Below are 72,089 nucleotides of genomic sequence, written 5' to 3' on the forward strand. Positions count from 1 at the left end.
TTATTATTTTTTGGCCAAAAGTTGCAGTTCCGCAACAAGTAGCTCACCGCCCCATGATGCTTTGAGCGCCCATGGTGGCTGAGGTGGTCACGTGGGATCTCCATGCAAACTCCCATAGACGGCTTGCCAGCTTTCCCTCTAGGTAATAGTAAGAAACTCTATGGTCTATGTGGCCTTGGATCACGCCACGTGGTAGCGTACGGTAATGAGTATGCCCGCTGCGCGGAGCAGCGCGGCAAATAAACTATCAACCTCCTTGCTGTAGACGTGCGCACCATGGGCTGCGCAGACGCTCACACTAAAACATACCAAACCCGAAAAATTAGGGTAGAGTGCCTAATTAGGGAGGGAGCGGCTTCACGTACACTTGGCGAGCGAAGGCTGGCCGCTTGGCGTCGCGCTCTCTCCTTAGTTTTTTTTTCATGGAGGAAGGAAAACTTCTTTCCTTCCTCCATGGTTTTTTTTTTTCCTCCATAGAAACGCGGCGCGGCGATTTGCCGCCCTAATCGGTTGCGAGCTAGTGCGAGCAGCATTTTTTTTAAATTATTTCTAAATTATAGGGTCCACGCAGACCTTCCAAACTTCACTCGAATACCCGCAAAGGCCACCTCTACAGATATGTTGCACTAGAATATGCCCATCGAAATTATTTCAGGGTTCTTTTAACGGGAACAGAATATTTGTGCACCGAAATTGTGTGTGAATAAGTTTGCGGGGATAGGGTAGCCTCGTCTGGCACATGACAGGGTTAACTGGAGAGATATAGGAGAGGCCTTTGTCCTGCAGTGGGTGTAGTCAGGCTGATGATGAGGATGTGTTCTATGTCGGTCATCAAAAATGTGCTATGTCAAGCCCATGGTGGACTTCCGCAGGAACGAGGCGCTGTCAAACACTTCCCATCTGGCTGAGTTCAAGCTTCGAAATGGTTTTTGTGAAGCGTACGAAATGTCATGCACGTTGTTGGAGGAATGTGCCTGCCACCTTAAAATGAATGCAGCGCATTAACTACTCAGTAACTGGTACGATCTATTGGGGCACTGTTGACAAGCGCATGCAAGCCCTCAAATGGTGTGTTGTGTTGTGCTAGGTTCAGTGCCGCACAAGTTTAAGACTATCATGCGACAAGCTCAAGGTAATAGAATGTTTTTTTCTCGGTAATTTTGTAAAAAAGAGTGTAGCTCAACGATGGTATAAAGGGCTTAAAGAGGCTCTAATAAAGTTTCAGTATGTTAAAGAACGTCGCTTCACGAATATTGTCCCGCAAGATTTTTGTAATGCCCTTTGTAGAGGCTGAGTTATCTGCAGTCAAACTGAATTTCAGCATCTTCGCGCCTTTCCCTCTTCTCTCGTCACTTTTCGCACGCTGGAAGGTCGGCGCTTCTCAGCCGGCCCCACCTCCGGGGGCGGAGCTTACCGACTCCGCCGGGGCTACGCGGTGTATTGGCCGTGGCCGTGGTAGCTGCCTGACGTCTGAAAGAATCTAACCAATACTCATCTCTCAACTTGTATACGCAGGTGCGAGCTACGGTGGAGGGAGCGAGCATTTAAAAAGTCACCGGTAAGGGCTCGCCAACTTTCTTGCGTGATTGTGGATTCTCTGCTACGTGTAGAAAGGTAGTATTTGAATCAGGTGCTCAGGACAACAAAATGTAGTGATTGAGAGTTGATGTGCTCTCCTCGGAAGGTGTTTCGGAGCCTCTTTAATTAAAATTTATTTCGTACTACCTAGTGATCACAAAGGACAAACATTTTATAAATGGCACAAGCTTAAAGGACATTGGGTAACCTCAGCGGCCATCCTTGGCTGGCCAAGGATCTTAGGAAATCAACCTTCTTCCCAGGAAGGAGAAAGTCGCTGAGGTTAAGTTCGTTTTAAGGCCCAGAAATTTATTTTTCTTTCTTTAAACTTTTCTTCAAAGAACACCGTTTCCGAACATGTTGGCTTAAAATCACGTGCACTTTGTTGCAGCAACACCTAAAAAAATGAACATATCTTCAAGTGCTTTCACAATTATTAAATGATTCTGTGAGCATGACATTCAACCAAGAAACATCCAAGCGTTGTGAAATTTGAAAAAAAAAATAAATATTTAGATATTCAGTTAAGCAAGTAATAGCACTGGAGGACAGATCTTATACAAACAAAAACGAGAAACTGAAGAACAGGATAACACAAGTTAGTTTATTATTGACGACTACTGCAACGTACAAGACTTAACAGACTGTTCAGTTCACGAGCACGCACAGCTAAATTCACAGGAATGAAGACTAGAGCGGCCCCTCTGAACACGCAGCGTAAGCCGCCACGCTTGCTTCTGGTGGGCACCTTGCTTTCTGCACGAGCATTCTTTGCGAGAATGTATTCAGAACCAGGGATCAAATATCCAAGTTTAAAGTTGTTACCGAGGGCACCGGAGAGCAAAAACCTTTTCCAGCCACACGAAAAGAATTTTCAGTGTATCCAAAAGAAATTACTTCGCATAAATGTGTATTCGATGAGTCTACGTATACAACGTAGTGCCAACGCCTTGTGCAGTCTTATGCGGTGCTACCAAACATGTTCATGGTAAGTAACATGTACAGCAGATACCATCTATACATACCTGTGGCTGGTTGCAAAGCTATCATGCAACAATGGGGACCATAAAGTTCAACGTGCATTAAGTGAACTGCTGCTTTCTGAATCAAGGCCACGTCTTTCTGATGACATAAGTATGATAGCTGCCATCAAGCCGATTTTCTACTACACATCAAATGGATTTCATCGCAGAACTAAACAAAACGGACATCATTCAAGGGCATTTGTAGACAGATGGAATGGAAAGACAGACTGGCATGAAGAAACAACAGTAAACAGCAATATTGCGTTTCCAGAGCTTAGTGACAACAGAGTCACTACGAAGCAGATACTCAACCAAATGGGAAGAAAAAAAAACTAACAATGACAACGAAGTGGCTGAAGTACTGCATTTAGAGCAACATGCCGACACGAAAGAAGAGTACATAAAAAAAAGAACAATTGTGTTGAAGCAAGAACCGTTCATATCAAGTTCTCCTCTGCTTTTTGCTCTTTACCTGGAACCGCTTCGTTTGAGTGTTTTGCGTAACAGTAACATCCATGGGTTCCCAACCAACCCAACCAACCAACCCAACCAACCAACCCAACTAACCAACCCAACCAACCTACCCAACCAACCACTACCTCTAAACAGCAGTTTGAAAGAAGGTGGGAACCTTTCTTTAGAAGCCATTATATTCACAACAGGGAGGCAGTCTAGCTTCCATTTTATCATAACCTCAACAAATATAGTCGTAAGGTTAAAATGCAAACAACTCACTGAAACTAAACATTGACACGTGGAACAGGTGCCTTAACCAAAGCAGCTAGTATTATACATTGATATATTTTGTCGATGCTAGAAGCGTGTCCCACCAGGCAACGGATCCAGGATCACCGCCGCAATGCCGAAGGAGGAAGGAACGTGGGCCGGAGACGGGGAGTAGGGGAAGTGAAGGAAAAACTGTATTCACATAATTACATTATTTACATAGAGCGGGGCTGAGAATGGCTCTCAGTGGAAGGGCAACGTCTTCGTCAACCGTAGTCGACTGGAGCTAGCAGGCTTCTTTCGGCCACACTCACGGCCGAGTTAAATATCGTCCGGTTTCCCCAGATCCCTGGCTGGGGAATAATGGTCGACGAGCACTGTCCAATCCGATGGACCGAAGGGGACGTTCTTGTCACCACCCACGGCTGGGCAGGTGCGAGCTTTTCCACTCTAACGCAGCTGGGTCGATGAGAGGGGGAGAATGCTGACTCAACCAGCCCAGCGGGAAAGGAACCTCCCGAAGTCTTCCAGCAGGGGAATGAACTTGCCTCCCCGCCGATTTCCCAGAACGCGAGTCGGGGACACAGAATCCTTCAATTATCCGCCAGCGTGACCGGCGCCGCCAAGTCGCCTCCGCATTCACGGTGGTTGCTCGGACAAAAGCTCCTGGGCCTCGCCTGCCTTCGTCGCCGCTATAGTGGTCATCTCCGCTGTGGTCGCTGGGGTTTCTGCTGACAATGGCCTTTGACATTTCTGCTACACTAATCCGCTGAGGCTCGGAGGGGCATTCCAAGCATCCAACTTCCCATGGTCGTCGCGAGGTTGTCGACCTCGATGCATGTTCACGGTAGCTGCATGATCGGGCCCACGTGGTCCGAAGTGGTGGTACCAGGAATCCAGGAGCTGAATACCTCCCTCTTGTTCGTTTTCCACCTGTCATGAGGTTGCATGGGAGCACGTGCTTCATGAAGACCACTGCCTCTGGGCATGGCCTAAGTGGACACAGGTGTGACGGGAACACACAAAGAGAGTTAGGGGGGGGGGGGGGGGGGGTGCAGAAACACAACAGCACGTCCGCCGCCCGAAGAGGTCTCGTAGTGGTTGCAGCCAACGCTGCTGCGCGCAGAGACCTAGAGTTGTGTCCGTTCGGCTTTTGGTCACAGCTGGGCCCAAAGGTACTTCTTGCTTCGTTGACAACTGTAACGAGCTCAACCAGCAAGGTACACAGCCCAACAAGCAGAAAGCGCCAAACCGACTTTAAGAACTGCCAAGCTGTTTTCGGTCGACAAAGTCTGTTTAGAGAAAATGAGCTGTAGCGTGAAATTTACGTCCTCCTCCGAAAGTTGACATGTTTGACCAAACCAGAATACACAGAGCTTGTTTAGCCAAAAGGGAGGAAAATTTCCTAAAATTTTGGGGGGGGTGCCGTAGCACGGTGTATGTCACAGAAAGCCACCGCCCGTGAGAGCACAAAGGGAAGGTGGAGCTGCTGAACACACATACAAAACAGACAAAAATGATTCCCGCTAAAGCAAAAAAAAAACAAAATACAAATTTGCATAGCGGATTAACGTCTGGGGAGTCAGGAAAGGGCATTACACGGGAGAGCTTCGGCTGAGGCCATCAGCGTTGTCATTACCTCGCAATTTTCTGAAACGCATGTAAACTGAGTCCCGCAATGCCAAGCTCCAAAATTTCGCTCTCATTTCGCATAGGAGAGTGATATGAACAAAAGACAAAAAACAAGCATTAAACTCAATATGAGATTATGCGTCATATCTGCCCCTTGCGCGGCCGCGGTCCGACAGCTGCTTTAGCAGATGAGACATTGCATAATGCTAGGAATTTCAGCTTGCATTTCTGTACAGGAGAGTTAAATGAACAAAAGAAATAAGCATTCAACTCAAGACGGGATTATTCCTCGAATCCGTCTACAAACAGCGTTGCGACTCAAGGAATTTACTGGTTCCTATTTTTCAGCCGCCCCCTGCGCGGCCGCGGTCCGATAGCTACTCTAGCAGGTGCAACAGGACACAAGGCTAGGAATTTCAGCTTGGGACCCTTAACTGTTCCTCGTCCAAGTCTCGCGGTTCTGAAGTTTGGCTGACGCTCAGAAAGCAGAATGCGAGAAGGGAACGAACGGGTGCGAATGCCGTGCCAGCGTATCCGTCTCTCTCGGATTGGGTTCGCGCGTTGCGTCCCCTTAGCTTGTGTTCCCTTCAAGCGGCGCGTGCGAACTCTTGAGCGCTGAGGTGCCAAATTGGGGCGGGTAACCGGTTGTCCGGTTTTCTGTGCAGCAGTCAACATGAGGCGCACTTTCCCCTTCATTAACATTCCCCGTTTGGCCACCTCTATACGCCGCCGCTCTGTGGAAACCCTCGCTGTTGGTTTGCGGGGCGCGTCACTAGCCATCGCGGAACCGTCACAGGTTAAGTCGTCGGCGTTCGCCTCATTGTCAGTTTGTGATCCAGCCTGCTCTGGCTCACTACCGTTAGAGTTTATAAGGCTTACAGGGCCACGTTTGCCCTCTTCACCCGCGTGCTCTGCTGGCTCTGCGAATTCTGGAGCCTTCGAACTGGTAAGGACCTGCGCAGCATTATTTCCAAAACAAAGGCCTTTTTCTTTGGGCAGCATATCCAAGCGATTTGATAAAATCGAGAGATACTGCATAGGCAGGTTTTGGGAGACGGCTGCCTTGGTCAGACGCAGCTCGAGCGGGCTCTCGTTCGCGACGCGGGCAGTAAGTTGGTCGTATTGGATACCTTTCCTATCCTTATACTGGCGGTACAGCAGGCCAGAACGGAGCTGGAAAGGTATGTTCTTCCGTGACACACCTATGTCACTTTGGTGACTCAAGTAATGTAGAGTCTGGTCTTTCTCTTGCTCAGCGGTGAACGTTTCTCTGTCCACACGAAGGAGTTCGAGAAAGCCATCTGAGTGGGGCAACATTTGATTCGTTTTCAGTTTCTCACCTAGCCCCAGCTCATCACTTGCGCCTGCTTCGGAAGACTCACTATAGCCTGCACTACTGTCGGTACTCTTTACCCCTGTGCTACCAGTGAGTAAGTCCTGGGCTGGCTCGTCATTAGGTAGCGCGGAGCCGTCACAGCTTAAATCGCCGGCGTTCGTCTCATCGTCTGTTGGTAACAAAGCCTGCTCTAGCTCATCACCGTGAGAATTTACAGGCTTCGGGCTTACAGGTTCAGGTTTGCCCTCTTCAACCACGTGCTCTGCTGGCGCCGCGACCTCACGAGCCTTCGAAATGGTAAGGACCTTCGCAGCGTTATCTCCAAAACAAAGGCCTTTTTCTTGGGGCAGCATATCCAAGCGATTAGAGAAAATCGAGGGATGCTGCTTAGGCAGGTTTTGGGAGACGGCTGCACCGGTCAGACGCACCTCGAGCGGGCTCTCGATCGCGACGCTGGCAATGGGCAAAGACACGCTGGTTTCAGCGGAGCATAACTCATTTTCGGGTGTTTGGTCGCGAGCGGCTGTCGTTCCCTGATCGTTGAACTGATCATTGTTTCGAGGCAGCGCTGAGGCGCATTCCTCGCTTACAATAGAACTTGCAGTTGCCACTTTCAGCGCGCGACTGCTTTCTGGAGGACTGCCTTTTTGCGCTGCGCCTACGCCTATCTGGGTTGCAAGGAAAATCTGCGCGGCATCGCGCTTTTCATCTAACGCCGCGCTCTGGCTTGGAGCGCCACAGTCGCTGTCAGGTGGCAGACAACGACGCTCTGTGCCGCAGATTATCACATCAATTTCCCGACTGTCACTGTTCTTCTGAGCAACTACATTGTGCGTAGCTGACCAAGCGAGGCTCTTTGGCTGGTCACTGACGCACTGACGGGAGCGCGGCCCGCTGCTATCACTTCGGCTTTTAGACTCGGTCTGTACGCGAATTCCGAAGTATCGGAAGAGGGCACTTTTGGCTTTGTCGTAGTTTCTGGCATCCTCATCGGACAGTCGCGCTAATACGGCGCTGACATCGCAAGGAAGGATGGCCAGCAACATCATTGACCATTCGCCCTGATCTAGTTCTTCCTCCGCACATACCTGTTCAAAATTCGCGAGGAACGTTCTGAAGCTCTCGCCTCTCTGAAAAGTCCTCAACCGATCTCGGGCCCTTTTCCGTCTGAGAAATTGAGTCGTACGTATGAGCTCCTGCTGCTCTCGTTTACGTAGTTCCTCGAGCTCAGCGCGTCTCTTACGGCATTGCTCCTGCCATTCTTTTTCAACCCTCTCGACCTTCTCCTTGCGCTCTTTTTCAATCCTGTCAGCCTCCTTCTTAGCGGCTTCCTTGCGGTAAAGGCGTTCTTTCTCTACCCTGTCGGCCTCCTCCTTAGCTGCTTCCTTTTGGTAAAGGCGTTCTTTTTCAACCCTGACGGCCTTCTCCTTGCGTTCCTTTTCAACCCTGTCGGCCTCCTCCTTAGCGTTCCTGATTCCCTCCTGAATGACTTCCCAGGTCTCCCAAATTTTGTCACCCTGCTCCTTAGCACCACATTCCTTAATAGCCTCAATCAGCTGCGGCTTTCTGTGACTCTTCCTGGCCTCAATACCCAGCTTTTCACACAGCAACATCAACTCTGGCTTCTTTAGCTTGCTCAAATCCATGGCAACTCTCGAACGAGGACTTTCAAAAATAAGCTGCTACGTGAAATGCTTAAGCGAGCACGTGCAGAAAAACAATCTACAGGTAGTGATAAATTTCCAGAGTTATCAAGCCTGGCAGATTCCTAAAGAAAGTCAAGCGCTCACCACTGCTGAAGCCAGGACCAAGCGTGGAAGACCCCACCGCTGCCACCAGTTGATATATTTTGTCGATGCTAGAAGCGTGTCCCACCAGGCAACGGATCCAGGATCACCGCCGCAATGCCGAAGGAGGAAGGAACGTGGGCCGGAGACGGGGAGTAGGGGAAGTGAAGGAAAAACTGTATTCACATAATTACATTATTTACATAGAGCGGGGCTGAGAATGGCTCTCAGTGGAAGGGCAACGTCTTCGTCAACCGTAGTCGACTGGAGCTAGCAGGCTTCTTTCGGCCACACTCACGGCCGAGTTAAATATCGTCCGGTTTCCCCAGATCCCTGGCTGGGGAATAATGGTCGACGAGCACTGTCCAATCCGATGGACCGAAGGGGACGTTCTTGTCACCACCCACGGCTGGGCAGGTGCGAGCTTTTCCACTCTAACGCAGCTGGGTCGATGAGAGGGGGAGAATGCTGACTCAACCAGCCCAGCGGGAAAGGAACCTCCCGAAGTCTTCCAGCAGGGGAATGAACTTGCCTCCCCGCCGATTTCCCAGAACGCGAGTCGGGGACACAGAATCCTTCAATTATCCGCCAGCGTGACCGGCGCCGCCAAGTCGCCTCCGCATTCACGGTGGTTGCTCGGACAAAAGCTCCTGGGCCTCGCCTGCCTTCGTCGCCGCTATAGTGGTCATCTCCGCTGTGGTCGCTGGGGTTTCTGCTGACAATGGCCTTTGACATTTCTGCTACACTAATCCGCTGAGGCTCGGAGGGGCATTCCAAGCATCCAACTTCCCATGGTCGTCGCGAGGTTGTCGACCTCGATGCATGTTCACGGTAGCTGCATGATCGGGCCCACGTGGTCCGAAGTGGTGGTACCAGGAATCCAGGAGCTGAATACCTCCCTCTTGTTCGTTTTCCACCTGTCATGAGGTTGCATGGGAGCACGTGCTTCATGAAGACCACTGCCTCTGGGCATGGCCTAAGTGGACACAGGTGTGACGGGAACACACAAAGAGAGTTAGGGGGGGGGGGGGGGGGTGCAGAAACACAACAACATACAACAGCAGCTAAAAAAGGTGCTACCTCTAATCTCCTTCTTCTTGCTAATGGAAAACCATGTACGGCACGTTTTAGTGGACGCTCGCATACTAACTCTGGTGACCTGCAAAACTATGCCCTGTCAGCTCTGCATTAATCTTCAGCTACTAGGACACGTGGTCAAGTTGCAACAAAAGATCGACGTGGCAAAAAAAAAGCGTCATACAAAGAGCTGACTCGACTACATGTAAATCTGACAGATCACAGTTGACATATCAGATGGATCACACATAGCCACACACCAATTCTTCCCAGTTTGTGCCACAGAAGATGGGCTATGAGCACCGAAAAGCTTGTTGTCCTGTACGCGTTGACATGCAAATTTAGCTAGTGCGAGGTTACAAACAAGAGTAGCTGTACACTACCATGAACAGCTTTGCTTGAAAAAACAGCTCGCACACAGTACACAGTAGATTTGCGAAGTAGGAAAAAATGTCCCCAAACAGCGGATCAATCTACCCTGCGAATCCTAGCAGCCTCAGGGGCCAAATTTCTTCAGCCACCGTCGACTATGACTTCCGGTACAAGCCAGAACCCTTCCTATGCTACGATAATGGTACAGATTGTGAAAACCGACTACTTGTATTTGCCAGTACAACTTGCTTGAAGTTGCTAGCCGAGAGCAGCACATGGTTCATACATGGGAACTTCGATCTCGCATGCAAGGGATTCCTGCAGCTATTTTTTATTCTTGTACCACACAGCGAGGGCGTTGCATCAGTTGCTTACGCCTTCATGACAAGGAAAAATCAGGAAGCCTACGAAGAGCTTTGCAGGTTCCGTCGTGACCGGTGCGAACTCCTTGGATTGGTTCTGTACCCGGAACTTGTTATGTGCGACTTTGAAAGGGCGACCATGAATGCCGTCAAGGCAGTGTTTTGAGAAGGCGTTACCGTAAAGGCGTGCTTTTTCCGCTTGTGCCAAAGCACCTGGCGAAAAATTCAAGAGCTCTGTTTGGCGAACCTTTCTAGGCAAGACAAAGAATTCCGTGCATTCATGGGAACGCTGGACGTTCTTGCTTTCTTGCTGCTTAACGACGTAGAAGACGGAATGCCAGTACTAAAAGGCTAAATGCCAGAATCTGCCCAAGAAATAGTAGACTACTCTGATACCACATATGTTCCCGGTTACAAGAGGATAAATTGAGTTACCAACATCGTAACCTTGCGGCGAACATCTCCCACCTATCCCCCTTCAATGTGGAGTGCCCACGCAGCAACTCTTGATGGAGGACACAGAACGAACAACCATGCAGAAGCTCAAAATAGAAGGCTGGAAAGCATGCTGGGCCACAGCCACCCAACCGCGTGGAAAAACGTTGACGCCTTGCGTTCACAAGAAGCCACCGTGGCCATGAAGATAGAGCAGTGCCAAGTCGTCTTTGTCTTTGGTGTATTTCTTTGCTTCCAGCTGCATTTGTTCACCGTGATAACAAGGCTTGGACTGCTTTTCTGCTTAGCAAGCTGTAACAATGCAAGCTATATATACAACGGTTACCGAAGTCGGCACGGAAGCGACTAAACAACGGACAGATACGGGGTGTCCATGAAGAACAATCATGGTGGTGAAAGGGAGGTGGTCCAGAGCAAGTGCGTCTCTGGATCGTTCGGCGCTTCTGCGAATTCACCTGTAGAAGTGTTTTCTTTTGCATGAACTGTACTGCTTGCCAACGCGGTCCGGTATTACATCATACTTCACGCCTTCGTCTGTTCTCAAATCCGAAGAAGAGTCTAATAAAGAGGACGATTTTCTGTCAAGTGGGTTCCCGGAAAAAAATCTTTTCTTCACTTGGGGACATTTTTTCCTAGACGGTGCTTCCTCGGGGACCTTTTTTCGGGGACGTTTCTTTCTAGGAGGCGACCATATTTGCTTTTATGGATGCCCCCTTGAGTCACTTGACTTGTAAACACAGCACGTGAGAAGCCTGCTGCCGGCTTTACTCAAAGCGGATTTGCAACGCCTGAGCACGTGCACAAGTGCACGGAAAGAGAGCAGTCTGACAGCGCCGAGGTTGTGTTCTGCAGTGAAGTGACAATACAGGACAACACTGGCCAGCGCTGCGAAGCTCAACCTCAAATTCTTTTCCTAAACTAAAACAAAAAAAAATACCTCGATAAAAAGTGCTGAAAAAAATAACAACAAAACGAGCTATTAGACGAATAATATTTTGCATTTTTGCAGTGAGCACGTCAGTAAATTTTCATCCGAATATGCAGCACACTACACTTTATTGCAACTTTGGTATTGTTTTTTTTCTGGACATTATGCTGATTAATTTTAGTCTAAAGATTTGCGCCATGTAGTATATGTTATATCCAGCCTCTTAAGTTTTATATTACTACCGATTGTTGCGTGGACTTCTTTAAAACATTTCCAAAATGCAGCGGTTTGGGCTAGAAAAATGAACCACAAAAACATTACCTTGCGCAAGCAACATCTTGACACATGATTAAAAAATGCTACTCATATACGTTATCCACGAAAAATCTGGATAGCAAAGGGGAAATAAAAATTTGATGATGAATTTTTTACGAAGACGTATAGTTTTGCACAAGTCTAAAATTGGAAGGGGTGTCACATGACAGGAAATTTTTTTCCGCTAGATATCAGGGAAAATTGAACCACAAATTTCTTGAACTGTTGAATCTGAATTTTTTTTATGAATATCTGAGAGGATCGAGCGCAAATATTGGTGCGTTTGACATGGAATGACCCTTCAAAGATGTTTTAAGTAAAACTCTTGTTTGGGCGAGTTGGTTCATCTTTGAACGGCGCGAAGAAGACGGCACAGAACAAAGGAACACTCTGCATTTGTGTGTGTTCCTTTGTTCTGTCCCGTCTTCTTCGCGCAAGTACTTACCGGTTCAAAGATGTTTTGCCATCCAAAGCTCTCGCACACAGCCTGAGACAGCGTTCTCGCATTCTTCTAAAAGGAATTGGGGAGGAAAGTTTTCCAAAGGATTTCCAGTGAGTCCGAAATTTCCGCTGACACTAGGGCAGAATGGTACCGTCTTCTCACCAGCACTCTAGCTTATCCACAATGAAGAAGAGAGTGAACGTTCATTCTTCGCTTCCGCCTCGCGCTCTCCCCTTTTGTGCGCAGAGCAGGGGTGCGAACGCGAGGATAAGTCAAGCAAGGTACTGTTGGGGGGAAGACACCATTATCCCCTTCCTGGAAAACTTGTGCTAACTGCCGGGTTCAGCAGATTCAGGAAAATTAAGGGCGCCTACTCCTTCCCCTCTGCTTCCCGGAAAAGGGTACAATGGTAAGGGGGGTCTGACCAATACCCCCTCCAACCAATACCAATACCTTTTGTGGGCAGAGCAGGAAGTGAAAACGCATTCTGGGAATGAAGGTTTTTGGTTCGGAAATCAAATATTCATGTCATGTGCTGTGTGGAAACAAGTAAAGCAAGGAAAAGAAAAAAGCTGCATCAGCAGTCAACCGCACAAAGCCGCAATTCTTGAAACATGTTTTTTTTTTTCATACAGATGTTCAGTGAGCCTGTAGGTACCTCGCCCCTCCAGAAAAATAAAAAAGCACCACAACGGCATGCGGCCTAAAATGCAGCCAGGAAAAATTTCAAGCAGCCCAACTTAACTACATATAACCCATTCGGACAATACTAGGTGGAAGCAAGAGACCCGCTGGCTTCTTCTAGCCACTGCCCCCGAGGTAATGTGACCTGCCTGGGTTCCCCACAGTGTGGTTAACAATAGGTCTCAGTGAGATCGCGGGAACCCACTGAACGAGTCACCGGAAGTTGGGGGTGACAATGGGTCGTCGTCGCTCAAGGGCGGGAGGAAGCAGGGCATAGGCGAAGAGAGCCATGACAACTAGTCGAAAGGGAAAGGGCAGCAGCCTTAGCCAATGGGGTGCGTCATTGCGTTGCGGCCCTCATGGCAGAAGGTATATAAAGCGAGCGTACGGGTCGCACCGTCGCAGGTTTTGCGTGTTCGTGCCATTTCGTACAGCAGTCGTGGAGATTGCGCGACAGTGTTCCGAGCCCGTTAACCCCGATAATCGAAGATTACACTGTATCCGAGGACGACTGCAAGGAACGCACAAGCCATGAGTACGCTCGAGCATCCGCGACCTCTGCGTGCAAGCTGCAGTTCAGACTACCTGCCGTCACCTGTTGCGATTCTAGCTGACGCAGGCGTGCTGTCGGACAGGCCTCAAACTCTACCTGAGGGGTCCAGCTGCTCTGTCGATGAGCGTGGCGCCTGCATTCCGACCGAGGTCGACGACATCTGTGACCTGCTGAAGGAGAAAGGAGCCAGCATGGAAAGGGTCTTCAAGGAACAGGTGGACATGTGCATCGGCCTCCTGCGCGACGCATGCCGCGACGATGGGCTTAGCAGCGTCACGCGAATGAAGATCCTCGAGGTGATCGAACTGCGGGCTATGGGGTGGAAGCTTGACGAAGACGCCACAGAAGACTTCGGCCAGAAGTTTGGAGGCCCGGAGAGCAACGAGTCAAGGAACGTAGCTGCCCTCCTGATGTCCAGACCTCGACAGCGGAGAGCCATCGCGCCGGCAGTTCCACCACCGCATGCGCCGCCGCTGCCTCGAGAGCCATCGAGAACCGAGTCCGTTAATGACGTGAGTTGCAGAATTCCTAAGGACGAAATGGCTATCTGCGACCTCGGTGGAGGAGTCCCAAGTTTCCAGACCTGCCGTCGGGATGATTCTCACATTTCAGAAAATGTCAGCCAAGTTACTGTTGGCGGAGATGCTATCCGCATTGCCGCACCAACTGCTACTCTTGCTGAGAGTGCAGCTCAAGCAGTAGTGGAGTTGTTTTCCAAGCTCTTCTGAAATTCTGACGGCGAAGTCGCATCGACCGCGGCCCCATGCCTTTGGAAACAACGCTGCCCTGCAGGACCCGCGCTTCAAGGCCCGACACCACGAAGAGCTTGTCGGTGCAACATGTGTGACATATCAAGGCTAAGAACTGGCTCTCAAGCTGAAGCATCAAAGTACTGTACATTCTCATACTAATAAATGTTTCGCTGTGTGAATACGACGCTTTGTTGTTTTTCTGCTATTAGTGCAAACCTCTCATCTTTTGCTTTCCAGTGAGTCTGTGCGGGCTAAATAGATTAGTGGGCAACGCTACATTTGGGGCTTTGAGGAGAACCGCAGTGAAGGGCTTTATAATTTTTTTCATGAGTTCGGAGATCATAGTACTGCGAATATTTTTGTATTTTGCCTTCACAGTACGGCTAAAAACTGGTTAGAAAGTGGTTGCTGTGTCTGGTATTGAACCTGTAAGCTCGTTCTCAGCAGCCAAACGCTGCAGACACATAGCCATCATGGCAGGTGAATAAGAAAAGGTTTACTAATCCTGTATTGCTAGCTGGAGCACAGAATGGACAATTGCGAAGGCAATCCAACTCATTAGCTAGCATTTGAAGTCTGGCTAGCAAAGCTTACGGCTATGGCTATCGGGTGGTACGCAACTGCACTAATCAGCCAGTCGTGGTGGCTGCGCTTCGATGGAAGCGAAATGCAAAAATGCCCATGTGCTCGTACAAAGGCTGAAATTCTAGCACACGTGCGCTGGTATGGTGGAGCCAGCAGGATGGGTGGATGGATAGGAGCGCCCCTTTTGGAATGGGGTGGTGGCAATTGCCACCATGCTCAGCTTTTCTTTATTTGTTATTTTTTTTTGTTTACTGTGTTGGCAATTCTGCGGCAGCAGCGACCGCATCGCCAGCGCCCCCGCACGGCATTCCCCGCGTTAACTGGATGGCCAGTGCGTTTCCGTCAACCCGTGCGCATAGCAGACGCGCAGTGAGATCGTTGCGAGAATGGCACCTCGCCGGGAGACCTGATTTTATGCGGATTTGTACAATGTTCGAAATTACGGACCTTTCACCGCTGAAAACGTGAAGGCGGGATATGGAGCATACATTGCATAATGATGTTCTTCTACAAAAAGGTCGTCCAAAGAGATCTTGATGTGATAATCGATATTGCCCTCGTTACAAAAGGCCTGACAGCAGTTCAATGGTTTGCTTTTGTTTGGATTGCTTTTATTTATGTTCCTGAGCAGAAGTTATGAATCGTTCATGAAGGTGGCACCAAGGACGAAAAGTGCGCGTGTGCAGTTCGACAGCACACCGCATAGAAACAAGAACTGCCGACTTCCAGTATTTAGCCATGTCCTTCGTCACCAAGGATGTTCTGTAGTGCCGCAACTTTTTACGGTAAGCTTCGTGGCCTGCTTAATGTATTTGGCCACTGCAAATGTGCTGTACAGCGGTTTAAACTGATCACTAAACCCTGTCAGCTTCTTTAGAAGTCTTTTTTCCCAACCAAAAGGTATCGTTCCCCGAAAGCACTCGTATTATTCGAAGAACCGAAAAAAGGCAAGTTCCTCCTTCTATTTTAACTCAGCTTGTTTAGAGTAGACTGCAAGATGACTCAGGGAGTGGTGTACAAAGGGTATTCTTCGAAAAGGATGTGGGATATACAGATATCCCTCGCCGCCCCGCGCCGAGTCACGCGACGAAGCGCCCGCCGCCGGGCGTGGGGAGAGGGGGGGGGGGGGCACGCGGCCACTCTCCTCACCCCAGCTCGGACGTGACATCACGTCTAGGCCCTGGCGCCGCTGGCGCCTTAGGGACGGGGTGAACGACCCTTGATTCCAACCGGTTGCTCAAGGGGGGGCAATGTCGTAGGGGTTTAAGGAGAGCTCGCGCGGGAACAAAGGCTCTGGAAGTCTCTCTGTCGCCGCGGCGTGACTGCCCCGCCGACCCCGTCTCCTGCCCGCGCCTCTCCGGACAATCCATCGCCGGTCGACGACGACTTGGTAAGCTGCTGAACCATCTATTATCGGATAGAACATTCTTCCGCAGTGTGCTTTGCCTTGCGCTAGGTAAATAAACGGTTTCTTAGCGTACTCTGTTCGTTGCCTACTTCGTCCGAACCCGCCGTGGCTGTGACATTGCGCCACGGGTTGGGGACACGAGAACGCCCGCGCATAGCTAGCACGGAAGCGCGCCTTCCCGGCCGGCTGCACGCGAGTGACCCGATAAGGAATAGGGGAGGAAAGTTGCCCAAAGGATTTCCAGTGAATCCAAAATTTCCGCTGACACTAGGGCACACTGGTGCCGTCTCCTCACCAGCACTCTAGCTTATCCACAATGAACAAGAGAGTAAGAGTGAACGTTTATTCTTGGCTTCCGCCTCACGCTCTCCCCTTTTGTGCGCAGACCAGGGGTGCGAACGCGAGGAGCAAGTCAAGCAAGGTGCTGCTGGGCAGAAGACACCATTGTTCGCTTTCCTGGAAAACTAGTGCTTAAGGCCCCGGTTCAGGTAAATTAAGAGCCCCCTCCTTCCCGTCTCTGCTTCCTGGAAAAAGAGTACAATGGTGAGCCAGTGACCTATCTCCCTCCCCACCCTTTCTTGGGCAGAGCAGGAAGTGAAAACGCACTCTAGGAGTGAAGGTTTTTGGTTCGGAAATCAAATTTTCATGTCATGTGCTGTGTGGAAACAAGTAAAGCAAGCAAAATAAAAAAAGTTGCACCAGCAGTTAACCACACAATACCACCAGGAGTTGGGGCTGATAATGGGTCGTCGCTTGAGGGGGGGAGGAGGGAGGGCATGGGCGAAGAGAGCTATGACAACTAGTCGAAAGGGAAAGGGCAGCAGCCTTAGCCAATGGGGTGCGTCATTGCGTTGCGGCCCTCATGGCGGAAAGTATATAAAGCGTGCGTCTGGGTCCCACCGTCGCAGGTTTTGCGTATTCGCGCCATTTCGTGCAGCAGTCGTGGAGATTGGGCGACAGTGTTCCGAGCCCGTTAACCCCGATATTCGAAGATTACGCTGTTTCTGAGGACGACTGCAAGAAACGCGCAAGACATGCATAGGGTCAAGCATCCGCGATATCTGCGTGCAAGCTGCATTTCAGACTCTCGGCCGTCACGTGTTGCGATTCCAGCTAACGCAGGCATGCTGTCGGACAGGCCTCCAACTGTACCTGAGGAGTCCAGCTGCTCTGTCAGTGAACGTGGTGCCTGCATTCCGGCCAAGATCGACGACATCTGTGACCTGTTGAAGGAAAAGGTAGCCAGCATAGAAAAGAACTTCAAAGACCAGGTGGACTTGGTCATCGGAATCCTGCACGCCGCGAAGATAGGCTTAGCAACGCCACGCGAATGAAGATCCACGAGGTGATTCAACTGCGGTCTATGGGATGGAAGCTCGACGACGTCGGCCAGAAGTTTGGAGGCCCGGAGAGCAACGAGTCAAGGAACGTAGCTGCCCTCCTGATGTCCAGACCTCGACAGCGGAGAGCCATCGCGCCGGTAGTTCCACCACCGCATGCGCCGCCGCAGCCTTGAGAGCCATCGAGAACACAGTCCGTTAATGACTTGAGCTGCAGAATTCCTAAGGACGAAATGGCTATCTGCGACATCGGTGGAGGAGTACCAAGTTTCCAGACCTGCCGTCGGGATGATTCTGACATTTCAGAATATGTCAGCACTGTTACTGTTGGCGGAGATGCTATCCACATTGCCGCACCAATTGCTGCTCTTGCTGAGAGTGCAGCTCAAGCAGTAGTGGAGTTGTTTTCCAAGCTCTTCTGAAATTCTGACGGCGAAGTGGCATCGACCGCCCCATGCATTTGGAAAGTACGCTGCCCTGTAGGCAGGACCCGTGCTTCAAGGCCCGACACCACGAAGAGCTTCTCGGTGAAGCATGTGTGACATCAAGGCTAAGAACTGCCTCTCAGGCTGAAGCATCAAAATTCTGTACATTCTCATACTAATAAATGTTTCGCTGTGTGAATACGACGCTTTGTTGTTTTTCTGCTATTAGTGCAAACCTCTCATCTTTTGCTTTCCAGTGAGTCTGTGCGGGCTAAATATATTAGTGGGCAACGCTACATTTGGGACTTTGAGGAGAACAGCAGTGGAGGGCTTTATAATTTCTTTAATATGTTCTGAAATCACAGTACAGCGAATATTTTAGCATTTCCCCGCGGCATTCCTTGCGTTAACTGGATGCCCAGTGCGTTTCCGTCAAACCGTCCGCATAGCAGACGCGCAGTGAGATCGTTGCGAGAATGGCACCTCGGCGGGAGACCTGCTTTCAAGCGGATTTGTGCAGTGTTCGAAATTACAGACCTTTCCCCGCTGAAAACGTGAAGGCGGGAAATGGAGCATACATGGGACACAAGAGAGATGTTCTTGTACAAAAAGATCTTGATGAGATAATCGAAATTGCCCTCACTACAAAAAGACTGGCAGCAGTTCAACGGTTTGTTTTCGTTTGGATCGCTTTTATTTATGTTCCTGAGTAGAAGTTATGAATCGTTCATGAAGGTGGTTCATGAGCAGTTGGACAGCACACCACAAAACAAGAACTGCCGACTTCCATTATATAGCCATGTCCTTCGTCACCAAGGATGTTCTGTAGTGCTGCAACTTTTTACGGTAAGCTTCGTCGCCTGCTTAATGTATTTGGCCACTGAAAATGTGCTGTACAGAGGTTTAAACTGACCGCTTGTTGCAATTCCTGTCAGCTTCTTTACAAGTCTTCTTTCCCAACCGAAATGTCTCGTTCCCCGAAAACACTCTCGTATTATTCGAGGAAACGAAAAAAGGCAAGTTACTCCTATGTTAACTCAGGAATGCTTCCAGTAGACTGCAAGATGACTCAGGGAGTGGTGTCCAAAGGGTACATGGGTTGACCACCACCCATTTATCAGCAAAATAGAGGGTGAAGGGTATATTCCAGCGCCTCATGACTGGTTTTGAGCCATTCTTCAGGCTTCAGCCTTGAAGAGCGACTCGCAAATGTGAATGCGCCGTAAAAAGACGCCTGGCCGGCGCTTTTCGTTTCCGCCAAGACTGCTAGAGTGCCATTCGGGAAAGAGAGCTTTCACGGAAAAACAAACCTTGCAGAGAAGCTTGGCTTACAAATTTCCCCAAGTGGTTCATAACATTTGCAGTAGTAGTGTCTTTGCAAGATGCGATGCAGTTCTGTTCAAACATCCACATGATGATGCAGGAACGAAGATGGACAAAATAACTGGACAGGAGTTGGAGCTGGCACATGGGACAACAATTCACGAAGTAATTTCAGTACAAACCTAATGATGGCATGCTACATCTAGTTTCTATTGCTTTCAGGTTGGGCTGATCATCGATTCTGAGCAACCATGGCTGAGTGTGCAGTCCCGACGGCAGTGTGACAATGGGCGGAACATTTACAACTTATTGAAAATAAGTGTCCCTACAGTCTAAGGAACAAGTGTCTGATTGACCCAGACAAAGAAATCGGCTATGTGCCATCCATTATGTGAACGGACACTTACAGTTGCGTAAAACCCATTCATGCTACACGCAGGTAATGATAATGCTGTATGTCCTGAGTATCGACACTGCTTTACCTCCTCAGAGAAGCATAGCTCTAACAATCAAACAGGACGACGCATTTCTTGCCGAGTATATGCTAAAGTTAGAGGACTCTTATTTCAGCTATTTTGGGAGAGCACTGATTAAATGAATGCGCAACGGCATTTTTGTATATAATGTACAAAGCTCCCCCTGTCCTTTCATGCTATCGCTACCGCTGACTATCGCTGTGTGCAAACTGAACGATAGTTGCATCACGGCCGCCTCGATCACGCGCGCGGCGTCCGCGCTCGATTCAGGTGGCCGTGGTTGCATCCACCTTTCGCCCCCTCTGTTAACCAGATGGCGCCACGCGCTCTCCCCAAACTGGAGCTTATGTGCAGATTAATACATATCGCCCTTCGTTTTCGGGTTTTACTCTTTTTGTAACTGGAGAGGGGGACCATTGGGAGATATTTTGAGTTTAGTTCGGGTAAAAATGGATATATTCAGCAAAAAGTTCCATACTTTGGGTTTTTAAAGTGACCCTGAAATGATTTCGATGGGCGTATTCTAGTGCAACAGATCTGTCCTTTGCAGGTATTGAAGCCAAGTCTGAAAGCTCTGCGTGGACCCTATAATTTTTTAAAAATCTCTGCTCGCAATAGCTCACAACCGATTAGGGCGACACCTCGCCAAGCCGAAAACCCGATGACGTCAGTGGTCATCCGGCCAGTTTGAAGGCTCGCCCCATGGAGGAAGGAAAGAACTAAGGGGAGGCCAACGTTGGGGAGGCCCTGACATCACTTTTTGTGAAGCCGCCCCGCAACCGGAAGTTGGCTCGGCTCTCCTCACTATCTTCCTTCTCCACCGAGCTACGTATGGGGCGGGACTCGCGCGCGGCTCGCAAAGCTTCGGAAAAGAAAGGTATAAAAAAAAAACCGCGCCGCTCGCCGCTACACTCGTACACCTCCTTCCCGTAAACACGCACCTAGACACAGACCGGCGCACAGGTGCGGTGAACCTTTTCCGACGCCAGGCGAAGAAAAGCGACATTGCCGGCCGTTTATAGCTCAGCTCACCATCCTCCTCGGGCTACCGTACACCCGCCGGGTGGCCTTCGAAACGCTGCTCAGCATCGCCGAGAGCGGCTTCATGTCTCTGTGCTGTTTGGTGAGGTGCGAAAGTTCACTGATCAAAACAATCAACGCTTTTTCGCTTGTCGAAGCGCGGTTCCGGAGTGCCACCTTTTCGCGAGATTCATTTCAATGCATCGATCGCTCCGCGTGACACCAAGTCTGACGAACAAAATATCAAATGAGCGGTTATTTGCTGCATTTAAAAGCAATCTTAGATGCGTGCGTAACGTCGCGAGGCCAGGCATGTAGACTTTAACACGCAAGTCCGAACACACCGTGCCGAAAGCCCGTCCACCGCCACCGAGATACACTCGGGCCTCTAGCAACAACGACGCTAACGAAGCCGTACGCCGTTGCTAGTGGCCCGACTTTTTAAGCCTAAATTTTGACGTCACTTCCGCCACATTCTCGGCAACGTATTGGGAATACGAAGGGCCTCTCCTTAGTTTTCCTTCCTCCATGGCGTGCGTGCTCTTGCGTACGCCAGGAAAAATAGCGTTCTCAACATGGCGGCTCGCCCAGCCTGCCCACTGACGTCATCGGGGTGAGGGACACCCACGGAGGAAAAAAAAAACACAAGAGACATCGCCCGGCGATAGCTTTGAAGCCTATTCATAAAAAGTAAAAAGGAGAGAGTGTCCATCCCTATCACCAAAACCCCACCTAGAGGAAAGTCTATGTCATAGAGATTCTTACTACTACCTATATAGAGGGAAGAAGCCAACAGCCACAGAAACCAAGGGGCACAGGGGATTTATTTACTTTGTGGTGTTGATCAATTTAGAATATTACTGAATATGTTATCGCTTAAAGCTAATTGATCAGAAAAGCAGAAGAAAAAACAACCACTGCCGCCGGTGGGATCCGAACCCACGATCTCCGAATTACGCGTCCGGTGCTCTACCTCTGAGCTACGGCGACGGCTGTCAAATCTTCTGCTTTCGGGGGTATTTATGTTTACAAGTAACCTAACTTTGAGAGTGTTCATGAGCGCCACCCACGTTCATAAGCGGCGGACGTAGAACGTCCTGAGTTACCGCAGGAGTGACGTAGAACGTCATCGAACGGGAAAGCTGGCGGCGCTGCAATTCAGCCAACATGGACGCTCAAAGCATCATGGGGCGGTGAGCTACTTGTTGCGGCACAGTCGTAGTTTTTCGGGAACACAGAGTGGCAGTACTAAGGCGTTTCATTCCGAAAACGTAGTTCGTGTGTGCGCAGACGACTTTCGCGCGAACGCAGTGTGCAAAAGCCATAGTAGTGAAGACGTGACCACACGACGCCAATAAAAGGTTTTACTCTTCCGAAATGCCATTAAAAAACCTCTTAAAGTATCTAAACAACAACATTTTTTCTGAAAACATATTTACTTTTAAAAGTGCGCCTGTTAATTACGAAATATTAGTTTTTTTAGTGTTCATCACTTGGCCAATAGAAAAGCTAGTCATGTCTTATTTTAGGCAAACTTTGCACTTAAATGCTTTTCTGCTCGTTTGTTGCAATCATTAGACAAGATATTGAATGTTAGGACGTTTGTAGCTATCAAACAGCTTTATTTTTTTATTATTTTTTGGCCAAAAGTTGCAGTTCCGCAACAAGTAGCTCACCGCCCCATGATGCTTTGAGCGCCCATGGTGGCTGAGGTGGTCACGTGGGATCTCCATGCAAACTCCCATAGACGGCTTGCCAGCTTTCCCTCTAGGTAATAGTAAGAAACTCTATGGTCTATGTGGCCTTGGATCACGCCACGTGGTAGCGTACGGTAATGAGTATGCCCGCTGCGCGGAGCAGCGCGGCAAATAAACTATCAACCTCCTTGCTGTAGACGTGCGCACCATGGGCTGCGCAGACGCTCACACTAAAACATACCAAACCCGAAAAATTAGGGTAGAGTGCCTAATTAGGGAGGGAGCGGCTTCACGTACACTTGGCGAGCGAAGGCTGGCCGCTTGGCGTCGCGCTCTCTCCTTAGTTTTTTTTTCATGGAGGAAGGAAAACTTCTTTCCTTCCTCCATGGTTTTTTTTTTTCCTCCATAGAAACGCGGCGCGGCGATTTGCCGCCCTAATCGGTTGCGAGCTAGTGCGAGCAGCATTTTTTTTAAATTATTTCTAAATTATAGGGTCCACGCAGACCTTCCAAACTTCACTCGAATACCCGCAAAGGCCACCTCTACAGATATGTTGCACTAGAATATGCCCATCGAAATTATTTCAGGGTTCTTTTAACGGGAACAGAATATTTGTGCACCGAAATTGTGTGTGAATAAGTTTGCGGGGATAGGGTAGCCTCGTCTGGCACATGACAGGGTTAACTGGAGAGATATAGGAGAGGCCTTTGTCCTGCAGTGGGTGTAGTCAGGCTGATGATGAGGATGTGTTCTATGTCGGTCATCAAAAATGTGCTATGTCAAGCCCATGGTGGACTTCCGCAGGAACGAGGCGCTGTCAAACACTTCCCATCTGGCTGAGTTCAAGCTTCGAAATGGTTTTTGTGAAGCGTACGAAATGTCATGCACGTTGTTGGAGGAATGTGCCTGCCACCTTAAAATGAATGCAGCGCATTAACTACTCAGTAACTGGTACGATCTATTGGGGCACTGTTGACAAGCGCATGCAAGCCCTCAAATGGTGTGTTGTGTTGTGCTAGGTTCAGTGCCGCACAAGTTTAAGACTATCATGCGACAAGCTCAAGGTAATAGAATGTTTTTTTCTCGGTAATTTTGTAAAAAAGAGTGTAGCTCAACGATGGTATAAAGGGCTTAAAGAGGCTCTAATAAAGTTTCAGTATGTTAAAGAACGTCGCTTCACGAATATTGTCCCGCAAGATTTTTGTAATGCCCTTTGTAGAGGCTGAGTTATCTGCAGTCAAACTGAATTTCAGCACCTTCGCGCCTTTCCCTCTTCTCTCGTCACTTTTCGCACGCTGGAAGGTCGGCGCTTCTCAGCCGGCCCCACCTCCGGGGGCGGAGCTTACCGACTCCGCCGGGGCTACGCGGTGTATTGGCCGTGGCCGTGGTAGCTGCCTGACGTCTGAAAGAATCTAACCAATACTCATCTCTCAACTTGTATACGCAGGTGCGAGCTACGGTGGAGGGAGCGAGCATTTAAAAAGTCACCGGTAAGGGCTCGCCAACTTTCTTGCGTGATTGTGGATTCTCTGCTACGTGTAGAAAGGTAGTATTTGAATCAGGTGCTCAGGACAACAAAATGTAGTGATTGAGAGTTGATGTGCTCTCCTCGGAAGGTGTTTCGGAGCCTCTTTAATTAAAATTTATTTCGTACTACCTAGTGATCACAAAGGACAAACATTTTATAAATGGCACAAGCTTAAAGGACATTGGGTAACCTCAGCGGCCATCCTTGGCTGGCCAAGGATCTTAGGAAATCAACCTTCTTCCCAGGAAGGAGAAAGTCGCTGAGGTTAAGTTCGTTTTAAGGCCCAGAAATTTATTTTTCTTTCTTTAAACTTTTCTTCAAAGAACACCGTTTCCGAACATGTTGGCTTAAAATCACGTGCACTTTGTTGCAGCAACACCTAAAAAAATGAACATATCTTCAAGTGCTTTCACAATTATTAAATGATTCTGTGAGCATGACATTCAACCAAGAAACATCCAAGCGTTGTGAAATTTGAAAAAAAAAATAAATATTTAGATATTCAGTTAAGCAAGTAATAGCACTGGAGGACAGATCTTATACAAACAAAAACGAGAAACTGAAGAACAGGATAACACAAGTTAGTTTATTATTGACGACTACTGCAACGTACAAGACTTAACAGACTGTTCAGTTCACGAGCACGCACAGCTAAATTCACAGGAATGAAGACTAGAGCGGCCCCTCTGAACACGCAGCGTAAGCCGCCACGCTTGCTTCTGGTGGGCACCTTGCTTTCTGCACGAGCATTCTTTGCGAGAATGTATTCAGAACCAGGGATCAAATATCCAAGTTTAAAGTTGTTACCGAGGGCACCGGAGAGCAAAAACCTTTTCCAGCCACACGAAAAGAATTTTCAGTGTATCCAAAAGAAATTACTTCGCATAAATGTGTATTCGATGAGTCTACGTATACAACGTAGTGCCAACGCCTTGTGCAGTCTTATGCGGTGCTACCAAACATGTTCATGGTAAGTAACATGTACAGCAGATACCATCTATACATACCTGTGGCTGGTTGCAAAGCTATCATGCAACAATGGGGACCATAAAGTTCAACGTGCATTAAGTGAACTGCTGCTTTCTGAATCAAGGCCACGTCTTTCTGATGACATAAGTATGATAGCTGCCATCAAGCCGATTTTCTACTACACATCAAATGGATTTCATCGCAGAACTAAACAAAACGGACATCATTCAAGGGCATTTGTAGACAGATGGAATGGAAAGACAGACTGGCATGAAGAAACAACAGTAAACAGCAATATTGCGTTTCCAGAGCTTAGTGACAACAGAGTCACTACGAAGCAGATACTCAACCAAATGGGAAGAAAAAAAAACTAACAATGACAACGAAGTGGCTGAAGTACTGCATTTAGAGCAACATGCCGACACGAAAGAAGAGTACATAAAAAAAAGAACAATTGTGTTGAAGCAAGAACCGTTCATATCAAGTTCTCCTCTGCTTTTTGCTCTTTACCTGGAACCGCTTCGTTTGAGTGTTTTGCGTAACAGTAACATCCATGGGTTCCCAACCAACCCAACCAACCAACCCAACCAACCAACCCAACTAACCAACCCAACCAACCTACCCAACCAACCACTACCTCTAAACAGCAGTTTGAAAGAAGGTGGGAACCTTTCTTTAGAAGCCATTATATTCACAACAGGGAGGCAGTCTAGCTTCCATTTTATCATAACCTCAACAAATATAGTCGTAAGGTTAAAATGCAAACAACTCACTGAAACTAAACATTGACACGTGGAACAGGTGCCTTAACCAAAGCAGCTAGTATTATACATTGATATATTTTGTCGATGCTAGAAGCGTGTCCCACCAGGCAACGGATCCAGGATCACCGCCGCAATGCCGAAGGAGGAAGGAACGTGGGCCGGAGACGGGGAGTAGGGGAAGTGAAGGAAAAACTGTATTCACATAATTACATTATTTACATAGAGCGGGGCTGAGAATGGCTCTCAGTGGAAGGGCAACGTCTTCGTCAACCGTAGTCGACTGGAGCTAGCAGGCTTCTTTCGGCCACACTCACGGCCGAGTTAAATATCGTCCGGTTTCCCCAGATCCCTGGCTGGGGAATAATGGTCGACGAGCACTGTCCAATCCGATGGACCGAAGGGGACGTTCTTGTCACCACCCACGGCTGGGCAGGTGCGAGCTTTTCCACTCTAACGCAGCTGGGTCGATGAGAGGGGGAGAATGCTGACTCAACCAGCCCAGCGGGAAAGGAACCTCCCGAAGTCTTCCAGCAGGGGAATGAACTTGCCTCCCCGCCGATTTCCCAGAACGCGAGTCGGGGACACAGAATCCTTCAATTATCCGCCAGCGTGACCGGCGCCGCCAAGTCGCCTCCGCATTCACGGTGGTTGCTCGGACAAAAGCTCCTGGGCCTCGCCTGCCTTCGTCGCCGCTATAGTGGTCATCTCCGCTGTGGTCGCTGGGGTTTCTGCTGACAATGGCCTTTGACATTTCTGCTACACTAATCCGCTGAGGCTCGGAGGGGCATTCCAAGCATCCAACTTCCCATGGTCGTCGCGAGGTTGTCGACCTCGATGCATGTTCACGGTAGCTGCATGATCGGGCCCACGTGGTCCGAAGTGGTGGTACCAGGAATCCAGGAGCTGAATACCTCCCTCTTGTTCGTTTTCCACCTGTCATGAGGTTGCATGGGAGCACGTGCTTCATGAAGACCACTGCCTCTGGGCATGGCCTAAGTGGACACAGGTGTGACGGGAACACACAAAGAGAGTTAGGGGGGGGGGGGGGGGGGGTGCAGAAACACAACAGCACGTCCGCCGCCCGAAGAGGTCTCGTAGTGGTTGCAGCCAACGCTGCTGCGCGCAGAGACCTAGAGTTGTGTCCGTTCGGCTTTTGGTCACAGCTGGGCCCAAAGGTACTTCTTGCTTCGTTGACAACTGTAACGAGCTCAACCAGCAAGGTACACAGCCCAACAAGCAGAAAGCGCCAAACCGACTTTAAGAACTGCCAAGCTGTTTTCGGTCGACAAAGTCTGTTTAGAGAAAATGAGCTGTAGCGTGAAATTTACGTCCTCCTCCGAAAGTTGACATGTTTGACCAAACCAGAATACACAGAGCTTGTTTAGCCAAAAGGGAGGAAAATTTCCTAAAATTTTGGGGGGGGTGCCGTAGCACGGTGTATGTCACAGAAAGCCACCGCCCGTGAGAGCACAAAGGGAAGGTGGAGCTGCTGAACACACATACAAAACAGACAAAAATGATTCCCGCTAAAGCAAAAAAAAAACAAAATACAAATTTGCATAGCGGATTAACGTCTGGGGAGTCAGGAAAGGGCATTACACGGGAGAGCTTCGGCTGAGGCCATCAGCGTTGTCATTACCTCGCAATTTTCTGAAACGCATGTAAACTGAGTCCCGCAATGCCAAGCTCCAAAATTTCGCTCTCATTTCGCATAGGAGAGTGATATGAACAAAAGACAAAAAACAAGCATTAAACTCAATATGAGATTATGCGTCATATCTGCCCCTTGCGCGGCCGCGGTCCGACAGCTGCTTTAGCAGATGAGACATTGCATAATGCTAGGAATTTCAGCTTGCATTTCTGTACAGGAGAGTTAAATGAACAAAAGAAATAAGCATTCAACTCAAGACGGGATTATTCCTCGAATCCGTCTACAAACAGCGTTGCGACTCAAGGAATTTACTGGTTCCTATTTTTCAGCCGCCCCCTGCGCGGCCGCGGTCCGATAGCTACTCTAGCAGGTGCAACAGGACACAAGGCTAGGAATTTCAGCTTGGGACCCTTAACTGTTCCTCGTCCAAGTCTCGCGGTTCTGAAGTTTGGCTGACGCTCAGAAAGCAGAATGCGAGAAGGGAACGAACGGGTGCGAATGCCGTGCCAGCGTATCCGTCTCTCTCGGATTGGGTTCGCGCGTTGCGTCCCCTTAGCTTGTGTTCCCTTCAAGCGGCGCGTGCGAACTCTTGAGCGCTGAGGTGCCAAATTGGGGCGGGTAACCGGTTGTCCGGTTTTCTGTGCAGCAGTCAACATGAGGCGCACTTTCCCCTTCATTAACATTCCCCGTTTGGCCACCTCTATACGCCGCCGCTCTGTGGAAACCCTCGCTGTTGGTTTGCGGGGCGCGTCACTAGCCATCGCGGAACCGTCACAGGTTAAGTCGTCGGCGTTCGCCTCATTGTCAGTTTGTGATCCAGCCTGCTCTGGCTCACTACCGTTAGAGTTTATAAGGCTTACAGGGCCACGTTTGCCCTCTTCACCCGCGTGCTCTGCTGGCTCTGCGAATTCTGGAGCCTTCGAACTGGTAAGGACCTGCGCAGCATTATTTCCAAAACAAAGGCCTTTTTCTTTGGGCAGCATATCCAAGCGATTTGATAAAATCGAGAGATACTGCATAGGCAGGTTTTGGGAGACGGCTGCCTTGGTCAGACGCAGCTCGAGCGGGCTCTCGTTCGCGACGCGGGCAGTAAGTTGGTCGTATTGGATACCTTTCCTATCCTTATACTGGCGGTACAGCAGGCCAGAACGGAGCTGGAAAGGTATGTTCTTCCGTGACACACCTATGTCACTTTGGTGACTCAAGTAATGTAGAGTCTGGTCTTTCTCTTGCTCAGCGGTGAACGTTTCTCTGTCCACACGAAGGAGTTCGAGAAAGCCATCTGAGTGGGGCAACATTTGATTCGTTTTCAGTTTCTCACCTAGCCCCAGCTCATCACTTGCGCCTGCTTCGGAAGACTCACTATAGCCTGCACTACTGTCGGTACTCTTTACCCCTGTGCTACCAGTGAGTAAGTCCTGGGCTGGCTCGTCATTAGGTAGCGCGGAGCCGTCACAGCTTAAATCGCCGGCGTTCGTCTCATCGTCTGTTGGTAACAAAGCCTGCTCTAGCTCATCACCGTGAGAATTTACAGGCTTCGGGCTTACAGGTTCAGGTTTGCCCTCTTCAACCACGTGCTCTGCTGGCGCCGCGACCTCACGAGCCTTCGAAATGGTAAGGACCTTCGCAGCGTTATCTCCAAAACAAAGGCCTTTTTCTTGGGGCAGCATATCCAAGCGATTAGAGAAAATCGAGGGATGCTGCTTAGGCAGGTTTTGGGAGACGGCTGCACCGGTCAGACGCACCTCGAGCGGGCTCTCGATCGCGACGCTGGCAATGGGCAAAGACACGCTGGTTTCAGCGGAGCATAACTCATTTTCGGGTGTTTGGTCGCGAGCGGCTGTCGTTCCCTGATCGTTGAACTGATCATTGTTTCGAGGCAGCGCTGAGGCGCATTCCTCGCTTACAATAGAACTTGCAGTTGCCACTTTCAGCGCGCGACTGCTTTCTGGAGGACTGCCTTTTTGCGCTGCGCCTACGCCTATCTGGGTTGCAAGGAAAATCTGCGCGGCATCGCGCTTTTCATCTAACGCCGCGCTCTGGCTTGGAGCGCCACAGTCGCTGTCAGGTGGCAGACAACGACGCTCTGTGCCGCAGATTATCACATCAATTTCCCGACTGTCACTGTTCTTCTGAGCAACTACATTGTGCGTAGCTGACCAAGCGAGGCTCTTTGGCTGGTCACTGACGCACTGACGGGAGCGCGGCCCGCTGCTATCACTTCGGCTTTTAGACTCGGTCTGTACGCGAATTCCGAAGTATCGGAAGAGGGCACTTTTGGCTTTGTCGTAGTTTCTGGCATCCTCATCGGACAGTCGCGCTAATACGGCGCTGACATCGCAAGGAAGGATGGCCAGCAACATCATTGACCATTCGCCCTGATCTAGTTCTTCCTCCGCACATACCTGTTCAAAATTCGCGAGGAACGTTCTGAAGCTCTCGCCTCTCTGAAAAGTCCTCAACCGATCTCGGGCCCTTTTCCGTCTGAGAAATTGAGTCGTACGTATGAGCTCCTGCTGCTCTCGTTTACGTAGTTCCTCGAGCTCAGCGCGTCTCTTACGGCATTGCTCCTGCCATTCTTTTTCAACCCTCTCGACCTTCTCCTTGCGCTCTTTTTCAATCCTGTCAGCCTCCTTCTTAGCGGCTTCCTTGCGGTAAAGGCGTTCTTTCTCTACCCTGTCGGCCTCCTCCTTAGCTGCTTCCTTTTGGTAAAGGCGTTCTTTTTCAACCCTGACGGCCTTCTCCTTGCGTTCCTTTTCAACCCTGTCGGCCTCCTCCTTAGCGTTCCTGATTCCCTCCTGAATGACTTCCCAGGTCTCCCAAATTTTGTCACCCTGCTCCTTAGCACCACATTCCTTAATAGCCTCAATCAGCTGCGGCTTTCTGTGACTCTTCCTGGCCTCAATACCCAGCTTTTCACACAGCAACATCAACTCTGGCTTCTTTAGCTTGCTCAAATCCATGGCAACTCTCGAACGAGGACTTTCAAAAATAAGCTGCTACGTGAAATGCTTAAGCGAGCACGTGCAGAAAAACAATCTACAGGTAGTGATAAATTTCCAGAGTTATCAAGCCTGGCAGATTCCTAAAGAAAGTCAAGCGCTCACCACTGCTGAAGCCAGGACCAAGCGTGGAAGACCCCACCGCTGCCACCAGTTGATATATTTTGTCGATGCTAGAAGCGTGTCCCACCAGGCAACGGATCCAGGATCACCGCCGCAATGCCGAAGGAGGAAGGAACGTGGGCCGGAGACGGGGAGTAGGGGAAGTGAAGGAAAAACTGTATTCACATAATTACATTATTTACATAGAGCGGGGCTGAGAATGGCTCTCAGTGGAAGGGCAACGTCTTCGTCAACCGTAGTCGACTGGAGCTAGCAGGCTTCTTTCGGCCACACTCACGGCCGAGTTAAATATCGTCCGGTTTCCCCAGATCCCTGGCTGGGGAATAATGGTCGACGAGCACTGTCCAATCCGATGGACCGAAGGGGACGTTCTTGTCACCACCCACGGCTGGGCAGGTGCGAGCTTTTCCACTCTAACGCAGCTGGGTCGATGAGAGGGGGAGAATGCTGACTCAACCAGCCCAGCGGGAAAGGAACCTCCCGAAGTCTTCCAGCAGGGGAATGAACTTGCCTCCCCGCCGATTTCCCAGAACGCGAGTCGGGGACACAGAATCCTTCAATTATCCGCCAGCGTGACCGGCGCCGCCAAGTCGCCTCCGCATTCACGGTGGTTGCTCGGACAAAAGCTCCTGGGCCTCGCCTGCCTTCGTCGCCGCTATAGTGGTCATCTCCGCTGTGGTCGCTGGGGTTTCTGCTGACAATGGCCTTTGACATTTCTGCTACACTAATCCGCTGAGGCTCGGAGGGGCATTCCAAGCATCCAACTTCCCATGGTCGTCGCGAGGTTGTCGACCTCGATGCATGTTCACGGTAGCTGCATGATCGGGCCCACGTGGTCCGAAGTGGTGGTACCAGGAATCCAGGAGCTGAATACCTCCCTCTTGTTCGTTTTCCACCTGTCATGAGGTTGCATGGGAGCACGTGCTTCATGAAGACCACTGCCTCTGGGCATGGCCTAAGTGGACACAGGTGTGACGGGAACACACAAAGAGAGTTAGGGGGGGGGGGGGGGGGTGCAGAAACACAACAACATACAACAGCAGCTAAAAAAGGTGCTACCTCTAATCTCCTTCTTCTTGCTAATGGAAAACCATGTACGGCACGTTTTAGTGGACGCTCGCATACTAACTCTGGTGACCTGCAAAACTATGCCCTGTCAGCTCTGCATTAATCTTCAGCTACTAGGACACGTGGTCAAGTTGCAACAAAAGATCGACGTGGCAAAAAAAAAGCGTCATACAAAGAGCTGACTCGACTACATGTAAATCTGACAGATCACAGTTGACATATCAGATGGATCACACATAGCCACACACCAATTCTTCCCAGTTTGTGCCACAGAAGATGGGCTATGAGCACCGAAAAGCTTGTTGTCCTGTACGCGTTGACATGCAAATTTAGCTAGTGCGAGGTTACAAACAAGAGTAGCTGTACACTACCATGAACAGCTTTGCTTGAAAAAACAGCTCGCACACAGTACACAGTAGATTTGCGAAGTAGGAAAAAATGTCCCCAAACAGCGGATCAATCTACCCTGCGAATCCTAGCAGCCTCAGGGGCCAAATTTCTTCAGCCACCGTCGACTATGACTTCCGGTACAAGCCAGAACCCTTCCTATGCTACGATAATGGTACAGATTGTGAAAACCGACTACTTGTATTTGCCAGTACAACTTGCTTGAAGTTGCTAGCCGAGAGCAGCACATGGTTCATACATGGGAACTTCGATCTCGCATGCAAGGGATTCCTGCAGCTATTTTTTATTCTTGTACCACACAGCGAGGGCGTTGCATCAGTTGCTTACGCCTTCATGACAAGGAAAAATCAGGAAGCCTACGAAGAGCTTTGCAGGTTCCGTCGTGACCGGTGCGAACTCCTTGGATTGGTTCTGTACCCGGAACTTGTTATGTGCGACTTTGAAAGGGCGACCATGAATGCCGTCAAGGCAGTGTTTTGAGAAGGCGTTACCGTAAAGGCGTGCTTTTTCCGCTTGTGCCAAAGCACCTGGCGAAAAATTCAAGAGCTCTGTTTGGCGAACCTTTCTAGGCAAGACAAAGAATTCCGTGCATTCATGGGAACGCTGGACGTTCTTGCTTTCTTGCTGCTTAACGACGTAGAAGACGGAATGCCAGTACTAAAAGGCTAAATGCCAGAATCTGCCCAAGAAATAGTAGACTACTCTGATACCACATATGTTCCCGGTTACAAGAGGATAAATTGAGTTACCAACATCGTAACCTTGCGGCGAACATCTCCCACCTATCCCCCTTCAATGTGGAGTGCCCACGCAGCAACTCTTGATGGAGGACACAGAACGAACAACCATGCAGAAGCTCAAAATAGAAGGCTGGAAAGCATGCTGGGCCACAGCCACCCAACCGCGTGGAAAAACGTTGACGCCTTGCGTTCACAAGAAGCCACCGTGGCCATGAAGATAGAGCAGTGCCAAGTCGTCTTTGTCTTTGGTGTATTTCTTTGCTTCCAGCTGCATTTGTTCACCGTGATAACAAGGCTTGGACTGCTTTTCTGCTTAGCAAGCTGTAACAATGCAAGCTATATATACAACGGTTACCGAAGTCGGCACGGAAGCGACTAAACAACGGACAGATACGGGGTGTCCATGAAGAACAATCATGGTGGTGAAAGGGAGGTGGTCCAGAGCAAGTGCGTCTCTGGATCGTTCGGCGCTTCTGCGAATTCACCTGTAGAAGTGTTTTCTTTTGCATGAACTGTACTGCTTGCCAACGCGGTCCGGTATTACATCATACTTCACGCCTTCGTCTGTTCTCAAATCCGAAGAAGAGTCTAATAAAGAGGACGATTTTCTGTCAAGTGGGTTCCCGGAAAAAAATCTTTTCTTCACTTGGGGACATTTTTTCCTAGACGGTGCTTCCTCGGGGACCTTTTTTCGGGGACGTTTCTTTCTAGGAGGCGACCATATTTGCTTTTATGGATGCCCCCTTGAGTCACTTGACTTGTAAACACAGCACGTGAGAAGCCTGCTGCCGGCTTTACTCAAAGCGGATTTGCAACGCCTGAGCACGTGCACAAGTGCACGGAAAGAGAGCAGTCTGACAGCGCCGAGGTTGTGTTCTGCAGTGAAGTGACAATACAGGACAACACTGGCCAGCGCTGCGAAGCTCAACCTCAAATTCTTTTCCTAAACTAAAACAAAAAAAAATACCTCGATAAAAAGTGCTGAAAAAAATAACAACAAAACGAGCTATTAGACGAATAATATTTTGCATTTTTGCAGTGAGCACGTCAGTAAATTTTCATCCGAATATGCAGCACACTACACTTTATTGCAACTTTGGTATTGTTTTTTTTCTGGACATTATGCTGATTAATTTTAGTCTAAAGATTTGCGCCATGTAGTATATGTTATATCCAGCCTCTTAAGTTTTATATTACTACCGATTGTTGCGTGGACTTCTTTAAAACATTTCCAAAATGCAGCGGTTTGGGCTAGAAAAATGAACCACAAAAACATTACCTTGCGCAAGCAACATCTTGACACATGATTAAAAAATGCTACTCATATACGTTATCCACGAAAAATCTGGATAGCAAAGGGGAAATAAAAATTTGATGATGAATTTTTTACGAAGACGTATAGTTTTGCACAAGTCTAAAATTGGAAGGGGTGTCACATGACAGGAAATTTTTTTCCGCTAGATATCAGGGAAAATTGAACCACAAATTTCTTGAACTGTTGAATCTGAATTTTTTTTATGAATATCTGAGAGGATCGAGCGCAAATATTGGTGCGTTTGACATGGAATGACCCTTCAAAGATGTTTTAAGTAAAACTCTTGTTTGGGCGAGTTGGTTCATCTTTGAACGGCGCGAAGAAGACGGCACAGAACAAAGGAACACTCTGCATTTGTGTGTGTTCCTTTGTTCTGTCCCGTCTTCTTCGCGCAAGTACTTACCGGTTCAAAGATGTTTTGCCATCCAAAGCTCTCGCACACAGCCTGAGACAGCGTTCTCGCATTCTTCTAAAAGGAATTGGGGAGGAAAGTTTTCCAAAGGATTTCCAGTGAGTCCGAAATTTCCGCTGACACTAGGGCAGAATGGTACCGTCTTCTCACCAGCACTCTAGCTTATCCACAATGAAGAAGAGAGTGAACGTTCATTCTTCGCTTCCGCCTCGCGCTCTCCCCTTTTGTGCGCAGAGCAGGGGTGCGAACGCGAGGATAAGTCAAGCAAGGTACTGTTGGGGGGAAGACACCATTATCCCCTTCCTGGAAAACTTGTGCTAACTGCCGGGTTCAGCAGATTCAGGAAAATTAAGGGCGCCTACTCCTTCCCCTCTGCTTCCCGGAAAAGGGTACAATGGTAAGGGGGGTCTGACCAATACCCCCTCCAACCAATACCAATACCTTTTGTGGGCAGAGCAGGAAGTGAAAACGCATTCTGGGAATGAAGGTTTTTGGTTCGGAAATCAAATATTCATGTCATGTGCTGTGTGGAAACAAGTAAAGCAAGGAAAAGAAAAAAGCTGCATCAGCAGTCAACCGCACAAAGCCGCAATTCTTGAAACATGTTTTTTTTTTTCATACAGATGTTCAGTGAGCCTGTAGGTACCTCGCCCCTCCAGAAAAATAAAAAAGCACCACAACGGCATGCGGCCTAAAATGCAGCCAGGAAAAATTTCAAGCAGCCCAACTTAACTACATATAACCCATTCGGACAATACTAGGTGGAAGCAAGAGACCCGCTGGCTTCTTCTAGCCACTGCCCCCGAGGTAATGTGACCTGCCTGGGTTCCCCACAGTGTGGTTAACAATAGGTCTCAGTGAGATCGCGGGAACCCACTGAACGAGTCACCGGAAGTTGGGGGTGACAATGGGTCGTCGTCGCTCAAGGGCGGGAGGAAGCAGGGCATAGGCGAAGAGAGCCATGACAACTAGTCGAAAGGGAAAGGGCAGCAGCCTTAGCCAATGGGGTGCGTCATTGCGTTGCGGCCCTCATGGCAGAAGGTATATAAAGCGAGCGTACGGGTCGCACCGTCGCAGGTTTTGCGTGTTCGTGCCATTTCGTACAGCAGTCGTGGAGATTGCGCGACAGTGTTCCGAGCCCGTTAACCCCGATAATCGAAGATTACACTGTATCCGAGGACGACTGCAAGGAACGCACAAGCCATGAGTACGCTCGAGCATCCGCGACCTCTGCGTGCAAGCTGCAGTTCAGACTACCTGCCGTCACCTGTTGCGATTCTAGCTGACGCAGGCGTGCTGTCGGACAGGCCTCAAACTCTACCTGAGGGGTCCAGCTGCTCTGTCGATGAGCGTGGCGCCTGCATTCCGACCGAGGTCGACGACATCTGTGACCTGCTGAAGGAGAAAGGAGCCAGCATGGAAAGGGTCTTCAAGGAACAGGTGGACATGTGCATCGGCCTCCTGCGCGACGCATGCCGCGACGATGGGCTTAGCAGCGTCACGCGAATGAAGATCCTCGAGGTGATCGAACTGCGGGCTATGGGGTGGAAGCTTGACGAAGACGCCACAGAAGACTTCGGCCAGAAGTTTGGAGGCCCGGAGAGCAACGAGTCAAGGAACGTAGCTGCCCTCCTGATGTCCAGACCTCGACAGCGGAGAGCCATCGCGCCGGCAGTTCCACCACCGCATGCGCCGCCGCTGCCTCGAGAGCCATCGAGAACCGAGTCCGTTAATGACGTGAGTTGCAGAATTCCTAAGGACGAAATGGCTATCTGCGACCTCGGTGGAGGAGTCCCAAGTTTCCAGACCTGCCGTCGGGATGATTCTCACATTTCAGAAAATGTCAGCCAAGTTACTGTTGGCGGAGATGCTATCCGCATTGCCGCACCAACTGCTACTCTTGCTGAGAGTGCAGCTCAAGCAGTAGTGGAGTTGTTTTCCAAGCTCTTCTGAAATTCTGACGGCGAAGTCGCATCGACCGCGGCCCCATGCCTTTGGAAACAACGCTGCCCTGCAGGACCCGCGCTTCAAGGCCCGACACCACGAAGAGCTTGTCGGTGCAACATGTGTGACATATCAAGGCTAAGAACTGGCTCTCAAGCTGAAGCATCAAAGTACTGTACATTCTCATACTAATAAATGTTTCGCTGTGTGAATACGACGCTTTGTTGTTTTTCTGCTATTAGTGCAAACCTCTCATCTTTTGCTTTCCAGTGAGTCTGTGCGGGCTAAATAGATTAGTGGGCAACGCTACATTTGGGGCTTTGAGGAGAACCGCAGTGAAGGGCTTTATAATTTTTTTCATGAGTTCGGAGATCATAGTACTGCGAATATTTTTGTATTTTGCCTTCACAGTACGGCTAAAAACTGGTTAGAAAGTGGTTGCTGTGTCTGGTATTGAACCTGTAAGCTCGTTCTCAGCAGCCAAACGCTGCAGACACATAGCCATCATGGCAGGTGAATAAGAAAAGGTTTACTAATCCTGTATTGCTAGCTGGAGCACAGAATGGACAATTGCGAAGGCAATCCAACTCATTAGCTAGCATTTGAAGTCTGGCTAGCAAAGCTTACGGCTATGGCTATCGGGTGGTACGCAACTGCACTAATCAGCCAGTCGTGGTGGCTGCGCTTCGATGGAAGCGAAATGCAAAAATGCCCATGTGCTCGTACAAAGGCTGAAATTCTAGCACACGTGCGCTGGTATGGTGGAGCCAGCAGGATGGGTGGATGGATAGGAGCGCCCCTTTTGGAATGGGGTGGTGGCAATTGCCACCATGCTCAGCTTTTCTTTATTTGTTATTTTTTTTTGTTTACTGTGTTGGCAATTCTGCGGCAGCAGCGACCGCATCGCCAGCGCCCCCGCACGGCATTCCCCGCGTTAACTGGATGGCCAGTGCGTTTCCGTCAACCCGTGCGCATAGCAGACGCGCAGTGAGATCGTTGCGAGAATGGCACCTCGCCGGGAGACCTGATTTTATGCGGATTTGTACAATGTTCGAAATTACGGACCTTTCACCGCTGAAAACGTGAAGGCGGGATATGGAGCATACATTGCATAATGATGTTCTTCTACAAAAAGGTCGTCCAAAGAGATCTTGATGTGATAATCGATATTGCCCTCGTTACAAAAGGCCTGACAGCAGTTCAATGGTTTGCTTTTGTTTGGATTGCTTTTATTTATGTTCCTGAGCAGAAGTTATGAATCGTTCATGAAGGTGGCACCAAGGACGAAAAGTGCGCGTGTGCAGTTCGACAGCACACCGCATAGAAACAAGAACTGCCGACTTCCAGTATTTAGCCATGTCCTTCGTCACCAAGGATGTTCTGTAGTGCCGCAACTTTTTACGGTAAGCTTCGTGGCCTGCTTAATGTATTTGGCCACTGCAAATGTGCTGTACAGCGGTTTAAACTGATCACTAAACCCTGTCAGCTTCTTTAGAAGTCTTTTTTCCCAACCAAAAGGTATCGTTCCCCGAAAGCACTCGTATTATTCGAAGAACCGAAAAAAGGCAAGTTCCTCCTTCTATTTTAACTCAGCTTGTTTAGAGTAGACTGCAAGATGACTCAGGGAGTGGTGTACAAAGGGTATTCTTCGAAAAGGATGTGGGATATACAGATATCCCTCGCCGCCCCGCGCCGAGTCACGCGACGAAGCGCCCGCCGCCGGGCGTGGGGAGAGGGGGGGGGGGGGCACGCGGCCACTCTCCTCACCCCAGCTCGGACGTGACATCACGTCTAGGCCCTGGCGCCGCTGGCGCCTTAGGGACGGGGTGAACGACCCTTGATTCCAACCGGTTGCTCAAGGGGGGGCAATGTCGTAGGGGTTTAAGGAGAGCTCGCGCGGGAACAAAGGCTCTGGAAGTCTCTCTGTCGCCGCGGCGTGACTGCCCCGCCGACCCCGTCTCCTGCCCGCGCCTCTCCGGACAATCCATCGCCGGTCGACGACGACTTGGTAAGCTGCTGAACCATCTATTATCGGATAGAACATTCTTCCGCAGTGTGCTTTGCCTTGCGCTAGGTAAATAAACGGTTTCTTAGCGTACTCTGTTCGTTGCCTACTTCGTCCGAACCCGCCGTGGCTGTGACATTGCGCCACGGGTTGGGGACACGAGAACGCCCGCGCATAGCTAGCACGGAAGCGCGCCTTCCCGGCCGGCTGCACGCGAGTGACCCGATAAGGAATAGGGGAGGAAAGTTGCCCAAAGGATTTCCAGTGAATCCAAAATTTCCGCTGACACTAGGGCACACTGGTGCCGTCTCCTCACCAGCACTCTAGCTTATCCACAATGAACAAGAGAGTAAGAGTGAACGTTTATTCTTGGCTTCCGCCTCACGCTCTCCCCTTTTGTGCGCAGACCAGGGGTGCGAACGCGAGGAGCAAGTCAAGCAAGGTGCTGCTGGGCAGAAGACACCATTGTTCGCTTTCCTGGAAAACTAGTGCTTAAGGCCCCGGTTCAGGTAAATTAAGAGCCCCCTCCTTCCCGTCTCTGCTTCCTGGAAAAAGAGTACAATGGTGAGCCAGTGACCTATCTCCCTCCCCACCCTTTCTTGGGCAGAGCAGGAAGTGAAAACGCACTCTAGGAGTGAAGGTTTTTGGTTCGGAAATCAAATTTTCATGTCATGTGCTGTGTGGAAACAAGTAAAGCAAGCAAAATAAAAAAAGTTGCACCAGCAGTTAACCACACAATACCACCAGGAGTTGGGGCTGATAATGGGTCGTCGCTTGAGGGGGGGAGGAGGGAGGGCATGGGCGAAGAGAGCTATGACAACTAGTCGAAAGGGAAAGGGCAGCAGCCTTAGCCAATGGGGTGCGTCATTGCGTTGCGGCCCTCATGGCGGAAAGTATATAAAGCGTGCGTCTGGGTCCCACCGTCGCAGGTTTTGCGTATTCGCGCCATTTCGTGCAGCAGTCGTGGAGATTGGGCGACAGTGTTCCGAGCCCGTTAACCCCGATATTCGAAGATTACGCTGTTTCTGAGGACGACTGCAAGAAACGCGCAAGACATGCATAGGGTCAAGCATCCGCGATATCTGCGTGCAAGCTGCATTTCAGACTCTCGGCCGTCACGTGTTGCGATTCCAGCTAACGCAGGCATGCTGTCGGACAGGCCTCCAACTGTACCTGAGGAGTCCAGCTGCTCTGTCAGTGAACGTGGTGCCTGCATTCCGGCCAAGATCGACGACATCTGTGACCTGTTGAAGGAAAAGGTAGCCAGCATAGAAAAGAACTTCAAAGACCAGGTGGACTTGGTCATCGGAATCCTGCACGCCGCGAAGATAGGCTTAGCAACGCCACGCGAATGAAGATCCACGAGGTGATTCAACTGCGGTCTATGGGATGGAAGCTCGACGACGTCGGCCAGAAGTTTGGAGGCCCGGAGAGCAACGAGTCAAGGAACGTAGCTGCCCTCCTGATGTCCAGACCTCGACAGCGGAGAGCCATCGCGCCGGTAGTTCCACCACCGCATGCGCCGCCGCAGCCTTGAGAGCCATCGAGAACACAGTCCGTTAATGACTTGAGCTGCAGAATTCCTAAGGACGAAATGGCTATCTGCGACATCGGTGGAGGAGTACCAAGTTTCCAGACCTGCCGTCGGGATGATTCTGACATTTCAGAATATGTCAGCACTGTTACTGTTGGCGGAGATGCTATCCACATTGCCGCACCAATTGCTGCTCTTGCTGAGAGTGCAGCTCAAGCAGTAGTGGAGTTGTTTTCCAAGCTCTTCTGAAATTCTGACGGCGAAGTGGCATCGACCGCCCCATGCATTTGGAAAGTACGCTGCCCTGTAGGCAGGACCCGTGCTTCAAGGCCCGACACCACGAAGAGCTTCTCGGTGAAGCATGTGTGACATCAAGGCTAAGAACTGCCTCTCAGGCTGAAGCATCAAAATTCTGTACATTCTCATACTAATAAATGTTTCGCTGTGTGAATACGACGCTTTGTTGTTTTTCTGCTATTAGTGCAAACCTCTCATCTTTTGCTTTCCAGTGAGTCTGTGCGGGCTAAATATATTAGTGGGCAACGCTACATTTGGGACTTTGAGGAGAACAGCAGTGGAGGGCTTTATAATTTCTTTAATATGTTCTGAAATCACAGTACAGCGAATATTTTAGCATTTCCCCGCGGCATTCCTTGCGTTAACTGGATGCCCAGTGCGTTTCCGTCAAACCGTCCGCATAGCAGACGCGCAGTGAGATCGTTGCGAGAATGGCACCTCGGCGGGAGACCTGCTTTCAAGCGGATTTGTGCAGTGTTCGAAATTACAGACCTTTCCCCGCTGAAAACGTGAAGGCGGGAAATGGAGCATACATGGGACACAAGAGAGATGTTCTTGTACAAAAAGATCTTGATGAGATAATCGAAATTGCCCTCACTACAAAAAGACTGGCAGCAGTTCAACGGTTTGTTTTCGTTTGGATCGCTTTTATTTATGTTCCTGAGTAGAAGTTATGAATCGTTCATGAAGGTGGTTCATGAGCAGTTGGACAGCACACCACAAAACAAGAACTGCCGACTTCCATTATATAGCCATGTCCTTCGTCACCAAGGATGTTCTGTAGTGCTGCAACTTTTTACGGTAAGCTTCGTCGCCTGCTTAATGTATTTGGCCACTGAAAATGTGCTGTACAGAGGTTTAAACTGACCGCTTGTTGCAATTCCTGTCAGCTTCTTTACAAGTCTTCTTTCCCAACCGAAATGTCTCGTTCCCCGAAAACACTCTCGTATTATTCGAGGAAACGAAAAAAGGCAAGTTACTCCTATGTTAACTCAGGAATGCTTCCAGTAGACTGCAAGATGACTCAGGGAGTGGTGTCCAAAGGGTACATGGGTTGACCACCACCCATTTATCAGCAAAATAGAGGGTGAAGGGTATATTCCAGCGCCTCATGACTGGTTTTGAGCCATTCTTCAGGCTTCAGCCTTGAAGAGCGACTCGCAAATGTGAATGCGCCGTAAAAAGACGCCTGGCCGGCGCTTTTCGTTTCCGCCAAGACTGCTAGAGTGCCATTCGGGAAAGAGAGCTTTCACGGAAAAACAAACCTTGCAGAGAAGCTTGGCTTACAAATTTCCCCAAGTGGTTCATAACATTTGCAGTAGTAGTGTCTTTGCAAGATGCGATGCAGTTCTGTTCAAACATCCACATGATGATGCAGGAACGAAGATGGACAAAATAACTGGACAGGAGTTGGAGCTGGCACATGGGACAACAATTCACGAAGTAATTTCAGTACAAACCTAATGATGGCATGCTACATCTAGTTTCTATTGCTTTCAGGTTGGGCTGATCATCGATTCTGAGCAACCATGGCTGAGTGTGCAGTCCCGACGGCAGTGTGACAATGGGCGGAACATTTACAACTTATTGAAAATAAGTGTCCCTACAGTCTAAGGAACAAGTGTCTGATTGACCCAGACAAAGAAATCAGCTATGTGCCATCCATTATGTGAACGGACACTTACAGTTGCGTAAAACCCATTCATGCTACACGCAGGTAATGATAATGCTGTATGTCCTGAGTATCGACACTGCTTTACCTCCTCAGAGAAGCATAGCTCTAACAATCAAACAGGACGACGCATTTCTTGCCGAGTATATGCTAAAGTTAGAGGACTCTTATTTCAGCTATTTTGGGAGAGCACTGATTAAATGAATGCGCAACGGCATTTTTGTATATAATGTGCAAAGCTCCCCCTGTCCTTTCATGCTATCGCTACCGCTGACTATCGCTGTCTGCAAACTGAACGATAGTTGCATCACGGCCGCCTCGATCACGCGCGCGGCGTCCGCGCTCGATTCAGGTGGCCGTGGTTGCATCCACCTTTCGCCCCCTCTGTTAACCAGATGGCGCCACGCGCTCTCCCCAAACTGGAGCTTATGTGCAGATTAATACATATCGCCCTTCGTTTTCGGGTTTTACTCTTTTTGTAACTGGAGAGGGGGACCATTGGGAGATATTTTGAGTTTAGTTCGGGTAAAAATGGATATATTCAGCAAAAAGTTCCATACTTTGGGTTTTTAAAGTGACCCTGAAATGATTTCGATGGGCGTATTCTAGTGCAACAGATCTGTCCTTTGCAGGTATTGAAGCCAAGTCTGAAAGCTCTGCGTGGACCCTATAATTTTTTAAAAATCTCTGCTCGCAATAGCTCACAACCGATTAGGGCGACACCTCGCCAAGCCGAAAACCCGATGACGTCAGTGGTCATCCGGCCAGTTTGAAGGCTCGCCCCATGGAGGAAGGAAAGAACTAAGGGGAGGCCAACGTTGGGGAGGCCCTGACATCACTTTTTGTGAAGCCGCCCCGCAACCGGAAGTTGGCTCGGCTCTCCTCACTATCTTCCTTCTCCACCGAGCTACCTATGGGGCGGGACTCGCGCGCGGCTCGCAAAGCTTCGGAAAAGAAAGGTATAAAAAAAAAACCGCGCCGCTCGCCGCTACACTCGTACACCTCCTTCCCGTAAACACGCACCTAGACACAGACCGGCGCACAGGTGCGGTGAACCTTTTCCGACGCCAGGCGAAGAAAAGCGACATTGCCGGCCGTTTATAGCTCAGCTCACCATCCTCCTCGGGCTACCGTACACCCGCCGTGTGGCCTTCGAAACGCTGCTCAGCATCGCCGAGAGCGGCTTCATGTCTCTGTGCTGTTTGGTGAGGTGGGAAAGTTCACTGATCAAAACAATCAACGCTTTTTCGCTTGTCGAAGCGCGGTTCCGGAGTGCCACCTTTTCGCGAGATTCATTTCAATGCATCGATCGCTCCGCGTGACACCAAGTCTGACGAACAAAATATCAAATGAGCGGTTATTTGCTGCATTTAAAAGCAATCTTAGATGCGTGCGTAACGTCGCGACGCCAGGCATGTAGACTTTAACACGCAAGTCCGAACACACCGTGCCGAAAGCCCGTCCACCGCCACCGAGATACACTCGGGCCTCTAGCAACAACGACGCTAACGAAGCCGTACGCCGTTGCTAGTGGCCCGACTTTTTAAGCCTAAATTTTGACGTCACTTCCGCCACATTCTCGGCAACGCATTGGGAATACGAAGGGCCTCTCCTTAGTTTTCCTTCCTCCATGGCGTGCGTGCTCTTGCGTACGCCAGGAAAAATAGCGTTCTCAACATGGCGGCTCGCCCAGCCTGCCCACTGACGTCATCGGGGTGAGGGACACCCACGGAGGAAAAAAAAAACACAAGAGACATCGCCCGGCGATAGCTTTGAAGCCTATTCATAAAAAGTAAAAAGGAGAGAGTGTCCATCCCTATCACCAAAACCCCACCTAGAGGAAAGTCTATGTCATAGAGATTCTTACTACTACCTATATAGAGGGAAGAAGCCAACAGCCACAGAAACCAAGGGGCACAGGGGATTTATTTACTTTGTGGTGTTGATCAATTTAGAATATTACTGAATATGTTATCGCTTAAAGCTAATTGATCAGAAAAGCAGAAGAAAAAACAACCACTGCCGCCGGTGGGATCCGAACCCACGATCTCCGAATTACGCGTCCGGTGCTCTACCTCTGAGCTACGGCGACGGCTGTCAAATCTTCTGCTTTCGGGGGTATTTATGTTTACAAGTAACCTAACTTTGAGAGTGTTCATGAGCGCCACCCACGTTCATAAGCGGCGGACGTAGAACGTCCTGAGTTACCGCAGGAGTGACGTAGAACGTCATCGAACGGGAAAGCTGGCGGCGCTGCAATTCAGCCAACATGGACGCTCAAAGCATCATGGGGCGGTGAGCTACTTGTTGCGGCACAGTCGTAGTTTTTCGGGAACACAGAGTGGCAGTACTAAGGCGTTTCATTCCGAAAACGTAGTTCGTGTGTGCGCAGACGACTTTCGCGCGAACGCAGTGTGCAAAAGCCATAGTAGTGAAGACGTGACCACACGACGCCAATAAAAGGTTTTACTCTTCCGAAATGCCATTAAAAAACCTCTTAAAGTATCTAAACAACAACATTTTTTCTGAAAACATATTTACTTTTAAAAGTGCGCCTGTTAATTACGAAATATTAGTTTTTTTAGTGTTCATCACTTGGCCAATAGAAAAGCTAGTCATGTCTTATTTTAGGCAAACTTTGCACTTAAATGCTTTTCTGCTCGTTTGTTGCAATCATTAGACAAGATATTGAATGTTAGGACGTTTGTAGCTATCAAACAGCTTTATTTTTTTATTATTTTTTGGCCAAAAGTTGCAGTTCCGCAACAAGTAGCTCACCGCCCCATGATGCTTTGAGCGCCCATGGTGGCTGAGGTGGTCACGTGGGATCTCCATGCAAACTCCCATAGACGGCTTGCCAGCTTTCCCTCTAGGTAATAGTAAGAAACTCTATGGTCTATGTGGCCTTGGATCACGCCACGTGGTAGCGTACGGTAATGAGTATGCCCGCTGCGCGGAGCAGCGCGGCAAATAAACTATCAACCTCCTTGCTGTAGACGTGCGCACCATGGGCTGCGCAGACGCTCACACTAAAACATACCAAACCCGAAAAATTAGGGTAGAGTGCCTAATTAGGGAGGGAGCGGCTTCACGTACACTTGGCGAGCGAAGGCTGGCCGCTTGGCGTCGCGCTCTCTCCTTAGTTTTTTTTTTCATGGAGGAAGGAAAACTTCTTTCCTTCCTCCATGGTTTTTTTTTTCCTCCATAGAAACGCGGCGCGGCGATTTGCCGCCCTAATCGGTTGCGAGCTAGTGCGAGCAGCAATTTTTTAAAATTATTTCTAAATTATAGGGTCCACGCAGACCTTCCAAACTTCACTCGAATACCCGCAAAGGCCACCTCTACAGATATGTTGCACTAGAATATGCCCATCGAAATTATTTCAGGGTTCTTTTAACGGGAACAGAATATTTGTGCACCGAAATTGTGTGTGAATAAGTTTGCGGGGATAGGGTAGCCTCGTCTGGCACATGACAGGGTTAACTGGAGAGATATAGGAGAGGCCTTTGTCCTGCAGTGGGTGTAGTCAGGCTGATGATGAGGATGTGTTCTATGTCGGTCATCAAAAATGTGCTATGTCAAGCCCATGGTGGACTTCCGCAGGAACGAGGCGCTGTCAGACACTTCCCATCTGGCTGAGTTCAAGCTTCGAAATGGCTTTTGTGAAGCGTACGAAATGTCATGCACGTTGTTGGAGGAATGTGCCTGCCACCTTAAAATGAATGCAGCGCATTAACTACTCAGTAACTGGTACGATCTATTGGGGCACTGTTGACAAGCGCATGCAAGCCCTCAAATGGTGTGTTGTTTTGTGCTAGGTTCAGTGCCGCACAAGTTTAAGACTATCATGCGACAAGCTCAAGGTAATAGAATGTTTTTTTCTCGGTAATTTTGTAAAAAAGAGTGTAGCTCAACGATGGTATAAAGGGCTTAAAGAGGCTCTAATAAAGTTTCAGTATGTTAAAGAACGTCGCTTCACGAATATTGTCCCGCAAGATTTTTGTAATGCCCTTTGTAGAGGCTGAGTTATCTGCAGTCAAACTGAATTTCAGCATCTTCGCGCCTTTCCCTCTTCTCTCGTCACTTTTCGCACGCTGGAAGGTCGGCGCTTCTCAGCCGGCCCCACCTCCGGGGGCGGAGCTTACCGACTCCGCCGGGGCTACGCGGTGTATTGGCCGTGGCCGTGGTAGCTGCCTGACGTCTGAAAGAATCTAACCAATACTCATCTCTCAACTTGTATACGCAGGTGCGAGCTACGGTGGAGGGAGCGAGCATTTAAAAAGTCACCGGTAAGGGCTCGCCAACTTTCTTGCGTGATTGTGGATTCTCTGCTACGTGTAGAAAGGTAGTATTTGAATCAGGTGCTCAGGACAACAAAATGTAGTGATTGAGAGTTGATGTGCTCTCCTCGGAAGGTGTTTCGGAGCCTCTTTAATTAAAATTTATTTCGTACTACCTAGTGATCACAAAGGACAAACATTTTATAAATGGCACAAGCTTAAAGGACATTGGGTAACCTCAGCGGCCATCCTTGGCTGGCCAAGGATCTTAGGAAATCAACCTTCTTCCCAGGAAGGAGAAAGTCGCTGAGGTTAAGTTCGTTTTAAGGCCCAGAAATTTATTTTTCTTTCTTTAAACTTTTCTTCAAAGAACACCGTTTCCGAACATGTTGGCTTAAAATCACGTGCACTTTGTTGCAGCAACACCTAAAAAAATGAACATATCTTCAAGTGCTTTCACAATTATTAAATGATTCTGTGAGCATGACATTCAACCAAGAAACATCCAAGCGTTGTGAAATTTGAAAAAAAAAAATAAATATTTAGATATTCAGTTAAGCAAGTAATAGCACTGGAGGACAGATCTTATACAAACAAAAACGAGAAACTGAAGAACAGGATAACACAAGTTAGTTTATTATTGACGACTACTGCAACGTACAAGACTTAACAGACTGTTCAGTTCACGAGCACGCACAGCTAAATTCACAGGAATGAAGACTAGAGCGGCCCCTCTGAACACGCAGCGTAAGCCGCCACGCTTGCTTCTGGTGGGCACCTTGCTTTCTGCACGAGCATTCTTTGCGAGAATGTATTCAGAACCAGGGATCAAATATCCAAGTTTAAAGTTGTTACCGAGGGCACCGGAGAGCAAAAACCTTTTCCAGCCACACGAAAAGAATTTTCAGTGTATCCAAAAGAAATTACTTCGCATAAATGTGTATTCGATGAGTCTACGTATACAACGTAGTGCCAACGCCTTGTGCAGTCTTATGCGGTGCTACCAAACATGTTCATGGTAAGTAACATGTACAGCAGATACCATCTATACATACCTGTGGCTGGTTGCAAAGCTATCATGCAACAATGGGGACCATAAAGTTCAACGTGCATTAAGTGAACTGCTGCTTTCTGAATCAAGGCCACGTCTTTCTGATGACATAAGTATGATAGCTGCCATCAAGCCGATTTTCTACTACACATCAAATGGATTTCATCGCAGAACTAAACAAAACGGACATCATTCAAGGGCATTTGTAGACAGATGGAATGGAAAGACAGACTGGCATGAAGAAACAACAGTAAACAGCAATATTGCGTTTCCAGAGCTTAGTGACAACAGAGTCACTACGAAGCAGATACTCAACCAAATGGGAAGAAAAAAAAACTAACAATGACAACGAAGTGGCTGAAGTACTGCATTTAGAGCAACATGCCGACACGAAAGAAGAGTACATAAAAAAAAGAACAATTGTGTTGAAGCAAGAACCGTTCATATCAAGTTCTCCTCTGCTTTTTGCTCTTTACCTGGAACCGCTTCGTTTGAGTGTTTTGCGTAACAGTAACATCCATGGGTTCCCAACCAACCCAACCAACCAACCCAACTAACCAACCCAACCAACCTACCCAACCAACCAGTACCTCTAAACAGCAGTTTGAAAGAATGTGGGAACCTTTCTTTAGAAGCCATTATATTCACAACAGGGAGGCAGTCTAGCTTCCATTTTATCATAACCTCAACAAATATAGTCGTAAGGTTAAAATGCAAACAACTCACTGAAACTCACGTGGAACAGGTGCCTTAACCAAAGCAGCTAGTATTATACATACAACAGCAGCTAAAAAAGGTGCTACCTCTAATCTCCTTCTTCTTGCTAATGGAAAACCATGTACGGCACGTTTTAGTGGACGCTCGCATACTAACTCTGGTGACCTGCAAAACTATGCCCTGTCAGCTCAGCATTAATCTTCAGCTACTAGGACACGTGGTCAAGTTGCAACAAAAGATCGACGTGGCAAAAAAAAAAGCGTCATACAAAGAGCTGACTCGACTACATGTAAATCTGACAGATCACAGTTGACATATCAGATGGATCACACATAGCCACACACCAATTCTTCCCAGTTTGTGCCACAGAAGATGGGCTATGAGCACCGAAAAGCTTGTTGTCCTGTACGCGTTGACATGCAAATTTAGCTAGTGCGAGGTTACAAACAAGAGTAGCTGTACACTACCATGAACAGCTTTGCTTGAAAAAACAGCTCGCACACAGTACACAGTAGATTTGCGAAGTAGGAAAAAATGTCCCCAAACAGCGGAGCAAAATCTACCCTGCGAATCCTAGCAGCCTCAGGGGCCAAATTTCTTCAGCCACCGTCGACTATGACTTCCGGTACAAGCCAGAACCCTTCCTATGCTACGATAATGGTACAGATTGTGAAAACCGACTACTTGTATTTGCCAGTACAACTTGCTTGAAGTTGCTAGCCGAGAGCAGCACATGGTTCATACATGGGAACTTCGATCTCGCATGCAAGGGATTCCTGCAGCTATTTTTTATTCTTGTACCACACAGCGAGGGCGTTGCATCAGTTGCTTACGCCTTCATGACAAGGAAAAATCAGGAAGCCTACGAAGAGCTTTGCAGGTTCCGTCGTGACCGGTGCGAACTCCTTGGATTGGTTCTGTACCCGGAACTTGTTATGTGCGACTTTGAAAGGGCGACCATGAATGCCGTCAAGGCAGTGTTTTGAGAAGGCGTTACCGTAAAGGCGTGCTTTTTCCGCTTGTGCCAAAGCACCTGGCGAAAAATTCAAGAGCTCTGTTTGGCGAACCTTTCTAGGCAAGACAAAGAATTCCGTGCATTCATGGGAACGCTGGACGTTCTTGCTTTCTTGCTGCTTAACGACGTAGAAGACGGAATGCCAGTACTAAAAGGCTAAATGCCAGAATCTGCCCAAGAAATAGTAGACTACTCTGATACCACATATGTTCCCGGTTACAAGAGGATAAATTGAGCTACCAACATCGTAACCTTGCGGCGAACATCTCCCACCTATCCCCCTTCAATGTGGAGTGCCCACGCAGCAACTCTTGATGGAGGACACAGAACGAACAACCATGCAGAAGCTCAAAATAGAAGGCTGGAAAGCATGCTGGGCCACAGCCACCCAACCGCGTGGAAAAACGTTGACGCCTTGCGTTCACAAGAAGCCACCGTGGCCATGAAGATAGAGCAGTGCCGAGTCGTCTTTGTCTTTGGTGTATTTCTTTGCTTCCAGCTGCATTTGTTCACCGTGATAACAAGGCTTGGACTGCTTTTCTGCTTAGCAAGCTGTAACAATGCAAGCTATATATACAACGGTTACCGAAGTCGGCACGGAAGCGACTAAACAACGGACAGATACGGGGTGTCCATGAAGAACAATCATGGTGTGAAAGGGAGGTGGTCCAGAGCAAGTGCGTCTCTGGATCGTTCGGCGCTTCTGCGAATTCACCTGTAGAAGTGTTTTCCTTTGCATGAACTGTACTGCTTGCCAACGCGGTCCGGTATTACATCATACTTCACGCCTTCGTCTGTTCTCAAATCCGAAGAAGAGTCTAATAAAGAGGACGATTTTCTGTCAAGTGGGTTCCCGGAAAAAAATCTTTTCTTCACTTGGGGACATTTTTTCCTAGACGGTGCTTCCTCGGGGACCTTTTTTCGGGGACGTTTCTTTCTAGGAGGCGACCATATTTGCTTTTATGGATGCCCCCTTGAGTCACTTGACTCGTAAACACAGCACGTGAGAAGCGTGCTGCCGGCTTTACTCAAAGCGGATTTGCAACGCCTGAGCACGTGCACAAGTGCACGGAAAGAGAGCAGTCTGACAGCGCCGAGGTTGTGTTCTGCAGTGAAGTGACAATACAGGACAACACTGGCCAGCGCTGCGGAGCTCAACCTCAAATTCTTTTCCTAAACTAAAACAAAAAAAAATACCTCGATAAAAAGTGCTGGAAAAAATAACAACAAAACGAGCTATTAGAGGAATAATATTTTGCATTTTTGCAGTGAGCACGTCAGTAAATTTTCATCCGAATATGCAGCACACTACACTTTATTGCAACTTTGGTATTGTTTTTTTTCTGGACATTATGCTGATTAATTTTAGTCTAAAGATTTGCGCCATGTAGTATATGTTATATCCAGCCTCTTAAGTTTTATATTACTACCGATTGTTGCGTGGACTTCTTTAAAACATTTCCAAAATGCAGCGGTTTGGGCTAGAAAAATGAACCACAAAAACATTACCTTGCGCAGGCAACATCTTGACACATGATTAAAAAATGCTACTCATATACGTTATCCACGAAAAATCTGGATAGCAAAGGGGAAATAAAAATTTGATGATGAATTTTTTACGAAGACGTATAGTTTTGCACAAGTCTAAAATTGGAAGGGGTGTCACATGACAGGAAATTTTTTTCCGCTAGATATCAGGGAAAATTGAACCACAAATTTCTTGAACTGTTGAATCTGAATTTTTTTTATGAATATCTGAGAGGATCGAGCGCAAATATTGGTGCGTTTGACATGGAATGACCCTTCAAAGATGTTTTAAGTAAAACTCTTGTTTGGGCGAGTTGGTTCATCTTTGAACGGCGCGAAGAAGACGGCACAGAACAAAGGAACACTCTGCATTTGTGTGTGTTCCTTTGTTCTGTCCCGTCTTCTTCGCGCAAGTACTTACCGGTTCAAAGATGTTTTGCCATCCAAAGCTCTCGCACACAGCCTGAGACAGCGTTCTCGCATTCTTCTAAAAGGAATTGGGGAGGAAAGTTTTCCAAAGGATTTCCAGTGAGTCCGAAATTTCCGCTGACACTAGGGCAGAATGGTACCGTCTTCTCACCAGCACTCTAGCTTATCCACAATGAAGAAGAGAGTGAACGTTCATTCTTCGCTTCCGCCTCGCGCTCTCCCCTTTTGTGCGCAGAGCAGGGGTGCGAACGCGAGGATAAGTCAAGCAAGGTACTGTTGGGGGGAAGACACCATTATCCCCTTCCTGGAAAACTTGTGCTAACTGCCGGGTTCAGCAGATTCAGGAAAATTAAGGGCGCCTACTCCTTCCCCTCTGCTTCCCGGAAAAGGGTACAATGGTAAGGGGGGTCTGACCAATACCCCCTCCAACCAATACCAATACCTTTTGTGGGCAGAGCAGGAAGTGAAAACGCATTCTGGGAATGAAGGTTTTTGGTTCGGAAATCAAATATTCATGTCATGTGCTGTGTGGAAACAAGTAAAGCAAGGAAAAGAAAAAAGCTGCATCAGCAGTCAACCGCACAAAGCCGCAATTCTTGAAACATGTTTTTTTTTTTCATACAGATGTTCAGTGAGCCTGTAGGTACCTCGCCCCTCCAGAAAAATAAAAAAGCACCACAACGGCATGCGGCCTAAAATGCAGCCAGGAAAAATTTCAAGCAGCCCAACTTAACTACATATAACCCATTCGGACAATACTAGGTAGAAGCAAGAGACCCGCTGGCTTCTTCTAGCCACTGCCCCCGAGGTAAAGTGACCTGCCTGGGTTCCCCGCTGTGTGGTTAACAATAGGTCACAGTGAGATCGCGGGAACCCACTGAACGAGTCACCGGAAGTTGGGGGTGACAATGGGTCGTCGTCGCTCAAGGGCGGGAGGAAGCAGGGCATAGGCGAAGAGAGCCATGACAACTAGTCGAAAGGGAAAGGGCAGCAGCCTTAGCCAATGGGGTGCGTCATTGCGTGGCGGCCCTCATGGCAGAAGGTATATAAAGCGTGCGTACGGGTCGCACCGTCGCAGGTTTTGCGTGTTCGTGCCATTTCGTACAGCAGTCGTGGAGATTGCGCGACAGTGTTCCGAGCCCGTTAACCCCGATAATCGAAGATTACGCTGTATCCGAGGACGACTGCAAGGAACGCACAAGCCATGAGTACGCTCGAGCATCCGCGACCTCTGCGTGCAAGCTGCAGTTCAGACTACCTGCCGTCACCTGTTGCGATTCTAGCTGACGCAGGCGTGCTGTCGGACAGGCCTCAAACTCTACCTGAGGGGTCCAGCTGCTCTGTCGATGAGCGTGGCGCCTGCATTCCGACCGAGGTCGACGACATCTGTGACCTGCTGAAGGAGAAAGGAGCCAGCATGGAAAGGGTCTTCAAGGAACAGGTGGACATGTGCATCGGCCTCCTGCGCGACGCATGCCGCGACGATGGGCTTAGCAGCGTCACGCGAATGAAGATCCTCGAGGTGATCGAACTGCGGGCTATGGGGTGGAAGCTTGACGAAGACGCCACAGAAGACTTCGGCCAGAAGTTTGGAGGCCCGGAGAGCAACGAGTCAAGGAACGTAGCTGCCCTCCTGATGTCCAGACCTCGACAGCGGAGAGCCATCGCGCCGGCAGTTCCACCACCGCATGCGCCGCCGCAGCCTCGAGAGCCATCGAGAACCGAGTCCGTTAATGACGTGAGTTGCAGAATTCCTAAGGACGAAATGGCTATCTGCGACCTCGGTGGAGGAGTCCCAAGTTTCCAGACCTGCCGTCGGGATGATTCTGACATTTCAGAATATGTCAGCACTGTTACTGTTGGCGGAGATGCTATCCGCATTGCCGCACCAACTGCTGCTCTTGCTGAGAGTGCAGCTCAAGCAGTAGTGGAGTTGTTTTCCAAGCTCTTCTGAAATTCTGACGGCGAAGTGGCATCGACCGCCCCATGCCTTTGGAAACAACGCTGCCCTGTAAGCAGGACCCGCGCTTCAAGGCCCGACACCACGAAGAGCTTGTCGGTGCAACATGTGAGACATCAAGGCTAAGAACTGGCTCTCAAGCTGAAGCATCAAAGTACTGTACGTTCTTATACTAATAAATGTTTCGCTGTGCTAATACGAGGCTTTGTTGTTTTTCTGCTATTAGTGCAAACCTCTCATCTTTTGCTTTCCAGTGAGTCTGTGCGGGCTAAATAGATTAGTGGGCAACGCTATACATTTGGGGCTTTGAGGAGAACCGCAGTGAAGGGCTTTATAATTTTTTTCATGAGTTCGGAGATCATAGTACTACGAATATTTTTGTATTTTGCCTTCACAGTACGGCTAAAAACTGGTTAGAAAGTGGTTGCTGTGTCTGGTATTGAACCTGTAAGCTCGTTCTCAGCAGCCAAACGCTGCAGACACATAGCCATCATGGCAGGTGAATAAGAAAAGGTTTACTAATCCTGTATTGCTAGCTGGAGCACAGAATGGACAATTGCGAAGGCAATCCAACTCATTAGCTAGCATTTGAAGTCTGGCTAGCAAAGCTTACGGCTATGGCTATCGGGTGGTACGTAACTGCACTGCCTCATAATCAGCCAGTTGTGGTGGCTGCGCTTCGATGGAAGCGAAATGCAAATATGCCCATGTGCTCGTAAAAAGGGTGAAATTCTAGCACACATGCGCTGGTATGGTGGAGCCAACAGGATGGATGGATGGATAGGAGCGCCCCCTTTGGAACGGGGTGGTGGCAAGTGCCACCATGCTCAGCTTTTCTTTATTTATTATTTTTTTTTGTTTACTGTGTTGGCAGTTCTGCGGCAGCAGCGACCGCATCGCCAGCGCCCCCGCACGGCATTCCCCGCGTTAACTGGATGGCCAGTGCGTTTCCGTCAACCCGTGCGCATAGCAGATGCGCAGTGAGATCGTTGCGAGAATGGCACCTCGCCGGGAGACCTGATTTTATGCGGATTTGTACAATGTTCGAAATTACGGACCTTTCACCGCTGAAAACGTGAAGGCGGGAAATGGAGCATACATTGCATAAAGATGATCTTCTACAAAAAGGTCGTCCAAAGAGATCTTGATGAGATAATCGATATTGCCTTGCGTCCCAGTCAAAAAAAACCATTGGAACCAATTGGACATTCCAATTGGAACTAAATGGACATTTCCATTGGTTCCAATTGGACTTCCCAATTGGAACCATTTGGTTCGAGTTGTGTTTTTAGCCCCCGACCAATTGGATCCAACTGGACTAGCCAATTGGACCCATTAGGCCAGGCAGTTACTTGACCCAGAAAATATTCACAAAATATGCTACGTTCATTGAGAAAGGTAGCTAAATGTTTGAATAATATGCGCTAGGATCTTGGATGAATATTTCTACAACTTAACATATTAAAATGTGCAAAAGGAAAACGGACTGCAAGGAGACACTGTGCCTAGTACCAATCAACATTTTTCTACGGAATTGAAATTAACATGCTTTTATGGAAATCAAAGCCAACAGACACACATGCATCACACACAAGCAAAACTGCACATTCAGGCACTAGTAGCATACATTAGCTCAATATGTACATCCAGAGAACACACTTCTGCTCCAACTTATATACCCAATTTATTAAGCTCTCATGCTGGGGCCGGTGGCGCTTGCCCACTGAGCGCAGCTATTTAATTTAATTTCAACTCCAGTGGTGGTATATGTGATGAGTACAATTTATTAGGCTAAGCTGCTGATAGCTCTTATTGTAAGTACCATATTAGTTCTACCTTTTTCGTCAAACATGCAAACATTCATTGGATAAATTGGGTGCAGTTCGGCGGACCAATTGCATGCAATGGGTAAGGCCAATTGGGCTCACCAATTGGAAACCCAAATGGTTCAATTGGTTAGCCCATTTGGACCACCCAATTGGAACGGTGTTCCAATTGGAACCAATTGGAAACCCAAATGGTTCAATTGGTTAGTCCATTTGGACCATCCAATTAACCAGTTGGAAACCCAAATGGTTCAATTGGAACCAATTGGAACCCATTGGAAATCCAATTGGTTCCAATGGTTTTTTTTGACTGGGGTTCACAAGAAGCCACCGTGGCCATGAAGATAGAGCAGTGGCAAGTCGTCTTTGTCTTTGGTGTATTTCTTTGCTTCCAGCTGCATTTCTTCACCGTGATAACAAGGCTTGGACTGCGTTTCTTCTTAGCAAGCTGTAACAATGCAAGCTATATATACAACGATTACCGAAGTCGGTACGGAAGCGACTAAACAACGGACAGATACGGGGCGTCCATGAAGAACAATGATGGTGGTGAAAGGGAGGGGGTCCAGAGCAAGTGCGTCTCTCGATCGTTCGACGCTTCTGCGAATTCACCTTTAGAAGTGTTTTCCTTTGCATGAACTGTACTGCTTGCCAACGCGGTCTGGTATTACATCACACTTCACGCCTTCGTCTGTTCTCAAATCCGAAGAAGAGTCTAATAAAGAGGGCGATTTTCTGTCAAGTGGGTTCCCGGAAAAAATTCTTTTCTTCACTTGGGGACATTTTTTCCTAGACGGTGCTTCCTCGGGGACCTTTTTTCGGGGACGTTTCTTTCTAGGAGGCGACCATATTTGCTTTTATGGATGCCCCCTTGAGTCACTTGATTCGTAAACACAGCACGTGAGAAGCGTGCTGCCGGCTTTACTCAAAGCGGATTTGCAACGCCTGAGCACGTGCACAAGTGCACGGAAAGAGAGCAGTCTGACAGCGCCGAGGTTCTGTTCTGCAGTGAAGTGACAATACAGTACAACACTGGCCGGCGCTGCGGAGCTCAACCTCAAATTCTTTTCCTAAACTAAAACAAAAAAATACCTCGATAAAAAGTGCTGAAAAAAATAACAACAAAACGAGCTATTAGAGGAATAGTATTTTGCATTTTTGCAGTGAGCACGTCAGTAAATTTTCATCCGAATATGCAGCACACTGCACTTGACTGCAACTTTGGTATTGTTTTTTTAGTTAGTTTACTAGGGCTGAACGTCCCGAAGCAACTCATTAATTTTCGTCTAAAGCTTAATTTGCGCCATGTAGTACATGTTATGGCCAGCCTCTTAAAAGTTTTATACTGCTCACGAATGTCGCGTGGACTTGTCTAAAACATTTCCAAAATGGAGCGCTTTGGGCTAGAAAAACGAACTACAAAAAACATTACCTTGTGCAGGCAATGTCTTGACACATGATACAAGTATACTACTCATATACGTTGTCCACGAAAAATTTCGACGGCAAAAAGGAAATGAAAATTTTATATTGAATTTTTACGAAGAGTTTCTTCCCTCCACATCCTTTCCCTCTGCCCGGCGGACCCTCCCCCGCGGGACCTAGAGAACCTCAAGACCTGGGAGGACTGGGAGACCCTGCTGCACTCGGAGGACCCGGCCGTGCAGACCATCGCCACCGGCCGTGCTGCCAGTGTTATGGACCTCAGGAACATAAACACTTGAGTGCAGTGGGGTCGTGCGGGGACCCTGGGGCGTGCACCGAATTCCTTTGTAAATAAAGTTTTCTCTCTCTCTCTCTCTAGAATTTAAAAGGCTGTCACATGGCAGGAAATTTTTTTCCCGCTAGATATCAGATATCAGGGATATCGACGGTTCAATAAAGAGCCAGAAATATCGAAGAGGGTCGAGCGAAAACATGGGTGCGTTTGACATGCAATGACATTTCAGATGTTTTGCCACCAAAAGCTCTCGCACACAGCCTGAGACGGCGTTCTCGTATTCTTCGGAAAGGATGTATATCCCTCGCCGCCCCGCGCCGACTCACGCGACGAAGCGCCCGCCGCCGGGCGTGGGGAGAGGGGGGGCACGCGGCCACTCTCCTCACCCCAGCTCGGACGTGACATCACGCCTACGCCCTGGCGCCGCTGGCGCCTTAGGGACGGGGTGAACGACTCTTGATTACAACCGGTTGCTCAAGGGGGGGCAATGTCGTAGGGGTTCAAGGAAGCTCGCGCGGGAACAAAGGCTCTGGAAGTCTCTCTCTCGCCGCGGCGTGACTGCCCAACTGCCCCGCCGACCCCGTCTCCTGCCCGCGCCTCTCCGGACTATCCATCGCCGGTCGACGACGACTTGGTAAGCTGCTGAACCATCTATTATCGGATAGAACATTCTTCCGCAGTGTGCTTTGCCTTGCTCTAGGTAAATAAACGGTTTCCTAGCGTACTCTGTTCGTTGCCTACTTCGTCCGAACCCGCCGTGGCTGTGACTTTGCGCCACGGGTTGGGGACACGAGAACGCCCGCGCATAGCTGGCACGGAAGCGCGCCTTCCCGGCCGGCTGCACGCGAGTGACCCCATAAGGAATAGGGGAGGAAAGTTGCCCAAAGGATTTCCAGTGAATCCAAAATTTCCGCTGACACTAGGGCACACTGGTGCTGTCTCCTCACCAGCACTCTAGCTTATCCACAATGAACAAGAGAGTGAGAGTGAACGTTTATTCTTGGCTTCCGCCTCACGCTCTCCCCTTTTGTGCGCAGAGGAGGGGTGCGAACGCGAGGAGCAAGTCAAGCAAGGCGCTGCTGGGCGGAAGACACCATTGTTCGCTTTCCTGGAAAACTAGTGCTTACCGCCCCGGATCAGGTAAGTTAAGGGCCCCCTCCTTCCTGTCTCTGCTTCTGGGAAAAAGAGTACAATGGTGAGCCAGTGACCTATCTCCCTCCCCACCCTTTCTTGGGCAGAGCAGGAAGTGAAAACGCACTCTCAAGTGAAGGTTTTTGGTTTGGAAATCAAATTTTCATGTCATGTGCTGTGTGGAAACAAGTAAAGCAAGCAAAATAAAAAAAGTTGCACCAGCAGTTAACCGCACAATACCGCCAGGAGTTGGGGCTGACAATGGGTCGTCGCTTGAGGGGGGGGGGGGGGGGGAGGAGGGAGGGCATGGGCGAAGAGAGCCATGACAACTAGTCGAAAGAGAAAGGGCAGCAGCCTTAGCCAATGGGGTGCGTCATTGCGTTGCGGCCCTCATGGCGGAAAGTATATAAAGCGTGCGTCTGGGTCCCACCGTCGCAGGTTTTGCGTGTTCGTGCCATTTCGTGCAGCAGTCGTGGAGATTGGGCGACAGTGTTCCGAGCCCGTTAACCCCGATATTCGAAGATTAAGCTGTTTCTGAGGACGACTGCAAGAAACGCGCAAGACATGCATAGGGTCAAGCATCTGCGATATCTGCGTGCAAGCTGCATTTCAGACTCTCGGCCGTCACGTGTTGCGATTCTAGCTAACGCAGGCGTGCTGTCGGACAGGCCTCCAACTGTACCTGAGGAGTCCAGCTGCTCTGTCAATGAACGTGGTGCCTGCATTCCGGCCGAGATCGACGACATCTGTGACCTGTTGAAGGAAAAGGTAGCCAGCATAGAAAAGAACTTCAAAGAACAGGTGGACTTCCTCATCGGAATCCTGCACGCCGCGAAGATAGGCTTAGCAACGCCACGCGAATGAAGATCCACGAGGTGATTCAACTGCGGTCTATGGGATGGAAGCTAGACGACGTCGGCCAGAAGTTTGGAGGCCCGGAGAGCAACGAGTCAAGGAACGTAGCTGCCCTCCTGATGTCCAGACCTCGACAGCGGAGAGCCATCGCGCCGGCAGTTCCACCACCGCATGCGCCGCCGCAGCCTCGAGAGCCATCGAGAACCGAGTCCGTTAATGACTTGAGCTGCAGAATTCCTAAGGACGAAATGGCTATCTGCGACATCGGTGGAGGAGTACCAAGTTTCCAGACCTGCCGTCGGGATGATTCTGACATTTCAGAATATGTCAGCACTGTTACTGTTGGCGGAGATGCTATCCACATTGCCGCACCAATTGCTGCTCTTGCTGAGAGTGCAGCTCAAGCAGTAGTGGAGTTGTTTTCCAAGCTCTTCTGAAATTCTGACAGCGAAGTGGCATCGACCGCCCCATGCATTTGGAAAGTACGCTGCCCTGTAAGCAGGACCCGTGCTTCAAGGCCCGACACCACGAAGAGCTTCTCGGTGAAGCATGTGTGACATCAAGGCTAAGAACTGCCTCTCAGGCTGAAGCATCACAATTCTGTACTTTCTCATACTAATAAATGTTTCGCTGTGTGAATACGACGCTTTGTTGTTTTTCTGCTATTAGTGCAAACCTCTCATCTTTTGCTTTCCAGTGAGTCTGTGCGGGCTAAATAGATTAGTGGGCAACGCTGCATTTGGGGCTTTGAGGAGAACCGCAGTGGAGGGCTTTATAATTTCTTTAATATGTTCTGAAATCACAGTACAGCGAATATTTTAGCATTTCCCCGCGGCATTCCCTGCGTTAACTGGATGCCCAGTGCGTTTCCGTCAACCGGTCCGCAAAGCAGACGCGCAGTGAGATCGTTGCGAGAATGGCACCTCGGCGGGAGACCTGCTTTTAAGCGGATTTGTGCAATGTTCGAAATTACAGACCTTTCCCCGCTGAAGACGTGAGGGCGGGAAATGGAGCATACATTGGACACAAGAGAGATGTTCTTGTACAAAAAGATCTTGATGAGATAATCGAAATTGCCCTCACTACAAAAAGACTGGCAGCAGTTCAACGGTTTGTTTTCGTTTGGATTGCTTTTATTTATGTTCCTGAGCAGAAGTTATGAATCGTTCATGAAGGTGGTTCTTGAGCAGTTGGACAGAACACCACATAAAAACAAGAACTGCCATCTTCCAGTATTTAGGCATGTCCTTCGTCACCAGGGATGTTCTGTAGTGCTGCAACTTTTTACGGTAAGCTTCGTGGCCTGCTTAATGTATTTGGCCACTGAAAATGTGCTGTACAGCGGTTTAAACTGACCACTTGTTGTAATCCCTGTCAACTTCTTTACAAGTCTTCTTTCCCAACCGAAATGTCTCGTTCCCCTAAAACACTCTCGTATTATTCGAGGAAACAAAAAAAGGCAAGTTACTCCTATGTTAACTCAGGAATGCTTCCAGTAGACTGCAAGATGACTCAGGGAGTGGTGTCCAAAGGGTACATGGGTTGACCACCACCCATTTATCAGCAAAATAGAGGGTGAAGGGTATATTCCAGCGCCTCATGACTGGTTTTGAGCCATTCTTCAGGCTTCAGCCTTGAAGAGCGACTCGCAAATGTGAATGCGCCGTAAAAAGACGCCTGGCCTGCGCTTTTCGTTTCCGCCAAGACTGCGAGAGTGTCATCCGGGAAAGAGAGCTTTCACGGAAAAACAAACCTTGCACAGAAGCTTGGCTTACAAATTTTCCCAAGTGGTTCATAAAATTTGCAGTAGTAGTGTCTTTGCAAGATGCGATGCAGTTCTGTTCAAACTTCCACATGATGATGCAGGAACGAAGATGGACAAAATAACTGGACAGGAGTTGGAGCTGGCACATGGGACAACAATTCATGAAGCAATTTCAGTACAAACCTAATGATGGCATGCTACATCTAGTTTCTGTTGCTTTCAGGTTGGGCTGATCATCGATTCTGAGCAACCATGGCTGAGTTGCGCAGTCCCGACGGCAGTGTGACAATGGGCGGCACATTTACAACTTATTGAAAATAAGTGTTCCTACAGTCTAAGGAACAAGTGTCTGATTGACCCAGACAAAGAAATTAGCTATGTGTCATCCATTATGTGAACGAACACTTACAGTTGCGTAAAACCCATTCATGCTACACGCAGGTAATGATAATGCTGTATGTCCTGAGTATCGACACTGCTTTACCTCCTCAGAGAAGCATAGCTCTAACAATCAGACAGGACGACGCATTTCTTGCCGAGTATATGCCAAAGTTAGAGGACTCTTATTTCAGCTATTTAGTGAGAGCACTGATTAAATGAATGCCCAACAGCATTTTGGTAAATAGTGTACAAAGCTCCCCCTGTCCTTTCATGCTATCGCTACCGCTGACTATCGCTGTCTGCAAACTGAACGATAGTTGCATCACGGCCGCCTCGATCACGCGCGCGGCGTCCGCGTTCGATTCAGGTGGCCGTGGTTGCATCCACCTTTCGCCCCCTCTGTTAACCAGATGGCGCCACGCGCTCTCCCCAAACTGCAGCTTATGTGCAGATTAATACGTATCGCCCTTCGTTTTCGGGTTTACTCTTTTTGTAACTGGAGAGGGGGACCATTGGGAGATATTTTGAGTTTAGTTCGGGTAAAAATGGCAATATTCAGCAAAAAGTTCCATACTTTGGGTTTTTAAAGTGACCCTGAAATGATTTCGATGGGCGTATTCTAGTGCAACAGATCTGTCCTTTGCAGGTATTGAAGCCAAGTCTGAAAGCTCTGCGTGGACCCTATAATTTTTTAAAAATCTTTGCTCGCAATAGCTCACAACCGATTAGGGCGACACCTCACCAAGCCGAAAACCCGATGACGTCAGTGGTCATCCGGCCAGTTTGAAGGCTCGCCCCATGGAGGAAGGAAAGAACTAAGGGGAGGCCAACGTTGGGGAGGCTCTGACATCAGTTTTTGTGAAGCCGCCCCGCAACCGGAAGTTGGCTCGGTTCTCCTCACTATCTTCCTTCTCCACCGAGCTACGGGGCGGAGCTCGCGCGCGGCTCGCAAGCGCTTCGTAAAAGAAAGGTATGAAAAAAAAAACCGCGCCGCTCGCCGCTACACTCCCGCGCCGCTCGCCGCTACACTCCCACACCTCCTTCCCGCAAACACGCACCTAGACACAGACCGGCGCACAGGTGCGGTGAACCTTTTTCGACGCCAGGCGAAGAAAGACGACATTCCCGGCCGTTTATAGCTCAGCTCACCATCCTCCTCGGGCTACCGTACACCCGCCGTGTGGCCTTCGAAACGCAGCTCAGCATCGCCGAGAGCGGCTTCAGTTCTCTGTGCTGTTTGGTGAGGTGCGAAAGTTCACTGATCAAAACAATCAACGCTTTTTCGCTTGTCGAAGCGCGGTTCCGGAGTGCCACCTTTTCGCGAGATTCATTTCAATGCATCGATAGCTCCGCGTGACACCAAGTCTGACGAACAAAATTTCAAATGAGCGGTTATTTGCTGCATTTAGAAGCAATCCTAGATGCGTGCGTAACGTCGCGACGCCAGGCATGTAGACTTTAACACGCAAGTCCGAACACACCGTACCGAAAGCCCGTCCACCGCCACCGAGACACACTCGGGCCCCTAGCAACAACGACGCTAACGACGCCGTACGCCGTTGCTAGTGGCCCGACTTTTTAAGCCTAAATTTTGACGTCACTTCCGCCACATTCTCGCCAACGCATTGGGAATACGAAGGGCCTCTCCTTAGTTTTCCTTCCTCCATGGCGTGCGTGCTCTTGCGTACGCCAGGAAAAATAGCGTTCTCAACATGGCGGCTCGCCCAGCCTGCCCCCTGACGTCATCGGGGTGAGGGACACCCACGGAGGAAAAAAAAAACACAAGAGACATCGCCCGGCGATAGCCTTGAAGCCTATTCATAAAAAGTAAAAAGGAGAGAGTGTCCATCCGTATCACGAAACCCCACCTAGAGGAAAGTCTATGTGGCCTTGGATCACGCCACGTGGTAGCGTACGGTAATATGTATGCCCGCTGCGCGGAGCAGCGCGGCAAATAAAATATCAACCTCCTTGCTGTAGACGTCCGCACCATGGGCTGCGCAGACGCTCACACTAAAACATACCAACCCCGGAAAATTAGGGTAGAGTGCCTAATTTGGGAGGGAGCGGCTTCACGTGCACTTGGCGAGCGAAGGCTGGCCGCTTGGCGTCGCGCTCTCTCCTTAGTTTTTTTTTCATGGAGAAAGGAAAACTTCTTTCCTTCCTCCATGTTTTTTTTTTCCTCCATAGAAACGCGGCGCGGCGATTTGTCGCCCTAATCGGTTGCGAGCTAGTGCGAGCAGCAATTTTTTAAAATTATTTCTAAATTATAGGGTCCACGCAGACCTTCCAAACTTCACTCGAATACCCGCAAAGGCCACCTCTACAGATATGTTGCACTAGAATATGCCCATCGAAATTATTTCAGGGTTCTTTTAACGGGAACAGAATATTTGTGCACCGAATTTGTGTGTGAATAAGTTTGCGGGGATAGGGTAGCCTCGTCTGGCACATGACAGGGTTAACTGGAGAGATATAGGAGAGGCCTTTGTCCTGCAGTGGGTGTAGTCAGGCTGATGATGAGGATGTGTTCTACGTGGGTCATCAAAAATGTGCTATGTCAAGCCCATGGTTGACTTCCGCAGGAACGAGGCGCTGTCAGACACTTCCCATCTGGCTGAGTTCAAGCTTCGAAATGGTTTTTGTGAAGCGTACGAAATGTCATGCACGTTGTTGGAGGAATGTGCCTGCCACCTTAAAATGAATGCAGCGCATTAACTACTCAGTAACTGGTACGATCTATTGGGGCACTGTTGAGAAGCGCATGCAAGCCCTCAAATGGTGTGTTGTGTTGTGCTAGGTTCAGTGCCGCACAAGTTTAAGACTATCATGCGACAAGCTCAAGGTAATAGAATGTTTTTTTCTCGGAAATTTTGTAAAAAAGAGTGTAGCTCAACGATGGTATAAAGGGCTTAAAGAGGCTCTAATAAAGTTTCAGTATGTTAAAGAACGTTGCTTCACGAATATTGTCACGCAAGATTTTTTGTAATGCCCTTTGTAGAGGCTGAGTTATCTGCAGTCAAACTGAATTTCAGAATCTTCGCGCCTTTCCCTCTTCTCTCGTCACTTTTCGCACGCTGGAAGGTCGGCGCTCCTCAGCCGGCCCCACCTCCGGGGGCGGAGCTTACCGACTCCGCCGGGGCTACGCGATGTATTGGCCGTGGCCGTGGTAGCTGCCTGACGTCTGAAAGAATCTAACCAATACTGATCTCTCAACTTGTATACGCAGGTGCGAGCTACGGTGGAGGGAGCGAGCATTCAAAAAGTCACCGGGAAGGGCTCGCCAACTTTCTTGCGTGATTGTGGATTCTCCTCTACGTGTAGAAAGGTAGTATTTGAATCAGGTCCTCAGGACAACAAAATGTAGTGATTGAGAGTTGATGTGCTCTCCTCGGAAGGTGTTTCGGAGCCTCTTTAATTAAAAGTTATTTCGTACTACCTAGTGATCACAAAGGACAAGCATTTTATAAATGGCACAAGCTTAAAGGACGTTGGGTAACCTCAGCGGCCATCCTTGGCTGGCCAAGGATCTTAGGCAATCAACCTTCTTCCCAGGAAGGAGAAAGTCGCTGAGGTTCTGTTTGTTTAATAAATTGACTGGACATGGTGCTTCGCGTCATCTGCCACTTCGCTTCGACGCGCAGCCGTTTCGGACGTAGTGACCCTCCAAAGAGGGCGACCATGCGCTAGCGCATTCTAACTAAGAGTGGACGACCCTGTACAGGGTTATGAAGCATTGTTTAGTGAATGGGCGAAAAGCTTTTGTACTAAAGTTAGCTTATTATGCCACGACCACTGTGTTTGCCAAGCTCAAAAGAATATGGGTAGATCGCTCTAACAAACTCTCTATGCGAATGCAGTTCACCTGTGAACGAATCATCCCGCCATCCAATCCACCAAGAAAGATCGATGAATGGTAAGAGTCACGTTTGAGGGCGGAGGGGGGGGGGGGGGGGGGGGGGGCGCTACAAGGCCCAGAAATTTATTTTTCTTTCTTTAAACTTTTTCTTCAATAAACAGCGTTTCCGAACATGTTGGCTTAAAATCACGTGCACTTTGTTGCAGCAACACCTAAAAAAATGAACATATCTTCAAGTGCTTTCACAATTATTAAATGATTCTGTGAGCATGACATTCAACTAAGAAACATCCAAGCGTTGTGAAATTTGAAAAAAAAAAATAAATATTTAAATATTCACTTAAGCAAGTAATAGCACTGGAGGACAGATCTTATACAAACAAAAACGAGAAACTGAAGAACAGGATAACACAAGTTAATTTATTATTGACGACTACTGCAACGTACAATACTTAAAGGACTGTACAGTTCAGGAGCACGCACAGCTAAATTCACAGGAATGAAGACTAGAGCGGCCCCTCTGAACACGCAACGTAAGCCGCCACGCTTGCTTCTGGTGGGCACCTTGCTTTCTGCTCGAGCATTCTTTGCGAGAATGTATTCAGAACCAGGGATCAAATATCCAAGTGTAAAGTTGTTACCGAGGGCACCGGAGAGCAAAAACCTTTCCCAGCCACACGAAAAGAATTTTCAGTGTATCCAAAAGAAATGTGTAATCGATGAGTCTACGTATACAACGTAGTGCCAACGCCTTGTGCAGTCTTATGCGGTGCTACCAAACATGTTCATGGTAAGTAACATGTACAGCAGATACCATCTATACATACCTGTGGCTGGTTGCAAAGCTATCATGCAACAATGGGGACCATAAAGTTTAACGTGCATTAAGTGAACTGCTGCTTTCTGAATCAAGGCCACTTTTTTCTGATGACATAATTATGATAGCTGCCATCAAGCCGATTTTCAACACATCAAATGGATTTCATCGCAGAACTAAACAAAACGGACATCATTCAAGGGCATTTGTAGATACATGGAATGGAAAGACAGACTGGCATGAAGAAACAACAGTAAACAGCAATATTGCGTTTCCAGAGCTTAGTGACAACAGAGTCACTACGAAGCAGATACTCAACCAAATGGGAAGAAAAAAAAACTAACAATGACAACGAAGTGGCTGAAGTACTGCATTTAGAGCAACATGCCGACACGAAAGAAGAGTACATAAAAAAAAAGAACAATTGTGTTGAAGCAAGAACAGTTCAATTCAAGTAATAAGAGCAACAAAAACTGCGGGCAAAAGGGCAACGCAAACATAAAAAAAATACAGCAATTATGTCTAACGAAAAATGCGAGAGAAAGCAAAATGAATAAACTGACAAAAGGAGCCCCCAATAACTTTGGCCATTAAAAATCACATCTTGACGATTCGAAATGGCTGGAAAAAAATGCCTCCAAACCAAGAGTAAATCCGGCGCATGTTAAAACCTGACTCGTATACCGCTTGGAAGAAGGGACGGCATCATCTTCACTCCTCGACTTCATTAAATCAGCGAACCTTTTTCATTTATTTAAGCATGCTCGTCATCCATCATTACATAAACTTTGATGGCCTGAGGCAACGAACATCGCTTCAAACAAACAAAAAAAAACTTTCCTTCTCCTAGGCAACTGTTGAAAAATCACTCGAAAGCATGCACACAGCTTTGTTTTCGAAGGGCAGAACTTTGACAAAAAGCTTAGTACCTCTAAACAGCAGTTTGAAAGAAGATGGGAACCTTTCTTTAGAAGCCATTATATTCACAACAGGGAGGCAGTCTAGCTTCATTTTATCATAACCTCAACAAAGATAGTCGTAAGGTTAAAATGCAAACAACTCACTGAAACTAAACTTGACACGTGGAACAGGTGCCTTAACCAAAGCAGCTAGTATTATACATACAACAGCAGCTAAAAAAGGTGCTACCTCTAATCTCCTTCTTCTTGCTAATGGAAAACCATGTACGGCACATTTTAGTGGACGCTCGCATACTGACTCTGGTGACCTGCAAAACTATGCCCTGTCAGCTCTGCATTAATCTTCAGCTACTAGGACACGTGGTCAAGTTGCAACAAAAGATCGACGTGGCAAAAAAAAAAGTGTCATACAAAGAGCTGACTCGACTACATGTAAATCTGACAGATCACAGTTGACATATCAGATGGATCACACATAGCCACACACCAATTCTTCCCAGTTTGCGCTACAGAAGATGGGCTATGAGCACCGAAAAGCTTGTTGTCCTGTACGCGTTGACATGCAAATTTAGCTAATGCGAGGTTACAAACAAGAGTAGCTGTACACTACCATGAACAGCTTTCCTTGAAAAAACAGCTCGCACACAGAACACAGTAGATTTGCGAAGTAGGAAAAAATGTCCCCAAACAGCGGAGCAAAATCTACCCTGCGAATCCTAGCAGCCTCAGGGGCCTTTGTTCAGCCACCGTCGACTATGACTTCCGGTACAAGCCAGAACCCTTCCTATGCTACGATAATGGTACAGATTGTGAAAACCGACTACTTGTATTTGCCAGTACAACTTGCTTGAAGTTGCTAGCCGAGAGCAGCACATGGTTCATGCATGGGAACTTCGATCTCGCATGCAAGGGATTCCTGCAGCTATTTTTTATTCTTGTACCGCACAGCGAGGGCGTTGCATCAATTGCTTACGCCTTCATGACAAGGAAAAATCAGGAAGCCTACGAAGAGCTGTGCAGGTTCCGTCGTGACCGGTGCGAACTCCTCGGATTGGTTCTGTACCCGGAACTTGTTATGTGCGACTTTGAAAGGGCGACCATGAATGCTGTCAAGGCAGTGTTTTGAGAACGCGTTACCATAAAGGCGTGCTTTTTCCACTTGTGCCAAAGCACCTGGCGAAAAATTCAAGAGCTCTGTTTCGCGAACCTTTCTAGGCAAGACAAAGAATTCCGTGCATTCATGGGAACGCTGGACGTTCTTGCTTTCTTGCTGCTTAACGACATAGAAGACGGAATGCCAGTACTAAAAGGCTAAATGCCAGAATCTGCACAAGAAATAGTAGACTACTCTGATACCACATATGTTCCCGGTTACAAGAGGATAAATTGAGCTACCAACATCGTAACCTTGCGGCGAACATCTCCCACCTATCCCCCTTCAATGTGGAGTGCCCACGCAGCAACTCTTGATGGAGGGCACAGGACGAACAACCATGCAGAAGCTCAAAATAGAAGGCTGGAAAGCATGCTGGGCCACAGCCACCCAACCGCGTGGAAAAAGGTTGACGCCTAGCGTTCACAAGAAGCCACCGTGGCCATGAAGATAGAGCAGTGCCAAGTCGTCTTTGTCTTTGGTGTATTTCTTTGCTTCCAGCTGCATTTCTTCACCGTGATAACAAGGCTTGGACTGCGTTTCTTCTTAGCAAGTTGTAACAATGCAAGCTATATATACAACGATTACCGAAGTCGGCACGGAAGCGACTAAACAACGGACAGATACGGGGCGTCCATGAAGAACAATGATGGTGGTGAAAGGGAGGTGGTCCAGAGCAAGTGCGTCTCTGGATCGTTCGGCGCTTCTGCGAATTCACCTGTAGAAGTGTTTTCCTTTGCATGAACTGTACTGCTTGCCAACGCGGTCCGGTATTACATCATACTTCACGCCTTCGTCTGGTCTCAAATCCGAAGAAGAGTCTAATAAAGAGGGCGATTTTCTGTCAAGTGGGTTCCCGGAAAAAATTCTTTTCTTCACTTGGGGACATTTTTTCCTAGACGGTGCTTCCTCGGGGACCTTTTTTCGGGGACGTTTCTTTCTAGGAGGCGACCATATTTGCTTTTATGGATGCCCCCTTGAGTCACTTGACTCGTAAACACAGCACGTGAGAAGCGTGCTGCCGGCTTTACTCAAAGCGGATTTGCAACGCCTGAGCACGTGCACAAGTGCACGGAAAGAGAGCAGTCTGACAGCGCCGAGGTTGTGTTCTGCAGTGAAGTGACAATACAGGACCACACTGGCCGGCGCTGCGGAGCTCAACCTCAAATTCTTTTCGTAAACTAAAACAAAAAAAATACCTCGATAAAAAGTGCTGAAAAAAATAACAACAAAACTAGCTATTAGAGGAATAGTATTTTGCATTTTTGCAGTGAGCACGTCAGTAAATTTTCATCCGAATATGCAGCACACTACACTTTATTGCAACTTTGGTATTGTTTTTTTTCTGGACATTATGCTGATTAATTTTAGTCTAAAGATTTGCGCCATGTAGTATATGTTATATCCAGCCTCTTAAGTTTTATATTACTACCGATTGTTGCGTGGACTTCTTTAAGACATTTCCAAAATGCAGCGGTTTGGGCTAGAAAAATGAACCACAAAAACATTACCTTGCGCAGGCAACGTCTTGACACATGATTCAAAAATGCTACTCATATACGTCATCCACGAAAAATCTGGACAGCAAAAGGGAAATAAAAATTTGATGTTGAATTTTTTACGAAGACGTATAGTTTTGCACAAGTCTGTAAAATTTGAAGGGGTGTCACATGACAGGAAATTTTTTTCCGCTAGATATCAGAGAAAATTGAACCACAAATTTCTTGAACTGTTGAATCTGAAATTTTTTTATGAATATCTGAGAGGATCGAGCGCAAACATTGGTGCGTTTGACATGGAATGACCCTTCAAAGATGTTTTAAGTAAAACTCTTGTTTGGGCGAGTTGGTTCATCTTTGAACGGCGCGAAGAAGACGGCACAGAACAAAGGAACACTCTGCGCTCTGCATTTGTCGTGTGTGTTCCTTTGTTCTGTCCCGTCTTCTTCGCGCAAGTACTTACCCGTTCAAAGATGTTTTGCCACCCAAAGCTCTCGCACACAGCCTGAGACAGCGTTCTCACATTCTTCGGAAAGGAATAGGGGAGGAAAGTTTTCCAAAGGATTTCCAGTGAATCCGATATTTCCGCTGACACTAGGGCAGAATGGTACCGTCTTCTCACCAGCACTCTAGCTTATCCACAATGAAGAAGAGAGTATGCGTTCATTCTTCGCTTCCGCCTCACGCTCTCCCCTTTTGTGCGCAGAGCAGGGGTGCGAACGCGAGGAGCAAGTCAAGCAAGGTGCTGCTGGGCGGAAGACACCATTGTTCGCTTTCCTGGAAAACTAGTGCTTACGGCCCCGGTTCAGGTTTAGCAAAATTAAGGGCGCCTTCTCCTTCCCCTCTGCTTCCTGGAAAAGGGTACAGTGGTAAGGGTCTGACCAATACCTTTTGTGGGCAGAGCAGGAAGTGAAAACGTATTCTGGGAATGAAGATTTTTGGTTCGGAACTCAAATATTCATGTGCTGTGTGGAAACAAGTAAAGCAAGGAAAAGAAAAAAGCTGCATCAGCGGTCAACCGCACAATGCCGCAATTCTTGAAACATGTTTTTTTTTTTCATTCTTGAAACATGTTTTTTTTTTTCATACAGATGTTCAGTGAGCCTGTAGGTACCTCGCCGCTCCAGAAAAATAAAAAAGCACCACAACGGCATGCCGCCTAAAATGCAGCCAGGAAAAATTTCAAGCAGCCCAACTTAACTACATATAACCCATTAGGACAATACTAGGTGGAAGCAAGAGACCCGCTGGCTTTTTCTAGCCACTGCCCCCGAGGTAAAGTGACCTGCCTGGGTTCCCCGCTGTGTGGTTAACAATAGGTATCAGTGAGATCGCGGGAACCCACTGAACGAGTCACCGGAAGTTGGGGATGACAATGGGTCGTCGTCGCTCAAGGGCGGGAGGAAGCAGGGCATAGGCGAAGAGAGCCATGACAACTAGTCGAAAGGGAAAGGGCAGCAGCCTTAGCCAATGGGGTGCGTCATTGCGTTGCGGCCCTCATGGCAGAAGGTATATAAAGCGTGCGTACGGGTCGCACCGTCGCAGGTTTTGCGTGTTCGTGCCATTTCGTGCAGCAGTCGTGGAGATTGTGCGACAGTGTTCCGAGCCCGTTAACCCCGATAATCGAAGATTACGCTGTATCCGAGGACGACTGCAAGGAACGCACAAGCCATGAGTACGCTCGAGCATCCGCGACCTCTGCGTGCAAGCTGCAGTTCAGACTACCTGCCGTCACCTGTTGCGATTCTAGCTGACGCAGGCGTGCTGTCGGACAGGCCTCCAAATGTACCTGAGGAGTCCAGCTGCTCTGTCAATGAACGTGGTGCCTGCATTCCGGCCGAGATCGACGACATCTGTGACCTGTTGAAGGAAAAGGTAGCCAGCATAGAAAAGAACTTCAATGAACAGGTGCACTTGCTCATCGGAATCCTGCGCGACGCATGCCGCGACGATGGGCTTAGCAGCGTCACGCGAATGAAGATTCTCGAGGTGATCGAACTGCGGGCTATGGGGTGGAAGCTTGACGAAGACGCCACAGAAAACTTCGGCCAGAAGTTTGGAGGCCCGGAGAGCAACGAGTCAAGGAACGTAGCTGCCCTCCTGATGTCCAGACCTCGACAGCGGAGAGCCATCGCGCCGGCAGTTCCACCACCGCATGCGCCGCCGCAGCCTCGAGAGCCATCGAGAACCGAGTCCGTTAATGACGTGAGTTGCAGAATTCCTAAGGACGAAATGGCTATCTGCGACCTCGGTGGAGGAGTCCCAAGTTTCCAGACCTGCCGTCGGGATGATTCTCACATTTCAGAATATGTCAGTCAAGTTACTGTTGGCGGAGATGCTATCCGCATTGCCGCACCAACTGCTGCTCTTGCTGAGAGTGCAGCTCAAGCAGTAGTGGAGTTGTTTTCCAAGCTCTTCTGAAATTCTGACGGCGAAGTGGCATCGACCGCCCCATGCCTTTGGAAACAACGCTGCCCTGCAGGACCCGCGCTTCAAGGCCCGACACCACGAAGAGCTTGTCGGTGCAACATGTGTGACATCAAGGCTAAGAACTGGCTCTCAAGCTGAAGCATCAAAGTACTGTACATTCTTATACTAATAAATGTTTCGCTGTGTGAATACGAGGCTTTGTTGTTTTTCTGCTATTAGTGCAAACCTCTCATCTTTTGCTTTCCAGTGAGTCTGTGCGGGCTAAATAGATTAGTGGGCAACGCTACATTTGGGGCTTTGAGGAGAACCGCAGTGAAGGGCTTTATAATTTTTTTCATGAGTTCGGAGATCATAGTACTGCGAATATTTTTGTATTTTGCCTTCACAGTACGGCTAAAAACTGGTTAGAAAGTGGTTGCTGAGTCTGACATTATTGAACCTGTAAACTCGTTCTCAGCAGCCAAACGCTGCAGACACATAGCCATCATGGCAGGTGAATAAGAGAAGGTTTACTAATCCTGTATTGCTAGCTGGAGCACAGAATGGACAATTACGAAGGCAATCCAACTCATTAGCTAGCATTTGAACCCTGGCTAGCAAAGCTTACGGCTATGGCTATCGGGTGGTACGCAACTGCACTAATCAGCCAGTTGTGGTGGCTGCGCTTCGATGGAAGCGAAATGCAAAAATGCCCATGTGCTCGTACAAAGGCTGAAATTCTAGCAGACGTGCGCTGGTATGGTGGAGCCAGCAGCGACCGCATCGCCAGCGCACCCGCACGGCACAACCCGCGTTAACTGGAAGGCCAGTGCGTTTCCGTCAACCGGTCCGCAAAGCAGACGCGCAGTGAGATCGTTGCGAGAATGGCACCTCGGCGGGAGACCTGCTTTTAAGCGGATGTGTGCAATGTTCGAAATTACAGACCTTTCCCCGCTGAAAACGTGAAGGCGGGAAATGGAGCATACATTGGACACAAGAGAGATGTTCTTGTACAAAAAGATCTTGATGAGATAATCGAAATTG

Source organism: Amblyomma mixtum, chromosome 2, assembly GCF_055824585.1.
Source record: "Amblyomma mixtum isolate Tamu chromosome 2, ASM5582458v1, whole genome shotgun sequence".
Taxonomy (NCBI): domain Eukaryota; kingdom Metazoa; phylum Arthropoda; class Arachnida; order Ixodida; family Ixodidae; genus Amblyomma; species Amblyomma mixtum.